Raw genomic sequence first — 66,228 nt, forward strand, 5'->3', positions numbered from 1 at the left:
CGACTACGAGGGCTAAGAACATCATTTCCATATGCGGGTAGCGTGTTTCTGCTCCCATTAAAGTTTTAATAATGTAACAAATAGGTGATTGTGTACCTTCGTCCTCACGAACTAAAACAGCACTTACCACTACCTCCGAGAAAGTAACAACGCGATCGTTGAGCTCTAGCATGTCGACCGGCGGTTTGAGGCCTTGAGTAGCTTCACTTCAGATATTATAACTTGTACGTGTGGTCGGAATCGAGTTTTGGGAAGTTTAGAGTTGATTCGGATGGAAAATTCTAATTTTGGAAGCTTTAAGTTGGAAGAATTGACTAAGGTTTGACTTTTGAGTAAATGACCTTGGAATTGGCACTTTGAAGGTTTAAGAATTTCTTAAGTTTGGTTTGTAGTGGACTTTGGTATTATCGATGTCTGTTTGAGGTTCTCAGCTTAAAATAGGTTTGTATCATGATTTGTGACTTGTACGTAATGTTTGGCGCCATTCCGAGTTGTTTTGATATGATTCGGACGCTTTCGTCGAAGTTTGGAAGTTTGAAAGTTGAAAGAAAGATTTTGATCGTCGATTCATGATTTTGATGTTATTTTGTGGCATTTTGAGCCATTGGATAAGTTTGTATGAGGTATTGGGACTTGTTGGTGTGATTGGACGGGGTCTCGGGGGCCTCTGGTGTGATTCGGGGTGGTTTCAGACCAAGTTTGGATATTTTGATGCTACTGGTTACTGGTGCTGGTGCTGGTGTCGTGCTTCGCGATCACGAGTGGGCTTTTTTGGATAGTTGGGAAATGTTTATCGCGATTGCGACAAGGAGGTCGCGAATGCAGAGGAGGCGCTGTGTTACCCTTCACTAACGTGACAGGATGTCGCGAACGTGTAGAAGGACGGGGAGCTGGGGGATTTGGAGCCGTTAAGCCTTCGCGAACGCGGAGCTTTTACCGCGAACATCTCTTTTGGCAGCTCAATCCTCACGGTAATAATTATGCCAATGAAAGCAAAAGGATCTGAAGGCATTGCGAACGTGTCGTAAGTGACGGTAACGTGGAGAGGAATTTTGGAGGAGTGATTTTAAGCCTTCACGATCGCGAAGATGCTCCCATGATCGCGATGAAGGATGGTCCTGGACAAAATGGTTTTAAGTCGGGGCTTTTGCCCTTTTCACCCATTTTTCACTTGGTTGGGCGACTTTTCTTGAAGAGGAGATTTTTGTCATCCATTGTGAGTTAAGCTATTCCCACCTATTGTGAGTTAAATACCTGAGTTATATACGGATTTATACATGAAAAATTATGAAAATTATGGGATTTTGAAGAAACCTAGAAATTTGGTATTTCTTGATTTTGACCACAAAATTGGATATGGAATTGGGAATAAATCATATATTTGAGTTCGTAATGTTATGGGTAAAGTTTATCTTCAAAAATTTTTTTGTATCCGGACACGTGGGCCTGAGTGTTGACTTTATTGACTTTTCGAGCGAGGTTGGAAATTATAATAAATTCATTAATTATAAGCATTGGAGTATATTTTGATTTATTTTCACATTGTTTGACTAGTTTCAGATCATTTGGCTTTGAATTGAAGACTTAGAGAGGCATTGGATCCGTTTATGGAACTTCTGAGTGAGGTAAGTCTCCTGTCTAACCCTATGAGGGGAAATTTATCCCGTAGGTGTTATATTCTTATGTGCTACATGTTGTGGTAGCTACGCACATATGAGGTGATGGGTGTCCGAGCGTATGCTGGAATTCCTAATTATGTCCGGGTAGACTTAGGTTCACGCCATGCTGTAAGTGTACTATCTGAGTTATCTTTGCTCGTTTAATTCCTTATTTCGCGTTACGACTTGAGACTAGACTTGCATACGGAGATAGACTCACTATTTTAGAGATGTGATGAGCTACTTGATAATCCGCGAAATAATTTGTGCTTCCCTTATGAATTTCTCCTGCATTGTGCATACTCATTGCAATTTTTTTCCTAAAAACTCATAACTCACATGTTTATTCGTGAGTGGGGTCAAGGATCCGTTAAAGCTTCTTATTCTAATGGGATCAGGTCGTTCGCCTCGACACGATTATGTACCACACTCTTATGGGAGCGGGCTGTTCGCCTCGGAGTATAATATATGCATCTATGATTCGTGTCGTTCGACCCTCGGCAGTGCACACATTGTGATGGGATCGGGCCGTCCGCCGCGTCATTTCTATAAAACACTCTCGTGGATCAGGTCGTTCTCCTCGGCAGCGTCATGCGTAATATTTGGCAAGAAACCAGAACACCTATGTGGTTTTTTTTTTGAGTTGAGTAGTGATAACCTATCTGGTGTGGTCCATTCTATATATACTCTGGTTAATGAGGTAACTGCTTAGTGAGAGCTTGAGTTTACCGTTCAGAGGAGGATTGTACCTCGTATTTATATTTGTTCATACCGTTTATCTGCTCTGCCCATATTTGTTTACTTCTTACTGTATCTGTCTTATTGGATCACTAGTAAGTATCGATGTCGACCCCTCGTCACTACCTCTTTCGGGTTAGGCTAGATACTTACTAGGTATGCATTGATTTACGTACTCATGCTACACTTACTGCACTTATTGTGCAGGTATATATATCTTTCTGGTGGTCCTTTGGGTGCAGAGGCGCAGCTATCGCGGCGACTTTATGGTGAGCTGCATTCTATTTTATGATTCGCAACATACAGAGTCTCCATCAGAGTTATTTATATTCTCCTGTCTAACTTGTATTCCAGAAGGATGTTGTATTATTATTGTACTCCTTAGTAGATGCTCGTGGATTTGTGACACCGGGTTTTGGGGGTTCCTACGGTTGTTCGTCATTGTAGTTCACGTAATTATTATCATTTCACCTTGAAATTTATATTTTATACAGGAATTGGAAAATAAGATCACGGGTTTTCCACGAGTACCAGTTTTTATACTATTTAATTAATGGGAATTATGATTTTAGAGTAATAAAAATGAGTAATTAATTTGATCAATCATTGTTGGTTTGCCTGATGGCGGCGTTAGGCGCCATCACGACCAATAGTGGATTTTGTGTCGTGACAGCTTGGTATCAAAGCTCTAGGTTCACTTTGGTCTCACGAGTCATGAGCAAGTCTAGTAGAATCTTGCGGATTGGTACGGAGACGTCTATATTTATCTTCGAGAGGCTACAGGGCTGTTAGGAGCACTTCTCTTCTTGATTCCTCATCGTGCGATTTGATTCCTTTGAGTTATGCCTTTATTTCCTTCCTACTTAATCTTATGCGACGTGAAGCGCTTGTTATAGATTGGGTATCGAGGAGTTGTAGTGGTACTGGAGATGTGGTGCAGGATGTTTTTCCTTGCATATTCGGGAAGGCCTTGCGGAAGGATATTCTGTCGTTTCGGCTCAGTATCTGTATTTCCTATGGTTTTGAGGCTATGCACAGATTGCTATAATGTTCATGTGTTGTTATTGCACAATGTTGGTGTTATAGTAGGGTGCTTGTTTACGTGTCAAGGCAGTGAGTGACTCAAAAGGAGGATTTCTTAGTGCATGGTTTAGAGGTTCGGCATTGAATTCCAACGGAGGAAAAACAATCGGACTATAGATGTTTATGTTTTGGCTGATGGAGTAACTAGACTTGATATTTTCGAGCGTGGTGGAATTTTCATTTTTGATGTGGTGTCATAGTCCGTATTTGAACTCATTAAGGTGTGCCGGTGTTATGGTGTTCTTTAATTTTCCTTCAGGGTAGGGTGTTGTTAAATGGTGCTTGAGAAGCGGTTGTCAGAGATGGCGGTGTGTAGCGATTTCAGAATCGGATCGGTGTTTCTAATGTTGATGGCTCAAGAAAGATGATCTTTGAGGAGGCTTAGGGTTGGTAGCAGTTTATCAGTTCAGGTGCTACAGAGATGGATTTCAATTTGAGGCGGCCATTGGGCAGCGAAGGTTGAGGAAGGACATGGTGGGAGGTGTCTTGCGGTGATTGAATTGCTAGCAGGTCAAGAATGAAAAGTAGAGGTTGAGAAGTTGCTTAAAGGAGATGGTATAACCGAAGTGGGAGTGGCGGAGTAGCATATGGATTTTATGGTAGGATAACCACATGCCTTGGGAAAAGTTTAGAGCGATTTGGGGGTCATGGTGGACAGTGCTAGGTCTATGGATTTTATTTGGAATGGTGGTTACTGTGTCGAGTAAGGTTGAATGTGACAAAAAGAAGTTTGCTTGGAGTGTTTAGGGGTGTAAGAGCATGATTATCATTATGGGATACGACGTGACTTCGAGTTTGGAATGTATTGTCAGACTTTCAGTTGATGTCAATGGGGAATGAACAAACTTGTACAGCCGGTAGATGAGCATGGGCTCAAGAGGGTTTACTGATTTTGTGGTAGTTGTTCCCAGTGCAGCATCATTAAAAGATGTCGGTATAGAATTCCACAGGTGGGTTATCTCCTGTGAGAAGGTTAGCGGTTACGTGATTTTGATGAAGTTTCTACGAAGAGTTCTATTTACTATCCGGCAGAACGTCGAATATGCAATTGTGGATAATAATTCAAAATGTTCATGAAAAATTAAGTGGGTTGACGGTGTGAGATCATGGTAATTGAGAAGGAGGAATCTTTATTGGTTCTACATTTATGTGATGGTAGCGTAAAGCTAAGTGAGGGAGTCCACCGTCTATGCTTGGATCGTGTGGTTGTCTGCTTGTGCAATTTCTTGTTATCGATGCATTGGTGGATCATTTACGACTAAGAAAAGAAAACATCAGAGGTAATTCAAGCAAAGAATTTGATGAATGTGTGCTATATTTCACCTTATCGATTCATGTGCAGGTTTTGGGAAGACTCAGAGTTCATGTTTCTTGTTGATGTGATGTACAAGGAAAATAATTCATCTGGTCGCTCTTCGGGAGCATTCATGTATGAACAGAGCTTGGAGCTTGACTATACTCGGGACCAGGTCATAGTGGGTGACTCTCAATAGTGGTTCTAATGGGTTCAAGGATGTAAGCGTGGTGATTAAGGATTTTGGGTCCATTGTGTGGTTAAGGATCGAGTTTTTGCAGTGGGTATTGATACAATGTGATCTCGTGATTTGGGTCACTCGGGATGAGTGTTGATCGAGTCTCGTTATGTTTTTGACTTGAGCTATTATTATTTGTAAGGCAAGTCAAGAGCAAATTAGATGAAGTTGGGTCAGTTGGTAATGGTTTGAATCGGCATGATTGTGGCAATGATCAGTTCCTTTGGGCGTTAAGTTATACAGGTGGTTTGTGGTGGTACATGCGGGCTTGACATCCACCATAATTTGATTGATTTGGGAGGTATTTGATTCTAATGGCCTTGTTATGTGTACATGGACACCGAAAGAGTTATGACAATTTAGACCACGACTTGAGGTTTGTATTTTCTGCGGTTATGGGGATTCAGTTGCGTGTTGCAATGGTTCTTCTGAAATGAGTTTAGTGAACAGTTCCTATCCGATGAAGTATTTATTCTACTAGTAGTTCAGGGGTTATGATGAATTCTTGTACTCTCGTGTAGCGGCATGATAAGTGCGCTGAGCGGCATGGGAATTGGGAATTGAGGATCAAGGTTGCGGTTTGGTGTTGACAAGAATGTCACGAGCTCGGATGAGTAGGGAAGAATTCAGATGTTCATAGTAAGCTGGCATTCTCTTTAGTATCGCCTAAGAACGGTGTCCTGTGTAAAGGGCTTCGTGTTTAGATTTACGGATTCTTGATTTGCCTTACAGGATTAGTACGGTTGGTGGTATGGAGGAGCAGACTTTGCTACTTGGTGTGGAAGGTCGTAGGAGCGTATCCTACGGGGAAATTGGTATAAGTGTGACATGTTAGTCACTTGATTGTTAAGGATTGAAACCAAGTATGGGGATTTTGGTATTGTTTCTAATATGAGAGCATATGCTTGAAGGGCGCTCTGTTCATTTGGTTGTGGACTGTGGAAGTTGTTCTGGATTAAACGGTTGCTCGTGTGTGTCATAAATAGGGCCATTGTGGATCCTTGAAAGGTTATTGGCCAGTATGGTATGATCATAATCGGTTTGAGGTCCGTTGGTGGCTCTAATATGAATGTGTGCTCTACGTCAAGTCAGATGTGTTCAATCAACATAGCATTGATTACAGAGGAGTCGTCGGGCATTGGATGTTATTGCCATCGTCAGCTATTCCATGTAATACTCTATTGTGCCATGTGGGTTGTGAGACGGCTTGATTATTCTCACATGTGTTAAGGTCCCGTGTATCTTGTGGTGTTATATGATCAGGATGGCTCTCGAGATGCGGGTGATTTATCGCACCTTAGTTGTGCTTGGGTTTTGTAGCGTATGGAGCTATCCGTCTCCTTAGGGTTGTATTTTTGCACTTGGCGTGCTTGTGTTCGATATTCGGTATTTTGAAGGTATAATCATTATGGTTGGGTATTTCCTTATTTATTGTTATGTGTGGATCGGGTGGAACGCCGCCACGGGTATGTTGTTTGGATCAGTTTGCACGCCACAACAGTATCGTGTGTGTATCGGGTTGCACACCGCAACAGTAAGATTTTGAGTACGATTCCCTATATCCATGCTTCTGTATTTTGTTTCTCATTTCTCGAGAAGGGTTTATAGCATCTGTTCGATCGTTTTATTCGTTACGCGGGCTGGGTAGTTCTTTTCCAGAGTTCGTTCTTCCTTATGTGTCTTATTCAAGTCGTACCTTGTTGGAGCATTGATGGCATCATATGAGATTTTGGTCAGTGTTTGAGGTGGCTCATTGCCGAAGTAGCTTGTACTGGGTGAGACGAGGTTATTGGTCCTGAGATTAGTGCGATTGGATTCATGTAGGGAATATTCAAGAGAAATATCGTTATTCAGTTCAAAATGAGGTAACGGTTCTTGCCAGGTGGGAAGACTGCATGATTTATTGATTTGGCAGGTGATTAGGAATTTATACATATCTCTTTCATTGTGGCAGCATTGCAAGATTGGGGACACGGTTTATATGTGCGATGGTGTGTATTGCGGGCATCGAATTCGTTAAATTGCAGCTATTGTGGTCGAAGGATGTTATTACGGGAAAACGACCTAAGTGGCGCGGTGTGTGATCCCAGTATGGGTGCCTGATCATGTTTTGGTATTGTGTATAGTGATTGATGCGGTGTTCGTATAGAATCAGGTCTTGTAGAGAACTTCCAAAGTTGGAATTTGGCTCTGAGGCTTATTGACTAAATAAAAGGGAGGATCTTCAGCCTGGCTCGAGCTAATGTGCTCAACTGGATTGTGGTGGCACGGGTAGATGCACGAGGTGTTAAACAGTGATTTTGGACACCTCCGGAGCAGTTCTTGGCACGTTCGTGGACGAACGTATGTTTATGTAGGGAGAATGTGATGACCCAACCTGTCATTTTGAGCTCTAGTGCGTCGTCCGGCAGTTTGAGGCATTGAGTAGCTTCACTTCAGGTATTATGACTTGTACGTGTGGTCGGAATCGAATTTTGGGAAGTTCAGAGTTGATTCAGATGGAAAATTCTAATTTTAGAAGTTTTAAGTTGGAAGAATTGACTAAGATTTGACTTTTGAGTAAACGGCCTCGGAATATGGATTTATAGGTTCCAATAGGTTCGTATGATGATTTGTACTTGGGCGTATGTTCGGGTCGAGTATGGGGTGGTCCGGGAGAATTCCGGCGCTTATTATGGAAAGTTGGCATTTTGAAGGTTTAAGAATTTCTTAAGTTTGGTTTGAAGTGGACTTTGGTGTTATCGATGTCTGTTTGAGGTTCCGAGCCTTGGAATAGGTTTGTACCGTGATTTTTGACTTGTACATAAAGTTTGGCATCATTCCGGAATGTTTTGATATGATTCGGACGCGTTCGTCGAAGTTTGCAAGTTTGAAAGTTGAAAGAAAGATTTAGATCCTCGATTCATGATTTTGATGTTATTTGTGGCATTTTGAGCCTTGGGATAAGTTTGTATAAGGTATTGGGACTTGTTGGTGTGAATGGACGAGGTCCCGGGGGCCTCGGATGTTATTCGGGGTGGTTTCGAACCAAGTTTAGATGTTTTGATACTGTTGGTTTCTAGTGTCAGTGTCGTGCTTCGCGATTCCGAGTGGAGTTAAGCGATCGTGAAGAAAGATTTTTGGACGGTTGGGAAATGTTCATCGCGAACCCGACAAAGAGTTCGCGAATGCGGAAAAGGCGCTGGGTTACCCTTCGCGAATGCGACAGGGAGTCGCGAACGCGTTGAAGGATAGGGAGCTGGGCACCTAGAGCCATCAAACCTTCGCAAACATGGATCTTTTACCGCGAACGCGGAGTAGTAGGATATGAAGGCATCACGAACACGGCGTAGGTGATGCGAACGAGAAGAGGAATTTTGGAGGCGGTGATTTTAATCCTTCGCGATCGCGAAGATGCTCCCGCGATCGCGACGAAGGACGGGCCTGGGCAGAATGGTTTTAAGTCGGGGTTTTTGCCCATTTCACCAATTTTTCACTTGGTTGGGCGACTTTTGGGGTTTTAGAAGAGGAGATTTTTGTCATCTATTGTGAGGTAAGATATTCGCACCTTTTGTGAGTTAAATACATGAGTTATATACGGATTTAAACATGAAAATTTATGGAAATTGTGGGATTTTGAAAGAAACTTAGAAATTTGGTATTTTTGGATTTTGACCACGAAATTGGACATGGAATTTGGAATAAATCATATATTTGAGCCCGAGGGTTGACTTTATTGACTTTTCTAGCGAGGTTGGGAATTGTTATAAATTGATTAAATATAAGCATTGGAGTATATTTTGATTGATTTGCACATTGTTTGACTAGTTTCGGATCGTTTGGCTTTGAATTGAAGAGTTGGAGAGGCATTGGAGCCGGTTATTGAACTTCGAAGCGAGGTAAGTCTCCTGTCTAATCCTTTGAGGGGGAATTTACCCTGTAGGTGTTATATTCTTATGTGCTACATGTTGTGGGAGCTACGCACGTATGAGGTGACGAGTGTCCGTGCGTATGCTGGAATTACCTATTATGTCCGGGTAGACTTAGGTTCACGCCATGTTGTAATTGTACTATTTGAGTTATCTTTGTTTGTTTAATTCCTTATTTCGCGTTATGACTTGAGACAAGACTTGCATAGGGAGATAGACTCGCTATTTTAGAGATGTGACGAGCTACTTGATAATCCGCAGAATTTGTGCTTCCCTTATGAATTTTTCTTGCATTATGCGTACTCATTGCAAGGTTTTTCCTTAAAATTCATAACTCACACGTTTATTCGTGAGGGCGTCAAGGACCCGTTAAAGCTTCTTATTCTAATAGGATCGGGTCGTTCGCCTTGGCAGGATTATGTATCACACTCTTATAGGAGTGGGCCGTTCGCCTCGGCAGTATAATAGATACATCAATGGTTCGAGCCATTCGACCCTCGACAGTGCACACGTTACCATGGGATCCGACCGTCCGCTGCGGCATTTCTATAGAACACTCTTGGGGATCGGGCCGTTCGCCTCGGCAGCGTCGTGCGTAATATTTTGCAATAAACGAGCACATCCATGTGTTTTTTTCCTGAGTTGAGTTGTGATGACCCATCGGGTGAGGTCCGTTCTATATATACTCCGGTTGAGGAGTGTCACACCTCCCTTTTTACGCTACACCGGTGAGGGTGCAAAGGAGTTTTTCCAATTAAAGGACAGTCGGAACGGGATTTATTACTAATATTCAGAGTCGCCACTTGGGAGATTAATGGTGTCCCAAGTCACCGTTTGAATCCCGATCCGAGGAAATTATGACTCTGTTAATAGTCCGCGAACCAGAACTCCGAGTAAGGAATTCTGTTAACCCGGGAGAAGGTGTTAGGCATTCCCAGATTCCGTGGTTCTAGCACGGTCGCTCAACTGTTGTATTTGCTTTTATCTGATTTTAAAACATGTTTTAACCTATGTGCCTTTTATTTTTAACCGCTTTTATTTTATGTCTTCTTAATGAGAATTGCAACGTCGTGAAAATGTATCTCGAACCACGTCACACCAGTGCACCCGTGGCTTTTGACACATTTCGACTTCGTTGAGATTTAGATTTGGGTCACATAAATGTGCACCCGCATTTTAGGAAGGTAATTTTATTAAAGTGCGCGCCTAAAGAGACTAACGCGTTTATTATCTTTGGGGAAAACCGTGAAATTCGCTAAACGGTTCACCCGAATTCTAAGTATTTTAATATAAGCATTTAATGAGGGCCCCGCAATTCATGTGTTTTGTTTAGCGAGACTCATCTCATTTATTATTTAAAAGGGTAAACCTAAAGCAACTACGATTTTCTATTCGATTTGTCTCTAATAATAAAAGAAAGGGACCAATTAATTTGTTATTGGATCAGAGCAAACCAAGTGATAATTCTGCGCCAAAGCCAACCATTGGGCTCCGAGATAGCCCAACAAAGGAAAATTGCACCCAGGTCTACACCAAAAATTGGCCAATCACACACCTTGGCCCAGGTCCAAACGAACACTGAAATCTGATCTGAGCCTGGGCCACTCGTTAAGTCACTGAGGCCCAAATCAACGAAAACAAGGCTGTTGAGCCTTGAGTTTACCANTTGCCCTTCTCTGCCTAAATCGTTCCACCACAGACGTAACTCCAAAGGGATTTTATGCATAATTGAAAATAATTCATTTTGAGTCGTGCTCATCCTGCACATTTATTAAGGTGATTTTAATCACTCATTTTGACCTAAAAGAGAAAAATGGCACAATCTCTGTTCAAATTTCCAATTTAAACAAACAGCCGATATTGCGGATACGGCCTTTCAGCACTTCATAAGGAAGATTTTAAGGCTGTGCCTGCTAACCGTTTAGAAGATGACTCAGGGTGGCTGTTCTTGCAAAAACAGCCTTTCGGCGCCCTTTTGGGGACATTTGGCTTATTTTTGACAAGAATGGCATCACCCGACTTATTCATGACGAAATTAAAAATTTTGGTATTTTTGGCTATTTTTTGCAAAAGGGGAGGTTGGACCCGATGAGGGTTGCCTACGTATCTCACGTCCGGTGAGAATCAAACCAGCGTAGTTCGGGCAGATAAACCTAACCATTTTTGAAAACAAGATCCTTTTGTGTTTGTTGGCAAATACACTATTTCTGAAAGCAAGATTCTTTCTTATACTTTCTTTTTCAGTGGCAAATAAACAAACTAATTTAAAATAAAACTCTTTTTTGTTTTTCTTTCCATTGGCAAACAAAACAAACTAAAAAAAAATACTATTCTTCTTTATGTTTTTTCATTTTCTCAAAAATTCGGCAGCATTTGTGTTGAGTCCCCTAAGTCATATGCACGTGATGCAAATAAGCGTTCCTACTAGGGATCCGACATGAGGTCAAGTTATTCTAGGTTCAAAGCCTGGGTATAGGTTCTAGACTGTGTACCCGAGCGGACAACTCGAGTCGAGGAGGGGGCTACGTACCGGGAACCAAAAGGCCATCTGGCTTAGTAATTTGTCCGGCCTCTTTCTTATTTCAGGGTATTGACACTAACAGAATAGGGAGTCTCAACCAGTAAGCACATCCCCGGAGGTGAGAAGAGAAGGGTTTCAGCACAGTTTATATACAGTTCAGATAATATCAAAGCGGTAAAAAGCAACATTCTGCACATTTAGCATGAAACATGTAGGAAAATCAGATAAAGCCAAATACAACAATATATCTAAGCTCGAATTCTGAACCTGAACCAAAGTTCTGGGTTCTTGTTCCCCAGCAGAGTCGCCAGAGCTATCACACCTCCCTTTTTACGCTACACCGGTGAGGGTGCAAAGGAGTTTTTCCAATTAAAGGACAGTCGGAACGGGATTTATTATTAATATTCAGAGTCGCCACTTGGGAGATTAATGGTGTCCCAAGTCACCGTTTGAATCCCGATCCGAGGAAATTATGACTCTGTTAATAGTCCGCGAACCAGAACTCCGAGTAAGGAATTCTGTTAACCAGGGAGAAGGTGTTAGGCATTCCCAGATTCCGTGGTTCTAGCACGGTCGCTCAACTGTTGTATTTGCTTTTATCTGATTTTAAAACATGTTTTAACCTATGTGCCTTTTATTTTAACCGCTTTTATTTTATGTCTTCTTAATGAGAATTGCAACGTCGTGAAAATGTATCTCGAACCACATCACACCAGTGCACCCGTGGCTTTTGACGCATTTCGACTTCGTTGAGATTTAGATTTGGGTCACATAAATGTGCACCCGCATTTTAGGAAGGTAATATTATTAAAGTGCGCGCCTAAAGCAACTATGCTTCTATTATCTTTGGGGGAAAACCGTGAAATTCGCTAAACGGTTCACCCGAATTCTAAGTATTTTTTTTATAGCATTTATGGAGGGCCCCGCAATTTATATTTTTATTTGGGCGAAGCTCGTCTCATCATTTATTTAAAGGTCAATCTTAAAACGGCTATGATTCTCTATTGGGCTTCGTCTCTATCAATAAAAGAAAAGTCCTATTTTAACATTGTTTAAGAATTATTGTACTTGGGTTCAAGTGCCCTCATGAAAATAGATCCTTATCATGTTGGGCCTTGCAAGCAACCCTCATAAAAAAAAACCTATTAATCAAATATGCCCAAAGGGCAAGCCGATTATGGGCCTGGACTGAAAGGGGGTAATTGCAGACAGCTGTTTGGGCCTGGCAGTCGAGCCCAGTAAGGCACATTCCCTTGACCACTTATAGTTTAACTCAGTCAACAGGCGTTCTGAAATTCAAGCCCATTCAATTGTGAGAATTCAGCCTAAACAATCACTGATGACAATGCAATTTAACAAGGGAATTTGTTGATTCAGTTATTTGTAATTTCCTGATTTTATATGGAAGCTATAGATGATTACTAAAAAAAAATTTGAAACCTGAATCACAGAATCAAATACATTTACAATACACACACTGACTAATAATCTGACTGTATCGTTTTTGCATCAACATGCTGAAACTTAGAAACGACTTGACTACAATGAGATTTAAACAATCAACTCCAACTTTGTTAAATCTATTTGTACTATATTTATTATACTAAAGTGTGAAATAGTCCAAACCAGTCCAAAATAACAGTCCAGTCTTAATTACAAACCATGATCTACTGAAATTCATGAGATTAAATGAGATATAACACAAAATTATCAGGAACTATGCTGCATTTCACTCATCTCCACAAACTCGTAAGCTACATTGAAGCAGTTTCAAAATGTGTACCTGAGAATTGAATCACNATGACTAGTTCAATAATTCTTTTCATTCTGTTATAAGTTCAAGAAATTAATTTAGGTTTTGTCTGCACTTTTGAATCAACGAGTTGTTCTGTTCTGTTGAGGCGTTCAGTAGCATGAATCTTTTTTGTTATGTGTGATTTCTCTTAAGCATATTTTCTTTTGTTAATCCGTAGTTAGGGTTCAATGTCTACAATTCTGATTTGATTAGTTTCTATTTGTTTGGATTTTTCTAGTTTCGTACTGATTTTATTATTGTTAATTGATTAAGTTGGTTGATTGTTAATGATAATTGGTAATTTGAGATTCAGTAATTAGTTTGGATTTAAGAGTTGTTTAAGTTTGGTTCTAGCTGTTTAATTTGCAAGATAACTGATCAGTTAGCTAACAAGGTTGGGACAAGTTAGTAATTTCAGGAGGTTTTAAGGGTAGTTTGGGCATGGAAAAAGGGTAGTTTTATTAGATTTGGTAATTGTTGAAGTAAAGTAAGGGTAGAATAGGAATTGTAAGGGGCATAGAACCTTCTAGGATGGACTATAGTATAGATTTCAATAGAATAGGTGTAGTTACTTGTGTAACAAGGCAGAAAATAAAGGGTAAACACTGAAAATAAAAGAGGGACTAGAAGTGTAAAGGAAAAATCGGATAGAGCCTTAGTTTTGCCTATAAAAGGCATGCCCATTGCCTTGTTAAAAAAAGTTTACGGGCAGCCATCTAAACCCCCTCCCAAAAGGCATCGTACAAAGTTTCTGGAAGCCTAAAATTCCTTCAGAATAATACTAATATATTGGCATTAGGATCAGAAACAAGCTGTTTTTATGGGTGTACTGTTTTACATTTGAGAGTTGCTGCAAAGATAGTCATCGAGGTTTATTTTGAGTTGCTGTAAATCGATTTTGAGTAGTCAATTTAATCTTGGGTTGCATTGGTGCTCAAAGTTGTTGCTGTGTTGGTCTATCACTGGAGTCTCGAACCCTTTCTGAACTTGCTGTGTTGATTGAGCTGTTACTGGATTTTAACTTATTCCTGGGCTGCTGTTGAAACTGTCACTGCTGCTGATCTTTTCCTTTTCTTATTTGCATTTACCAGGTACACGTTTGAATCTGCCCTGCTGTAACTTTAAGCTTGAAATGGGATACAAATATTCATCTGTTTGATCCTGAAGTATGCTGCCTGGACTGTGGTGTGTTAGTAGTAAAAAATAGGCGTTAGATCTAATCGCGCAATATAGTGTAAAATCGATTTGTATATATGCAAACCTTGGAATGTATAATCTGGACTTTGGACTGTTTGGACTAATAATTTGTGGCTATCAGCTGTAGATTTTGAATAGTTTAGTACCTGTTCAGTATAGCCCTTGATTAAAAGTAAAAAATCTGGACTGATTTTGATCTATATTTGATTTAGAAAGCAACCTGTTTCGATTTTAATCTCAGAGCTAAATGTGCTTGTCGTCACGCTAGTCATGAATGGCACCAATCGCATGATGGTTGTTAAAACCAGTAGTTTAATTGAAAATTACGTGCTTCATTAACTAGATTGATTGAATAAACTGATTTACTCGTGAATGTCTGTGAAATCAAGTAGTCTGGACTTATGATTAGTAAGAACTGGAGGTTTGGGCCCATACTAGCCAATTGGAAGTACCCAGGCCATGGCCTTTTTAATTCAAATTGGGCCCAAAGGTAATAACAATAGGCAAAACCGGGCAGATTCAAAATTAAACCAACTGGGCTCGCTGGTTGCTTCAATCTACATCGCAGCCCAGAATTGCTAGAATTATGAGTAAATGCAAGATTCAAGATTAATGTTAATAAATTTATAGCTTGATTAATTAATTAGGTTTTGTTTTCTGTTACTTTATTTTAGAGACAAAGTGAGTAGAAAATTGTAGCCACTTTAAGAGTAGCCTTAAAATAAAAATGATGAGATGAGCCTCGCCAAATAAAAATGGAAATTGCGGGGCCCTCAATAAATGCTACATACAAACATTTAGAATTCGGGAGGACCGTTTAGCAAATTTCACGGCCTTCCCTAAAGTTGAAAAATGCGTAGTTGCTTTAGGCGCGTATTTTAATAAATTTACCTTCCTAAATACGGGTGCGCATTTATGTGACCCAAATCCAAATCTCGACGAAGTCGAAATGTGTTAACAATAACGGGTGCACTGGTGCGACGTGGTTCAAGACGCATTTTCACGACGTTGCAGTTCTCATAAAAAATAAAAGTGGTTTACTAATAAAAGGCACATAAGTTATAACATGTTTCGAAATCAGATAAAATCAAATACGATAGTTGAGCGACCGTGCTAGAACCACGGAACCCGGGAATGCCTAACACCTTCTCCCGGGTTAACAGAATTCCTTACCCGGATTTCTGGTTCGCTGACTGCTAACAGAGTCATAATTTCCTCGGATCGGGATTCAATCGGTGACTTGGGACACCATTAATTCCCCAAGTGGCGACTCTGAAATCTTAATAATAAATCCCGTTCCGATTGTCACTTCAAGTTGGAAATAACTCCCTTTATCATACCCTCTTTACGTGGGTGTCGTGAAAAANTGGGACTTGGCCGTTATATACCTGACTCTTTAAACTCAATAGAACCACAATTTACTTACACAAAGGTTTGCTGGATTTATTCAAACTACTATAAATGTTGTTCCAACAATTGGTGATTAAGGAGTAGCAATATTCACATTTGAATTAAGGAAACAATGCTCCCTCAAATTCCGTCTGGACTGAATGAAATCAGTCCAATTGATGACGCCTAATTCAATTCAAATAAACTAATGTTTTGAACCATTAGCCTAGAGTTATTAGCACTTACATATAAACGCAGGTATGAATTACCGCAACACAACACAGGTTCAGTTTGAAATTATACTAGATTTCTAAATTGAATTTCATGCTTCAATTGTCACATAAATTCATTCTTCAGTTCGTAATCCTCAAGGACAAAGCTGTGTACCTGGTATTCGAAATTAAGAAGAAGCAGAGTCAGTCAGCAACAACAACCACGAGCAGATATCAATCAGCCAGGAACTTAATTCAATGACCATGAAGAGTTTAAAAACCAAGTAAACCCCCAGGCAATCAACCACAAGCCACTCAAATGCAATTAAAACTTGATCAGAAGCCACAGAACTTCTTCAGCAATCAACAAACAACCAGCAATCAAAAACTAACCCACATTTACTCGAAATAACCCCAGAACAACTTCAGCAAACGCAAAACTTATCCAAAAACTTTTTGATTTTTGAAGGTTTTCTATTGTTTTTGTTTTGAATTTTGAATTGTAGTTTTCAGATCTGGAATAAAACTGGAGCACACTATTTTTTGGGGAAACTCTAAGGCTCCCCAAAACTTGTGAATCAAGGCAAATGAATGCCTATTTATAGGTGAACTTAGGGTCCAATTTCAGATTTTCCCTTTACCCATTAGTCCCTATTTTAATTCTATTTTTACCCTTTATTTTCTGACTTGTCACACAAGTAACTACACCTATTTTATTGAAATCTATACTAAAGCCCATCCTAGAAGGTTCTATACCCATTACAATTCCTATTCTATCCTTACCTTGGTCCTAAAATTACCAATTTGGCAAAACATGCCATTTTCAATCCCTAAAACACCCTCAAACCTCTCCTAGAATTACCAACATGTTTTAATTACACTTAACCAATTTATCCTGAAACCTAAATTTATTAAGGCTTAAACAGTAATTTAAACAAAAGCCCTAATTAACCAATTTCCAATTGAACTAATTAACCCTAGCTAATATCAATTATGGAAATTCAAATCATCTAACAACAAAATTAAAACTATTAATTCATTACAGCTAATCATGAAACTAATCTGTCAGAATTTTGAACAACAGGTAACAATTAACATAATCGACAGCTAACCAGAATCAAAATATATCTATTCAAACAACAGTTAAATTGAAACCCTATAGCCCTAATTTAAGTATCATGCAGGAAGAAACAAACCCTAATTAAAGCTAAACAAACAAGTCAACAAAATCAGCAAAGAAAGGAACAAGAAGGCTTACTGACTATGGAACGAACTCTGGCCAGCCATTGTTGTTTGAATCCTCCGGGATTCTTGACACGTAACATCCCTAATCGTGTGTTTTCAAAAGAAAACACGTGATTAGGGAAATTACGGTCCAAAATCCCCAAGATTTCTGAGTTAAAGTTCTGCCGGAATTTGGGATTTGGAATTTGTGTTGTTCCGGGTAGATTCGAGACAAGTGGCTATGGGGGTTGGGTAGAGGAGAACAGGGCGGTCCTAGGGTGTTCATTTGGTTGGATTTGGGTGACTTTGCGTTTTGGCCGGAGGTTTTCGATCCAATATTCAAGCAACTCGACTGTGATTTGAGTGAATCTAAGGCCAGATATGGAAAGAGGAGGAGAAAAGGATTTAAGGGTGTTAATTTGGGCGGGAACGGAGGCCGGCCGCCGCCGTGAGCGATTTCCGGCCGGCGGCGGACGGCGGACGGCGGAGGGACGGTGGTAGACGGTGGTGTTACGGTGGGCGACGGTGGGTTCTTTGGAGTGTGAGAGATGAGAGGCAGGGGGGTCTGAAAGGGGGGGGGGGTATCGTTAGGACAGTTATATAATTATGGACGTAGGCTTCTCGATCGTTAGATCTGGTAACCTCGACGGTCCAGATTTAACAGGCCGAAACGACGTCGTTTTGGGACGGGGGCAGGCCGGGTTAGGGAATGGGTATGGGCCAGGCGGGTTTCAGGGGTTTATTTGGGCTAAGCCAATTTTGGCCCAATTTTGGTCTTTTTATCAAGCCCCACTTTTTTTTATTTTAATTGTCTCCCTTTTTCATTTTTGTTTTGCTTTCATTTTTGTATTTTATATTTTTTCTGATTTTATAAAATGCTAAAACAAAACAAAGACCTAATCAAACTATTTAACTCTTAAAATTATTTAAAACTTTATTTAAAGATTAGTGCAACAATTAACAATTAAAAGTGCAAAGAAACTATTTTGCAATTTTCTTTAAATTTTGTTCTAAAACTAATTAATACCTAACTAATACTAAAATCGTGAAATTAAATCCTAAATGCAAAAAATGCATATTTTTGTATTTTCATGTGAATTAAAATGCATGCATAAAAATGCAACAATTACCAAAAAAAAAATGCCACCAAATTCACGAAAAATTACAAAATACTAAAGAAATTGTTTTTTTTTTTATTTGAAATTTTGGGAATTATTGCTTAGGGCAAAAATCACGTGCTCACAGCTGCCCCTCTTTGCCCGGAAACACGAAGAGTTTTCGTGCAAAGACAAGTGAGCGGAAATGAGCGATTTTTGCCCGTTTGCATATTCCGTGTGAAGCATTTTTGAAAGAGTTGACCGCACCCTGCTTCAAAGGTTGCCTACATATCCTTGGCTAAAAAGGAATTAGGTCAGTGTAGTTCGGGAAGGTCTGGTAGCTGGGACTACCAGGAGCTGTGATTTCACTGCTGTTGCTGTTGCTACTGCTCGCTGACCTCCTTATTACACCGTGTTAAAATGAAAAGAAGCTAGCCTAAGCTCTGATCTACGAATTACAAGAGGGTCCTATCTATGTCTTCTAACTTGTACTTGTGTTGCCTTGAACTTGTATCTTGTAATCTTCCGATGGTATTCCTGTTGTTGTTTTGCATGGTGATCGGCGATATTGCTGCCATTCCTCCGAATGATGCTTGATTACTTGAAACATGTGTCCATTTTCCAGGTGGGCTCCTGACTGCTAATAATCTAAAAATGAATGCCTCTGTTCTCCAGGCGGGCTCCTGATTGCTAAAGCTTGGAATAAATGCCTCTGTTCTGCAGGCAGGGCTCCTGATTGCCAAAACTTGAAAATAAATGNTTAATACCTAACTAATATTAAAATTGTGAAATTAAATCCTAAATGCAAAAAATGCATATTTTTGTATTTTCATGTGAATTAAAATGCATGCATAAAAATGCAACAATTACCAAAAAAATGCCACCAAATTCACGAAAAATTACAAAATACTAAAGAAATTTTTTTTTTTTTTTTTTTTTTGAAATTTTGGGAATTATTGCTTAGGGCAAAAATCACGTGCTCACAAGGAGGTAACTGCTTAGTGAGAGCTTGAGTTTACCGTTCAGAGGAGGATTGATCTCGTATTTATATTTGTTCATACCATTTATCTGCTCTGTCCCATAATTGTTTACTTCTTACTGTATTTGTCTTATTGGACCAATAGTAAGTGTCGATGTCGACCCCTCGTCACAACTTATCTGGGGTTAGGCTAGATACTTACTAGGTATGCATTTATTTACGTACTCATGCTGCACTTACGCACTTATAGTGAAGGTATATATATATATATGTTTCTAGTGGTCCACTGGGCGTAGAGGCGCGGCTATCGCGGGGACTTTACGGTGAGTTGCATTCCCTTTTACTATCCGCAGCATACAGAGTGTCCATTAGAGTTATTTATATTCTCCTGTCTAACTTGCATTCCAAACGGATGTTGTATTATTATTATACTCCTTAGTAAATGCTCATGCACTTGTGATACCGGGTTTTGGGGGTTCCCATTAGTTGTTCATTATTGTAGTTCACGTAATTATTATCATTTACCCTTGAAATTTATATTTTATATACGAATTGGAAAATAATATCACGGGTTTTCTACGAGTACCAGTTTTTATACTATTTAATTAATGGGAATTATGATTTCAAGGTAATAAAAATGAGTAATTAAGTTGATCAATCACTGTTGGCTTGCTTAACGACGGCGTTAGGCGCCATCACGACCTATAGTGGATTTTTGGTCGTGACAGAGACTGCTAAGTAGATCTATAATTTTTTGCCTTTCTCCGATTTTAATGGTAACGGAGGACTTGACAAATTCCTTTTCCAATCCCTAAAAGCATGCTGACATTTCGGGATCCATTCGAAGTTGTTCTTCTTTTTGAGCAGCGAGAAGAAATGATGGCATTTCTCTGAAGACCGGGAAATGAATCTGCTCAAAGCGGCCAATTTCCCTGTTAGCCTTTGAACCTCTTTTACGCTTGATAGCTGGTCCAGGATGTCTTTGATGGATTTGATGTTATGGGGGTTAACCTTGATCTACCTTTGTGACACCAGGAATCCCTGGAACATACCGGAGCTTACCTCGAATGTGCACTTCTCGGGGTTAAGCTTCATGTTATGCTTCCTTAAGATATCAAAAGTTTCTTCCAAGTGTTTAAGATGATCACCTGCATTCAAAGACTTAACAAGCAAATCATCTATGTAAACTTCCATGGTTTTACCTATTTGCTTTTCAAACATTTTGTACACGAGCCTTTGATAAGTGGCTCCGACACTCTTTAGCCCGAAAGGCATCACATTGTAACAATATGTGCCAAAGTTTGTTATAAATGAAGTTTTTTCCTGATCTTCCAGGTTCATCTTGATTTGGTTGTACTTGGAGTAAGCATCGAGGAAACTCATTAGCACATGCCCGGTCGTTGCATCAATCATTTAATTAATGTTCGGTAATGGGAACGAGTATTTCGGGCACGCCGTATTTAAGTCCTTATAGTCTACGCGCATGAGAAAATTATTGTTCTTCTTCGGAACTACTACTACGTTAGCTATCCAGTCAGGATACCTAACCTCGGATTGAACCAATATCAAGCAAGCGAGTTACCTCTTCCTTGACGAATTTATTCCTGACCTCGGCAATAGGACGTTTTTTCTATCTTACCAGAGGGATGTTGGGATCCAGGCTTAGCTTATGCACAGCCACTTCCAGCGGGATACCTGTCATATCCGCATGCGACCATGCAAAACAATCGACATTAATTTTAATGAATTCAATAAATCCAGACATGAGCTCGGGGTGCAGTCCTGCCCCCAAGAATTTTTCGAACAAAGAGACTTGTTCAAGTTCTTCCACTGTGGACTTTGTTGGGTCCATCTCTTCTGGTACTTGGAGATACATTGGCACCTAATAGGAATTCGACGACTCTTCCCCCTGGTTGTCTTCGCTCGACTCGGGAGCATGCGTCGGTTCCTATAATTGCGATGCCGCAAGCTCCTTCCCTTTGCTACTAGAGAATTGTCACACCTCCTTTTTCGCTTACTACACCCCGTGAAGGGTATAATAAAAGGAGTTTTTCCAATTAAAGGACAATCGAAACGGGATTCATTTTATTAAAGATTCAGAGTCGCCACTTGGGAGATTTATGCTGTCCCAAGTCACCGGTTTGAATCCCGAATCGAGGAAAAGGTTTGACTCTGTTTAACAGTCGCGAACCAGAAATCCGGGTAAGGAATTCTGTTAACCCGGGAGAAGGTGTTAGGCATTCCCGAGTTCCGTGGTTCTAGCACAGTCGCTCAACTGTCATATTCGGCTTAATTATCTGATTTTAGTACATGTTCAAACCTATGTGCATTTTTAGAATTATTTAACCGCTTTTAATTAAAAATTTTAAGAAAGTGAACGTCGTTTAAAAACGTGTCTTTGGATCACGTCACATGAAATGCACCCGGATCCTCGACACATTTTTATTCAACGTTTTGGGATTTGGATTTGGGTCACATGAAATGCACACCCGAGTTTAGGAAGGTAAGATTATTAAAGAGCGTGCCTAAAGTGACTAATGTGTTATTAACTTTGCGGGAGGCCATGAAAATTTGCTAAATGGCACGTCCCGAATCCTAAATATTTTGGTATAAGCATTTAATGAGGGCCCCACAGTTTGTGCATTTGTTTGGCGAGGCTCGTCTCATTTATTATTTAAAAGGCAAACCTAAAGCAACTATAATTTTCTACTTAATATTGTCTCTAAAAGGGCCCTGGTTGATTAGTATTGTGACATTCGATCTTAAGTTCAAGTCCGGATTCAAACAAAAGGGAGGAACCTCTTAGTTTGAACCCGCTACCTAACTCAAAAGCCCAAAATTACATTATGTTAAACCATGGATTGAAACCCCCAAGCCAAATTCGAATTAATGGACCAAACGGGCATGACTACGACCAGTCGCCGCAAACAGGACCAGATGTCAGCCCCTAGAAAGGGAATTATTTGGGCCTGGTGTAAACAGAAAACAGGCCCAGGCGGGCTGTAATGCTTCAAACCACCATCAAACCAGCACCATGATAACAATGAAATGCAACTAGAGGAATTAATAATGTGAGCAGAATGTAATATCAATTAGACAGGGATTATCGTTAATGGGTTAACTAAAGTAATTAAAACAAAAATGGTGATGCCTATCGATTTGAACCCACAACGTGCCATATATCAGCCATAGTCCAACTCTAAACAAATATTGAAATTTAACAGAACTGAGCCTTTGAACAATTTACCAATTAACAAGACTTATGAGCCATTTTCAAAGTAATTGTAGCATTTTTTGAGACAACATGGACGGGGCCTACGTGTTGCTTTTCTATCCAGTTTCCAGTTATTAAAACAAACGAGGATCATAAATCCCAAAATCCTTTTCCTGTTTCAACTATCTTCTGATTTCAAAACTACATTTACTCAAAGCGAAACTAATTTACCATATGGCTAATGAATATTCGCTAGTTTGACAGTCTCTCAGTCAGTCCAGTTATACAAATTATAACAAATTTAGAGAACTAAAAAAATACAAATTAAGAGTGTACTCAAACAAATACAGGCCAACTATTGTTTATTCAACTATGACGATTCAAACACACATCTCCCAGGAAACAAATGGATGAGTATTTCATTTCATCATTTCTTTTCACAGCTTCATCAAAACATGATTCGAATTTGTACCTGGATATGGAATCAAAATGAGGAGAAGGAAAGGTCAGCTACAGCAGTACAAACAGACGCAAGGTTTTAGCAAGTGTTATCCAACAACAACACAGTAATAGGATCGATTGGAAACCAGAAATAATATTGCTGTAACCCAGGAAGAAGGATAAACGAAAGGCAACTAGTAGACAAACAAATACCCTCAATTTAGGCTCAATCCCTCTCAAAATTAAATCATGAACCTCCAGAAAGTTTCAACAATCAAATCCTTAGGCCTAATGATGCCAAATCAGTTGATGAACTTTGAAATTGACCTAGACTTACAATAGAACAATATTTTTTTTGTTTTTCTATAGCTTTTTTGTGTATTTCTTGGAGATTTTCTAAGAGGAAGAAGAGATTTCCAGAATTTCAGCCCTAGCTTTTGAATCCGGAATTCAAATTTAAGCTTCTAGAACTACAGACTATTTTTCGGGGGAATTTTGGGGTTCAAAACTTGTGACTTAAGGCACTAAAGGCTGCCTTATATAGGCAAGAATAGGGGCAGAAAGTTCTGGAACTCATTACCCATTTTCCCCCCTTTTTTATTTCTGAAATTGGTCATTAATCCCTTACTTCCTGTCTTGCTACCCAAGTTACACCCCTAAGTTATAAAAATTTTAATTTGAAACTCATCTAGAATATTCTAGAGCTTCCAATTCAGTTATTTGAAAGATTCAATGCCCTTGAACTACCCCAATTACCCTTAGCTTATTCTGAAATTACAAAATGACCACCAACTGACCTAGCCCCTTTAGTTCAGTTAAAATCTAACTATAGTTAAACACTAAGTTGTTCAGCTACACCCAATCAACTAACTAATCCTAACAATTATTCAAAGATCAGCACTGAACTTCAAAGAACAATCAAAATCATACATCAAGGGAACTTAAACAGAACAAATATTAGAGAGAACAAAACAGTGAAACGTAAACATGATTAACCCTTAAACCAAATCAGAAAAAATGAAAATTAAACTAATCATGGGAACAATCAAAACAGGATCAGCCATGAACAAGTACTAATCTACCACCAAGTTATGAATTAAAAACTAACCTATTACGAATTAAAACTACCATTAAATCAGAGTTAGCCTATCGAGGGAAAATCTGAGAACACGATTTATTTAATAATCCTAGAGAACATATAATAATGACAAAGTAAAGAACAGAAACACTGAAAACATACCCTAATTAAGAAACAAAATCTCAGAGAATAAAAAGAAAACAAATAAAGAGGAGAGGAAAAATAGAGAAAGAAAGAAAAATTTGAGAGAAGATAATAATAGAAAAGAAAAGACAATACCTATTGAACACCGGATAGAAATCAACGAGGACCTTTGATTTTAACACGTTCTGATTCAATCTGAGGCTATCCACGTGCTTTCAACACGTAAATAACCTCAAAACGAACCCAAAACCTGAATGACCACTTCAAACTGGAAATTTCAGATTTCTAGGGTTAAACTAAATTCATGATTCGAGGAGTTTCCAAGTTGTTCGAAGGAAAATAAGGGTAGATTTGTGATGGGGAGGTCGAGGTGAGCTTGTGGTGTGATTTTGGAGTTGAAAGGTGCCGGCGCCGCCGTGTGCGGCGGAGATGGGGGTTAGGGTTTTGGAGATTTGGCGCGTTTGGTTGGGTTTTGAAGGAAGACAAAGATGGATATAGGACGGGGAGATGACAGAGATGACATGGTAAAAATTTGGGACGATTTGGACGTTGGCCGCCGCTGTGGGCGATTTCCGGCGGCAGCGTTAGGGCGGAGCCGGCGGAGGCGGATGAGTACAAGGAAGAAAGAAATGTTTTTAGGGTTTCTGGATTTTCGGACAATTTTATATGTCAAATGAATTTGGACCGTTAGATTGTGGGCAATTGACGGCTTGGATTGATTTTGTATTAACTAGCTCAAACGACGTAGTATCGTTCTCATACTACGTCGTTTTATTGGTCATCAGGGTAGGGTCATGGATCTGGACCGGATTTGGGCTTAATTGAATGGGTTTTGCATGGGTTTGGGGGAATTATTTGGGCTGGGAATTAAATTGGCCCAAATTTCCTTTTCTCTTCATTTTTAAAATTGTTTTCTCTTTTCTTTTATTTATTTTTCTGATTTTTTGAAATGCTAAATCAAAACTCAAAAACCAAATTGACACTAAAAAATTATATTTTCTACTTTCCAAGTACCCTAATTTCTAATTAAACACAAATTAAGACAAATTAAAACTAAAAAAATGCAAAAAGACCATTTTTGTTATTTTCTTTATTTTTCCCTTAACTACTAATTAATCCTAAAATATGAAATTAAATCCTAAACAAATATAAAGTGTATTTTTATATTTTTCATATGAATTAAAATGCACAAATAAAATACAAACAATTAACATAAAATGTCACAAAATTGCAAAATAATGAAAGAAATCATTTTGTTTGAATTTTTGGGAATTCATATAGGGCAAAAATCACGTGCTCAAAGCTGCCCCTCTTTGCTCGGAAACACGAAGAGTTTTCGTGCAAAGATAAGTGAGCGGATACGAGCGATTTTTTCCCGTTTGAATACTCCATGGGAAGCATTTTTGAAAGATTTGACCGCACCCTGCTTCTGAGATTGCCTACATATCCTTGGCTAAAAAGGAATCAGGTCAGTGTAGTTCGGGAAGGTCTGGTAGCTGGGACTACCATGAAGCTGTGATTTCACTGTTGCTGCTGCTGCTGCTACTGCTTACTGAACCCCCTTATTACACCATGTCAAAAATAAAAGAAACTAGACTAAGCTATGATCTATGAATTACAAAAGATCCTATCTGTATCTTCAAACTTGCTCTTGTGGTTCTTATTGCATTATTGACTTGTATTCTTCCGGTGGAATTCTTTTGTTGCTGCCTTGAATTGCATTCTAAAGTGTTCTCCCTTTCCCCAAGTGATGTTTTGACCGCTAAAACTTGAAATGTAGTCCTCTGTTCTCCAGGCGGGCTCCTGACTGATGAAACTTGAAATGTAGTCCTCTGTTCTCCAGGCGGGCTCCTGACTGCTGAAACTTGAAACGTATGCCTCTGTTCTCCCGGCGGGCTCCTCACTGCTGAAACTTGAAATGTAGTCCTCTGTTCTCCAGGCGGGCTCCTGACTGCTGAAACTTGAAATGTGTGCCTCTGTTCTCCAGGCGGGCTCCTGACTTCAACAAAATTGAAATGTATGCCTCTGTTCTTCAGGCGGGCTCCTGACTGCTGAAACTTGAAATGTGTGCCTCTGTTCTCCAGGGGGGCTCCTGACTGCTGAAACTTGAAATGTATGCCTCTGTTCTCCAGGCGGGCTCCTGATTTTTGAAACCTTGAATTGTAATACCTCTGTTCTCCAGGCGGGCTACTGACTGCTGAAACTTGAAATGTATGCCTCTGTTCTCCAGGCGGGCTCCTGACTGCTGAAACTTGAAACGTATGCCTCTGTTCTCCAGGTGGGCTCCTGATTGCTGAACTTGAAAAGTATTCCCTTGTTCTCCAGGTGGGCTCCTGACTGCAACAAAATAAACAACAAAATTTTCTGCCCCAGTTTGGTGACTGGGTACAGCATGTTATCAAATATTAAAAGCTAAAATTGGAATTGTACTTCCCTTGATCTCCAGGTGGGTTCCTGACTGCTGAAACTTGAAAAGCATTCCCTTATTCTCCAGGTGGGCTCCTGATTGCTGAAGCTTGAAAAGTATCCCCTTGTTCTCCAGGTGGGCTCCTGACTGCAACAAAATAAACAAAAATAAAGAAAACTTTCTGGCCCAGTGTAGCTGGGTACATGGGTAAGTGTTACACTGAATTATTCTACCAACTATTATAAGAATTTGAAAGCTAGGCCCTATTATCCAGGGAGGTCCTGACAACTTTTAATAATTATGAACTTAAGTTATATCCTCTAGAGGTATTACTCCCACTATATCTTGTTATCTGAAACGAACTTTAAAGCTACATCCCATTATCCAGGAGGGTCCTGAAAACTCCTAATTGAATCCTATCTTAAACGTGCAAACTTTGAAACCAACTTATATTCCTATTTATGCTAAATTATGCTACTCATGATTGTTTTGAAATTTAAACTAAGTCCCATTTTCCAGGAGGGTCCTGAGAATTTCCCGTCATACCTGTTTTGGGTGCTTGCTTTTTCCTTAAGGAGGGTTTCTCCGAAAACAATGAAAACTTTCTGCCCCTGTTTCAATCAAAGAAAAATCTTGTCAGTTTTAAAAATGTGGTTAGTTGCTGGCATTCTTGCTAGGTACATCCCTGCTGCTGGGCTTTACTCCGTCTCGCTTTCCTGGACTTGCCTTGAATCCCCTCGACTTCCTGACCGAATTTCAACCCCTTGACTCTGATGACCCAAGTGTTCTATCCCATATTGTTGTTTTTGTGTTTCTGACCCCTCTTTTGAAACTTCGCTTCTTCCCCACAATTATCCGACTAATCCACCGATGAAACTTCCAGTGGTCCTTTATGACTTACTTTGCTTTTCGACATCTTTGATATATTCTGGCCCTGTCTGTATAACTAGGAAGCCGGTAGTTAGCCCTGGCATTCCTTCCTTTTTCGAACAGAACTGACACTGAAATATCTTAAAGATGGACCTCGAAAGAATGAAATGCAACGACCTCGAGGATTAAGGATAAAGAGAATCCGAGAACGGATGATTTGTAATGAAGAAAGAAGAGAATAAGACTTATCTGAGTGGAAATGCTGGTACCATTGAGCATGCCATGCATTTTGGATTAATCAACCCAGTCTGTCTAACCAATCAACTTTCGATTGCCACATTTGTTGTTCCGGACTTTCACAACCTGATTTTTACCCAAACCCAAACTTTGCTCATCTTGCAATGTCTTGAGCAGCTTTTGGCCACAGACTTGTCTCATTTGCCTGTCTGGAAAACTCACCTTCGCCTTACGGTGCCCGTGAGGGTTTTCACCAATAAGACTCTCTTATTTTCGATTTCTCTCAACTCACTTCGCCTTACAGTGCCCGTGAGGGTTTTCACATATAGGACTCTCTCATTTTTATTTCTCTCAACTCACTTCGCCTTACGGTGCCCGTGAGGGTTTTCACCAATAAGACTCTCTCATTTTTATCATTTTTCCCCTGCACCGGAGTGTTGCCCCTGACGTGAATCACTTTTACTTGCTCATATTGGCACTTCCTGAAGATTGATCAAAAGGTCTTTCTTTGGACCGTAATGCAGACTTTTGGATAGGGTTAGAAAGAAAGGGTATAAAAGGCTCTAAAACAATTTAATATGGGTTCACAACTACAACTTTCGGAATCAACTTTCTTGCACAACCATAACTGTTGCCCCAGTTTTTTCGTGGGGAATTTTGGACTTTTATTTTGGTGTGACTGAACCTCAGGGAGAGGCTGTCTACGTACCCTTTCGGGATCAAGTCAAACGTAGTTCAGGGAGGTCTACTTTGTTGCTGTGATTTTTCCTTTCTTTTTCTTCCACTTTCTCTTCTTTTCTTTTCTTTCTTCCCTTTTTTTTTCTTTTTTTTTCCTTTTTTCCTTTTATTTTTCTTTTTCTTCTCTTTTCTCTTCTCTTTTTTTTTCTTTTCTTCTTCCTTTTTCCCTCTCTCTCTTTTCATTCTTTTCTTTTCACTTTTTCCTTGACTTATCTTTCACGCTTGTGTTTCAGATCTTTGCTACTGATTCCGAAAGAGGGGTATGAAAGAAAATGAATGGGGCTCAAAGGGGGTAACAAAGGATACAGTGTTTGGATAGCAGAACAAAATGCCTTCATCATTTCAATCTCAAAAATATGCCAAATACAATAAAGTACAATTAAACCAAGAAATCATACATAGTATCGCTTGACTGCATCAGAGTTGATAGTCATTTCTACACATTTTCCTTCCACATCTGTCAAATATAATGCGCCATTGGACAACACTCTGGTTACAACAAATGGCCCCTGCCAGTTCGGGGCGAACTTTCCTTTTACCTCAGCCTAATGAGGTAAGATACGCCTCAACACCAATTGCCCTACTTCGAATCTCCGCGGACCCACTTTCTTGTTATATGCTCTTGCCATTCTCTGTTGGTACAACTGACCGTGACATACTGCTGCCAATCTCTTTTCATCAATCAAACTTAGTTGTTCCAAGCGGTCTTTGACCCATTCAACATCATCAATTTCCGCCTCGGGGATGATCCGAAGGGATGGGATTTCAACCTCTGCGGGTATTACTGCTTCAGTGCCATACACCAGTGAGTAAGGAGTTGCCCCCACTGGAGTGCGGACAGTAGTGCGGTAACCTAAAAGGGCGAAAGGTAACTTCTCATGCCATTGCCTAGGAAAGGTAACTTCTCATGCCATTGCCTGGACCCCTCTACCATTTTCCGAAGTATTTTCTTGATGTTCTTGTTAGCTGCATCGACCGCTCCATTTGCTTTAGGACGATATGGGGTGGAATTGCGGTGCGTGATCTTAAATTGCTGACATGCCTCTGCCATCAAATGACTGTTGAGATTGGCACCATTGTCTGGCATGATTACCTTCGGGATCCCAAACCGACAGATGATATTCGAATGCACAAAATCGACCACTGCCTTCTTGGTCACAGATTTGAAGGTTTTAGCTTCAACCCAGTTAGTGAAATAATCAATAGCTACCAGAATGAACCTGTGCCCATTTGACGTCGCTGGCTCGATCGGCCCAATGACATCCATTCCCCAAGCAACGAACGGCCATGGTGCCGACATTGTATGCAATTCAGATGGTGGAGAATGGATCAAATCTCCATGTACCTGACATTGATGGCACTTGTGTACGAAACTGATGCAATCCCGTTCCATAGTAAGCCAATAATAACCCGCTCGGAGAATCTTCTTTACCAACACATATCCACTCATATGAGGTCCACAGACTCCCGCATGTACCTCGGCCATGATAACTGTAGCCTGTTTAGCATCCATGCATCTCAATAATCCAAGATCTGGAGTTCTCTTGTATAACACTCCTCCACTGAAGAAAAAGCCGCTTGCCAGGCGTCGAATTGCTCTCTTTTGATCCCCTGTAGCCTGTGCTGGGTACACTCCCATCCGGAGGTATTCTTTGATATCATGGAACCACGGCTCGCCATCAAGCTTTTCTTCCACCATATTACAATAGGCATGCTGATCTCGGACCTGAATCTGTAACGGGTCCACATAAGCCTTGTCTGGATGATGCAACATTGACGCCAAAGTGGCCAAAGCGTCGGCAACCTCATTGTGAATCCTTGTAATATGCCTGAAATCTATTGATTGAAACGGTTGACAAAGTTCATGCAAACACTGCCGATATGGTATGAGCTTCAAATCTCGTATCTCCCATTCACCCTGAATCTGGTGTACCAGAAGATCCGAGTCACCCATGACCAAGATTTCCTAGACACCCATGTCTATACCCAATCTCAAACCCAAGATACATGCCTCGTATTCAGCCACGTTATTGGTGAAATAGAAACAAACTTGAGCAGTGACAGGGTAGTGTTGCCCTGTCTCAGAAATTAGTACTGCTCCTATCCCGACACCTTTGGCGTTGGCAACCCCATCAAAGAACAGTTTCCATCCTGGCTTCTCGACTTGTTCTAATTCTTCAACATGCATTATCTCCTCGTCGGGGAAGTATGTTTTCAAAGGTTCATATTCATCATCAACTGGATTCTCGGCCAAATGATCAACCAGCGCTTGTGCTTTCATTGCAGTCCGGGTCACGTAGACAATATCAAACTCCGTAAGCAAGATTTGCCATTTCGCCAGCCTCCCTGTGGGCATGGGTTTTTGAAAAATGTACTTCAACGAGTCCAACCGAGAGATGAGATAGGTAATATATGCTGACAAGTAATGTTTCAACTTCTGCGCTACCCAGGTTAAGGCACAACACGTCCTCTCAAGTTGAGTGTACTTCACCTCATATGATGTGAACTTCTTGCTAATGTAGTAAATCGCCTACTCTTTCTTTCCTGTGATGTCATGCTGCCCCAGTACACAACCAAAAGAATTATCCAAAACTGTCAGATAAAGGATCAAGGGTCTTCCCGGCTCCGGCGAGACCAACACGGGTGGACTAGCCAAATACTCCTTAATCTTGTCAAATGCTGCTTGACATTCATCCGTCCATCTGACCGCAGCATCTTTCTTTAGCAGCTTGAAGATGGGCTCACAAGTCGTTGTGAGCTGGGCAATGAACCTGCTGATGTAATTCAACCTGCCAAGCAAACTCATCACCTCTTTCTTGTTCCTTGGTGGTGGTAGCTCCTGAATGGCTTTGATCTTGGACGGATCGAACTCAATACTGCGCCGACTTACCACGAATCCCAACAACTTCCCAGATGGGACTCCAAACGCACACTTTGCTGGATTAAGTTTGAGGTTGTACCTGCGGAGCCTCTGGAAGAATTTTCTTAGGTCCTTGACATGGTCACATTGTTTTCTCGACTTTATGATCACGTCGTCTACATAGACCTCAATTTCCCGATGTATCATGTCATGGAACATGGTAGTCATGGCCCTCATATATGTTGCCCCTGCGTTCTTTAACCCAAATGGCATGACCCTATAACAATACGTTCCCCAAGGCGTGATGAATGCCGTCTTTTCCGCATCCTCCTCATCCATCAAAATCTGGTGATAGCCCGCATAACAATCCACGAAGGAACCAATCTCATGTTTGGCACAATTGTCGATCAATGTTTGGATGTTTGGTAGTGGGAAGTTGTCTTTCGGACTTGCCTTTATTGAGGTCACGGTAATCTACGCACACTCTGGTCTTTCCATCCTTCTTTGGCACAGGCACAACATTGGCTAATCAGGTGGGATACCGCGTGACCCGGATGACCTTTGCCTCAAACTGCTTGGTGACCTCTTCTTTGATTTTCACACTAATGTCTGTTTTAAATTTCCTTAACTTCTGCTTGACAGGAGGGCATGTTGGGTCCGTGGGCAATTTGTGGACCACCAAATCAGTGCTTAAACCTGGCATGTCGTCATATGACCATGCAAAACCATCTTTGTACTCAAACAGTGCTTTAATTATCTCTTCCCTGAGCTGAGGTTCCAAATGAACACTTATTTTCGTTTCCCGCACAGTCTCCTGATCCCCTAAATTGATTGCCTCTATGTCATTCAGATTAGGTTTGGGTTTTTCTTCAAAGTGGCTTAATTCTTTACTGATTTCCTCAAAAGCTTCCTCATCATCATAATCTATTTCGTCATCACACTCAATTTCTTGTATTATTATGTCTGAGTTAGATTGGCATTTAGGGCTGGGCTGAACACTCCTCATGCATGACACATCACTGAAACCAGCGTAAAAGGGACTGTACAAGAAAGAAAAGAAAGGCAAAAATAAAAACTATCAAGAATGAAACGGAGGGAAATTGCATTTCATTAATATTTAAGATAACAAGGTTTAACTCATCCAAACGGACGGATCATAGCATCCGAATTATAACCTTGGAAATAGTCCAGATTAAACTGAAAGGAAATCAAAACTAACTACCAAGACTCCCTCCAGGTAGGAAGGGGAGTTGCTTCCCAATTGTTAAGCTTTGCCTGGGGCCCCACGAACTGATCATCTGCCTTGCTTGGACCTTCTCCGGCCTCCAATACATTCACCTCATAAAACAGCTTTTCAAACCTCTCAATCAGCTCCTTGTGGGGATCAACCACACCACTGGGCATTGCTGTTGCTAGGCGCTTCTTAGTACCAGGCCTGACAAAGGAACAGGAAAGGCGGGGGATAGGTTTTGGAAGGGTCCATGCTTTCTTTTTCATCTTTCTAGCTCGCCTTATGTCTGCAGCAGTGGGCTTGAAACTGAAACCAAAAGTATCTAGGTTTGCAGGAAGGGATACGGGCTGTACGATGCCTTGTAAAGAAGCACCCAAGCCTTTTCCAGGTACAAATCCGTTCTTCAGCATTTCCGACGCAACCATGACGGATGCAGCAGCTACCTTTGGCACAGGAATACACTTCCCTTCCGGGATCTTCTCAACCGATACCGTATCAAAGACTTGATAAACCCATGGGCCTTTGTCATCCTCAGCTTCTATGAAAGGCACAATGGCATCACCCAGAGTACACGAACTATCTTCCCCATGCACCACAATCTCTTGCCTGTCCCACTCGAATTTAACCATCTGGTTCAAGGTAGATGGCACTGCCTTTGCTGCATGGATCCAGGGTCGGCCTAACAAGAGATTGTAAGAAACAGCCACGTCGAGCACCTGGAACTCCATAGTGAATTCAACCGGACCTATTGTCAATTCCAACACTATATCCCCAACTGTGTCCTTGCCTCATCCATCAAATCCTCGCACGCAAATACTATTCTTGTGGATTCTCTCACTGTCCACCTTTAACTTTTTCAGGGTGGAGAGAGGGCAAATGTTTGCACTGGACCCGTTATCAACTAGCACCCGGGTGACCACAGAGTCTTCACATTTCACCGTGAGGTAGAGTGCTCTATTATGCTCAGTGCCTTCCAAAGGCAGCTCATCATCAGAAAACGTAACCCTGTTGACCTCGAAAATCTTGTTTGCTATTTTCTCTAAGTGGTTCACAGAAATCTTATCAGGAACATGGGCCTCATTCAAAATTTTCATCAATGCCTGGCGGTGCTCATCTGAGTGGATCAGTAATGATAGCAAAGAGATTTGTGCCGGGGTCTTTCTCAACTGTTCTACAATGGAATAATCTTGTGCCTTCATCTTCTTCAAGAATTCTTCTGCCTCTTCTTCAGTTACAGCTTTCTTTACTGATACTGGATTATCTTTGGTGAGTTTAGCCTTTCTCAGCTCGTCAGGAGCAAAGCATCTTCCTGAGCGAGTCAGTCCATGGGTTTCACAAACTTCTTCCTTAACTTCCTTTCCCTGATACATCACTGTCACTCGGCCGTAATTCCATGGGACGGCCTTTTCACTGATTACTGGTAGCTGAGTCACTGGCTTGATGACAACCGGCTCTGTGCGAGCCCCTTTCACAATCACAACGGGCTTGACAGCTGCCCCCGACACTACCACTTTAGCTGGTTCTTGTTTTTCTGCAACACTGCTCAAGAGCTCTTTCTTCATCACTACAACTGGTTTGCTAACTGTTTCTCCTACCTTGATCAATGCTCTCCCCTTTGTTAGTTTCTCATTTGATCTATCCTCACTAGCCCTGATCATCATTACGGTTTGTGACGGCTTCTTATGTTCTCCCTTTTGGACTAGCTCAATCATATGGGTCTCGTGATGAGTTGGTAATGGATTTTGGGTGATGTTAGGCGTTTCTGGGGCTTGCACTTCAATTCGGCGGGTGTCAATGAGCTCCTGGATGGCCGTTTTCAAGTGCCAACATTTTTCTGTGTCATGTCCCGGCGCACCTGAGCAATACTCACAACTTACAGAGTGGTCTAGGTTCCTTGGGGGACGATTTGGCAATTTGGGTTCAATCGGACTCAGCATGCCTAACTGTCTCAATCTGTCGTACAAGCTAGTGTAAGATTCACCCAAGGGAGTGAAAGTCTTCTTCTTTTGCAGCCTATCATTCTTAAATGCAGGGTTAGGTCGAAAACCGGTTCCAGCGGGATTTCTGTTGGTTCTTGGGGGTGGGTAGGTGTTTTGAGCTGAGTAAGTATTTTGTGGGGTGGGTGCGCGCCATTGTGCATGGGTAGGAGGTTGGGGGTATGTCTGGGCATGGTGGACGGAGAAATTAGGGACAGGAGGTGGGTAATAGTGTTGCGGTGGCCATAGTGGGGTGTGGTGGGTAGGTTTGGGGGTGAGGGCGAGGTTGGTGATAATATGGTGATGGACCTCTGGACCAAGCTCTCGATTCCACTACTGCAACCTCTTCTTTCTTCTTCTTTCCCAATACTCCTCCAGTGCCGCTCTGAATGGCCTGAGTAGTTGCTTTGATTGCTAAATAGCTCATAATCTTGTTAGACTTGAGACCCTCTTCCACCATACTTCCCATTTTCACGACCTCGTTGAAAGTTTTTCCCACTACTGACACCAGATGACCATAATAGGTTGGCTCCAAAGCCTGTAGGAAATAATCAACCATCTCGTTCTCTTTCATTGGAGGATCGACTCTTGCCGCCTGCTCTCTCCACCGAAAACCATACTCTCTGAAGCTTTCTCCGAGCTTCTTCTCAATTTTAGTTAGTGACAGACGGTCCGGGACAATTTCGAGATTGTACTGAAAATGACATGCAAATGCTTGGGCCAGGTCGTCCCGAGTGTACCATCGAGCATAATCCTGTCGTATGTACCACTCCAAAGCTGCTCCACTTAGACTTTGACTAAAGTAAGCCATCAATAACTCGTCCCTTCCTCCAGCTCCTCTCATCTTGCTGCAGAACCCCCTTAAGTGGGCCACCGGATCACCATGGCCATCATATAGGTCAAACTTGGGTAGCTTGAATCCTCCTGGCAACTGGACATCAGGAAACAGGCACAGATCCTTGTAGGCTACACTCACTTATCCTCCGAGCCCCTGCATATTTCTGAATGACTGCTCTAAGCTCTTGACCTTTCGTATCATTTGCTCTTGCTTAGGGTTTTTGGGAGGCTTTTCTTCTTCAGCTGAGAGATCAAGGCGAGGAGTGTAAGGGCATGGCTCTGGTGGTTTGAAAGTGGCTTCGGGTGGGTAATACTGGTTATCATGGGTTTGGAACAAAGGTTCGCTAGAAGACCTGTGTAGTGCGACAGGTGGGGGAGCCACGAACACAGGAGTAGTTGGTGGTGGAGGGCATGGAATTTTCTTGGGTAGTGGAGGTGGTGGTGTTTGAGAGGTGGTTCTGTAGTACTGTTGGTAAGTAGGGAAAGCAGGAGATGAGTTCACTGTGGGAGGATCTTGAGGCTGAGCTAGTGGTGGGAGGTAGGTGGGGTTAGCAGGATAGGCTGGTGGTGGATGTCCCTTCGACCAGGCCTGGTACATCTCGGCCATTTGTTGCTTCAGTTTATACATCTCCTCCTTCATTGCATTAACGTCCACTACTTCCTCCTCCCTAGATGGGTCGACAATGCTTGCTTCCAATTCCTGGTTGACCATGTTTGACTTATCCTTAGAGCGGGTGTTGTAGGGATGGGTTGCCAGAATGCCAGTCAACTTAACCACTTGCCTGGACTCATCAACAACAACTTTGTTAGCGGTTAGGGCATTAACAGATAGATAATCGCACATTGAGGAGTAAATGCACCTAAGCAGTTAACCATTTCTATTATGCCTTTGCTTGGTTGCATGCGTCATCCCGGCTTTCCGTTTTCTTTATTTGCCAATTGCAAACATTTCTCTTCTCTTTTCTCTCTTTTTTTTCTTCTTTTCTTCTTTTCACTTTTACCTTTGTCTTCTCTTGTTCCTATTCGCTCTTTTCCTCAAAATTGTTTTTCCGCTCTTTTCTTTCCTTTGCTCCCTTTTTATTTTCTCTTGTTTGCTTTTGTTTGTTTCCTATTTTCTTTTGTTTTTCTTTCCCTCTTTTGTTTTTCTCTCCTTTCTTGTTTTTCACCTCTTTCCATTCATTCTTTTCTTGTTTTTCCCTTTTCATTTAGTTACGGTCGAATCCTATGGAGATTGCCTACGTATAACGACCCCGCGTGAATCAGACCGAGCGTAGTTCTTGAAAATTAAATGTGAAAATAGAGAGATAATTTTTGGGATTTTCATTAATAAACGCCGATTACAAGAGATACTATACTATTTGTTTTTCTCAGAGGGGGAAAATTACAAAACAGACTTAAAAACAAAATACAGACTCGATGACTAGGAATACATCAAAGCTTCAAATCCTGGGGACCACGGGGCATCACTCGGCATCGCCGCGGGCCTGCGCAAGACTGAGAAGGTTTCAATGTCAACTGTAGGCTATTTAAAGAAAGCTAGCCATGTAATGACTTATTTTGACTTTAAAAAAAGAAGAGTGGCTATTTTTCAATAATATTTATTTTGAGAAAACAAAGACTCGGTTTTGCAAATACGGCCTTTCAGCACTTCCGAAAGGAAGATTTTAAGGCTGTGCCCGCAAACCATTTAAAAATGACTCAGGGTGGCTGCTCTTGCAAAAACAGCCTTCCGGCGCCCTTTTGGGGACATTTGGCTTATTTTAAACAAGAATGGCGGCACCCGACTTATTTTGACAAAAAGTTAAAGTCTTGGTATTTTTGGCTATTTTTTGAAAAAGGGTGGTTGGACCCGATGGGGGTTGCCTACGTATCTCACATCCGGTGAGAATCAAACCATCGTAGTTCGGTCGATTTTCCAAAATCAAAACTATTTTGAACAACAATTTCCTTTCTATTTTTTTTTCCATTTTTCAAAAATCCGGCAGCATTTCTGTACTATTTGGGCACTTGGTTTTTCACAACAAATGGTTACCCTCACTTAGTCCTAACACTGCTTATTTTCATAATTCACTCATTTAGACAAGCCGGTCAACATGCAAGGCCGAGCAAATAAATGCGCAAGTAGCACGTATGATGCATCAGGATGGTCAACTTATTTCAGGTCACCTGTCCTAGACGGACCCAACCCCTGTGTTGAGTCCCCAAAGTCAAATGCACATGATGCAAACAAGCGTCCTACTAGGGATCCGGCATGCGTTTTTGTTCTTCTAGGTTTAACCCTAGGTTTATTGGTCTAGACCTGGCTTACCCGAGCGGACAACTCGAGCCGAGGGGGAGGCAGCGTATCGGGGATATAGAAGCTCCGCCGGCTTTGCAACTTATCCAAACCTCGTTCTAAATGGGAAAAGACTCTAAACAGAAGAGAAGCTACACGAAGTGCACCCTTCTCCATGATGTAGAAGACTCAGAAAGAGGAAGGGGTTCGCGACAGTTTATATACAATTCAACAAATATCAAAGCGGTAAAAAATTTAGCACATAGCATGGAACATGTAGAAAAATCAGATAAAGCCAAATATAACAATTTAACTGAGCTCGAATTCTTGAACCCTGAACCGAAATTCTGGGTTCTTGTCCCCAGCAGAGTCGCCAGAGCTGTCACACCTCCTTTTTCGCTTACTACACCCCGTGAAGGGTATAATAAAAGGAGTTTTTTCAATTAAAGGATAATCGAAACGGGATTCATTTTATTAAAGATTCAGAGTCGCCACTTGAGAGATTTATGGTGTCCCAAGTCACCGGTTTGAATCCCGAATCGAGGAAAAGGTTTGACTCTGTTTAACAGTCGCGAACCAGAAATCCGGGTAAGGAATTCTGTTAACCCGGGAGAAAGTGTTAGGCATTCCCGAGTTCCGTGGTTCTAGCACGGTCGCTCAACTATCATATTCGGCATAATTATCTGATTTTAGTACATGTTCAAACCTATGTGCATTTTTAGAATTATTTAACCGCTTTTAATTAAAATTTTTAAGAAAGTGAACGTCGTTTAAAAACGTGTCTTTGGATCACGTCACATGAAATGCACCCGGATCCTCGAAACATTTTTATTCAACGTTTTGGGATTTGGATTTGGGTCACATGAAATGCACACCCGAGTTTAGGAAGGTAAGATTATTAAAGAGCGTGCCTAAAGCGACTAACGTGTTATTAACTTTGCGGGAGGCCATGAAAATTTGCTAAATGGCACGTCCCGAATCCTAAATATTTTGGTATATGCATTTAATGAGGGCCCCGCAGTTTGTGCATTTGTTTGGCGAGGCTCGTCTCATTTATTATTTAAAAGGCAAACCTAAAGCAACTACAATTTTCTACTTAATATTGTCTCTAAAAGGGCCCTGGTTGATTAGTATTGTGACATTCGACCTCAAGTTCAAGTCCGGATTCAAAAAGGGAGGAACCTCTTAGTTTGAACCCGCTACCTAACTCGAAAGTCCAAAATTACATTATGTTAAACCATGGATTGAAACCCCCAAGCCAAACTCGAATTAATGGACCAAACGGGCATGACTACGACCAGTCGCCGCAAACAGGCCCGGATGTCAGCTCCTAGAAAGGGAATTATTTGGGCTTGGTGTAAACAGAAAACAGGCCCAGGCGGGCTGTAATGCTTCAAACCACCATCAAACCAGCACCATGATAACAATGAAATGCAATTAGAGGAATTAATAATCTGAGCAGAATGTAATGTCAATTAGACAGGGATTATCGTTAATGGGTTAACTAAAGTAATTAACACAAAAATGGTGATGCCTATCGATTTGAACCCACAGCGTGCCATATATCAGCCATAGTCCAACTCTAAACCAATTATGAAATTTAACAGAACTGAGCCTTTGAACAATTTACCAATTAACAAGACTTATGAGCCATTTTCAAAGTGATTGTAGCATTTTTTGAGACAACTACACCTTAACTGCTTTTGATTCATGATTTGAATTAGCATGACAATATGAACATCAGTCCCAAACTTAACCCAAAACTAACATTACTAAACGCATGATTTATTACTAAACGTTTATCCTGCTTAGATTAAACATGGACGGGGCCTACGTGTTGCTTTTCTATCCAGTTTCCAGTTATTAAAACAAACGAGGATCATAAATCCCAAAATCCTTTTCCTGTTTCAACTATCTTCTGATTTCAAAACTACATTTACTCAAAGCGAAACTAATTTACCATATGGCTAATAAATACTCGCTAGTTTGACAGTCTCTCAGTCAGTCCAGTTATACAAATTACAACAAATTTTAGAGAACTAAAAAAATACAAATTAAGAGTGTACTCAAACAAATACAGGCCAACTATTGTTTATTCAACTATGACGATTCAAACACATCTCCCAGGAAACAAATGGATGAGTATTTCATTTCATCATTTCTTTTCACAGCTTCATCAAAACATGATTCGAGTTTGTACTTGGATATGGAATCAAAATGAGGAGAAGGAAAGGTCAGCTACAGCAGTACAAACAGACGCAAGGTTTTAGCAAGTGTTATCCAGCAACAACACAGTAATAGGATCGATTGGAAAGCAGAAATAATATTGCTGTAACCCAGGAAGAAGGATAAACGAAAGGCAACCAGTAGACAAACAAATACACTCAATTTAGGCTCAATCCCTCTCAAAATTAAATCATGAACCTCCAGAAAGTTTCAACAATCAAATCCTTAGGCCTAATGATGCCAAATCAGTTGATGAACTTTGAAATTGACCTAGACTTACAATAGAACAGTATTTTTTTGGTTTTTCTATAGCTTTTTTGTGTATTTTTTGGAGATTTTCTAAGAGGAAGAAGAGATTTCCAGAATTTCAGCCCTAGCTTTTGAATCTGGAATTCAAATTTAAGCTTCTAGAACTACAGACTATTTTTGGGGGGAATTTTGGGGTTCAAAACTTGTGACTTAAGGCACTAAAGGCTATCTTATATAGGCAAGAATAGGGGCAGAAAGTTCTGGAACTCATTCCTCATTTTCCCCCCTTTTTTATTTCAGAAATTAGTCATTAATCCCTTACTTCCTGTCTTGCTACCCAAGTTATACCCCTAAGTTATAAAAATTCTAATTTGAAACTCATCTAGAATGTTCTAGAGCTTCCAATTCAGTTGTTTGAAAGATTTCATGCTCTTGAACTACCCCAATTACCCTTAGCTTATTCTGAAATTACCAAATGACCACCAACTGACCCAGCCCCTTTAGTTCAGTTAAAATCTAACTATAGTTAAACACTAAGTTGTTCAGCTACACCCAATCAACTAACTAATCCTAACAATTATTCAAAGATCAGCACTGAACTTCAAAGAATAATCAAAATCATATATGAAGGGAACTTAAACAGAACAAACATTAGAGAGAACAAAACAGTGAAACGTAAACATGATTAACCCTTAAACCAAATCAGAAAAAATGAAAATTAAACTAATTATGGGAACAATCAAAACAGGATCAGCCATGTACAAGTACTAATCTACCACCAAGTTATGAATTAAAAACTAATCTATTAAGAATTAAAACTACCATTAAAACAGAGTTAGCCTATCGAGGGAAAATCTGAGAACACGATTTATTTAATAATCTAGAGAACATATAATAATGACAAAGTAAAGAAAAGAAACACTGAAAACATACCCTAATTAAGAAACAAAATCTCAAAGAACAAAAAGAAAACAAATAATTCGAGAAGAGGAGAGCAAAAATAGAGAAAGAAAGAAAAATTTGAGAGAAGATAATAATAGAAAAGAAAAGACAATACCTATTGAACACCGGACAGAAATCAACGAGGACCTTTGATTTTACCACGTTCTGATTCAATATGAGGCTATCCACGTGCTTTTAACACGTAAATAACCTCAAAACGAACCCAAAACCTCAACGACCACTTCAAACTGGAAATTGCGGATTTCTAGGGTTAAACTAAATTCAAGATTCGAGGAGTTTCCAAGTTGTTCGAAGGAAAATAAGGGTAGATTTGTGATGGGGAGGTCGAGGTGAGCTTGTGGTGTGATTTTGGAGTTGAAAGGTGCCGGCGCCGCCGTGTGCGGCGGAGATGGGGGTTAGGGTTTTGCAGATTTGGGGCGTTTGGTTGGGTTTTGAAGGAAGACAAAGATGGATATGGGACGAGGAGATGGCGGAGATGACATGGTGAAAATTTGGGACGATTTGGACGTTGGCCGCCGCCGTGGGCGATTTCCGGCAGCAGCGCTAGGGCGGAGCCGGCGGAGGCGGATGAGTACGAGGAAGAAAGAAATGTTTTTAGGGTTTCTGGATTTTCGGACAATTTTATCAATTATGTCAAATGAATTTGGACCATTAGATTGTGGGCAATTGACGGCTTGGATTGATTTTGTATTAACTAGCTCAACGACGTAGTATCGTTCTCATACTACGTCGTTTTATTGGTCATCAGGGCAGGGTCATGGATCTGGACCGGATTTAGGCTTAATTGAATGGGTTTTGCATGGGTTTGGGGGAATTATTTGGGCTGGGAATTAAATTGGCCCAAATTTCCTTTTCTCTTCATTTTTAAAATTGTTTTCTCTTTTCTTTTATTTATTTTTCTGATTTTTTGAAATGCTAAATCAAAACTCAAAAATCAAATTGACACTAAAAAATTATATTTTCTACTTTCCAAGTACCCTAATTTCTAATTAAACACAAATTAAAACTAAAAAATGCAAAAAGACCATTTTTGTTATTTTCTTTATTTTTTCCCTTAACTACTAATTAATCCTAAAATATGAAATTAAATCCTAAACAAATGTCAAGTGTATTTTTATATTTTTTATATGAATTAAAATGCACAAATAAAATGCAAACAATTAACATAAAATGTCAGAAAATTGCAAAATAATGAAAGAAATCATTTTGTTTGAATTTTTGGGAATAATTCATATAGGGCAAAAATCATGTGCTCACAAGAATGAGATTGTGTTCATATGTCGATGGCACTACCTTCATCTTGGGAAACCACGGTCTACCCAGGATAATATTGTAGCCCATATCACCATGCACCACCTTGAAAAGGGTCGTCTTCAACACCCCTTCGGAATTCGTGGGCAACAGAATCTCTTCTCGGGTTGTCACACTTGCTTGGTTGAACCCGGCAAGAAGTTTTGTGGCCAGAATAATGCTTCCGGTGAGCTTGTCTTGCTCTAATACCCTCCATTGTATGGTGTTGTCTGAACTTCCTCGATCCACCATAACACGTTTAATTTTAAAATCTAAGACATTTAAAGAAATTACCAACACATTGTTGTGCGGTAGCAGAAATCCATCTAAGTCTTCCTCAGTGAAAGTAATATCGTCTTCAGCGACTTCCCAGAGTCTCTTGTTGTATGTTACTAACACCTTCGTCTTTTCTTCTACCGAGAATGTAACCCTATTAATCTTGTTCCCTCGAAAATCATGTTGACCGTCAGGCACGGGAGATCTTCTTCTGCTTTTGAAGGCTCTGCATTATCACGGTTTTGACTGTACTTATTTTTAGCCCGGTCACTTAAAAATTCCCTGAGATGGACGTCTTTCCGCAATGTCACCACCTCTTCATGTAGATGCCGACAGTCCCCAGTCCGATGAACGTTTGTCCCGTGGTATTCGCACCACGAGTTAGGATCCCTTTGGCTGGGACCGCATCTCATTTGCTTCGGTAACTGTGCTTCTTTAATGTTCCTCATGGCCAACACCAGCTCTATCACAATGACATTGAAGTTGTATTCGGAAAGCCTAGGGTAGGAAGAATATCAAAAACCTAACGTTTTCTTGTCCTATAACGACCTGTTATTTCGGCCACAATCAATTCTCCTATCGGTAGCGAATCTATACGCCGATCGGAAACCTATGCTGCGTCCTTCGCCCCGTTCACAGGGAAAAAACCAACTCCTTAAAGACTGTCGATCCGTGTCGAAATCATCTTTCTATTTCTCCTTATTCTTCTCCCGGTCCCAACCCTTGACCGACGCTGGGAAATCGAGTTGGTCATTTTCAATTCTTATCTTCGATTCGTACTAGTTGTGAACATCCACCCAAGTTGTTTCCTGGAACTCAAGCAAACTTTCTTTAAACTTTCGGGAAGCATCAGAGCTTCTCAGATTCAGACCTTCTGGTGAATGATTAAGCCGCCATTCATCCGGTAGCAACATCCTTTCCTTCTGGAATCTGGTGACAAACTCCCGCAGCAACTCGGACTCTCCTTGTGAAATCCTGAATGTATCGTCTTTTCGGGCATGTGCCTTTCTGGCCCCAGCATGGGCCTTAATGTAAGAGTCCACGAGCATCTCAAAGGAGTCTATGGAATGCTCGGGCAAAAGCTAATACCAGCTCAGGGTTCCTTTCGTAAGAGTCTCCCCGAATTTCTTCAGCAAAACTGAATCAATCTCGTGGGGAGATAAATCGTTCCCCTCCACCGCTGTTGTATAGGTTGTGATATGCTCTTGAAGATTTGAAGTCCCATCATACTTCGGCACATATGGAATTTCAAACCGCTTTTGGATCAATTCTGGTGCCGCGCCTGGATTGTACAACATTTCTGTGTACTTCTTTGAGTCCGGCTATTTCAGCACCGGTGGTGCACCCGGAATTTGATCCATTTGGGCGTTTACTTCCCTCACAAACCACATGAGTTCGACTTTAAAGGGACCACTCTCATTTTTGTGACTAGATCCGCTCCCCCCGGCCCCATCAAAGCCAACCTCGCCCCTCGGGGTATTGTTATCGACCCTCTGTGTTGTTTGACTTGCCGGAGCTCCGAGAAGAACTAGACCTCGTCCATTCGCGTTGTTGGAATCACCCGACAATGCCTGTTTCAGCTCCGTCAAGACCTTATCATGTCATGTGAGATGGCCTATAATGGCTGATAAGTGGGGATTTTGACTATTTATTAGCGCCTTTTAGCTTTCGTTTTAGTCCAAAAGCGTTTAATTGTATTCTTAAAAACTGATGAAATATGCTTAATTGCAAGAGTATGGGAAAATGAGCCACTAAGACGAAATCCAACTCAAGAAGGAGTGATCCAAACTCAAGGACAAAATTAGGCATAGAAGCTCAAGTGTGGACCGCAGATTTCCATCTGCGGCCACAGAATGTGAAGGAAAGTTTATCAGAGACCAAGTGCAAAGTGCGGTCCGCACATGAAATGTGCGGCCTCAAAAGCTAAACAAGAGCTGAAGTTCAGAGAGTTCTCATTTCAAGCTTACAGGAAGTACGGACCGCACAATTATTGTGCGGCCGCACCCGAAAATGTGCGGTCCGCAGAAGAGCCCTGTGCTGCCACACCCAGAAATATGCGGACCGCGGAATATGAGATATGCGGCTGCGTCTCAAAATATTGCAGCCGTAGATTCAAATCCTATCAAGACTGAAGCAAAGTGCGGACCGCACATGGAATTGTGTGGCCGCAGAACCTCCGAAAAGGTATTTTTGTCCGAAAATTCCAGTTTGCATAAATAGAATAGTTTCACAAAATTAGGTCAAATTTTGAATATTCAAAGTGTTGTAGCTGTTTTTCTTTGCTTCTTTAGGCAAATTTAGCTTATTTTCGTGATTTAACATTGGATTTTTATCTTTTAATCTTTCGATATGAGTTTTATTATCTTTTCTTCTTTGTTTCCTTCTATACCCATTATGAGTAGCTAGATTCTCATTAGGGTTGTGACCTAACCCTAGAATGTAAACCTAATGGGTGTTTGATTTATGACTTGTTTATGGTTGGGTGTTTATTATTTAGCCTTGTTCTTGCTTTTAATTGTAGAATTAATGGTTGCAAGCATTAGTTCATGCCTATTTGACTTGGTCTCTACTTGAGAAAGAGAGACTTAGTCTAGGAAAACTTGGTAACAAGAAACTAGACAAAATCAAGAGATTAATAGTCCCAATTAAAGCGTTGAACCTAGAGATAGTAAAACCCGGCTTGAGAGTTTTATCAATTGTTTTGTTCAATACCCATTTGGACTTGAGAAAGCCAAATTTGACAAAATCACTCTCTTACCGAGAGGTATTGAGTGGGTACTTGAGTGTTGATAGCTATAATACACCCCGACAACCAAAACAAGCTTTAATGTTTACAACCTGTTAGGCAAACACCTAGGTGAAGGTCATAGCCCTAGGCCGTTTACATTATTTGAAAACACCAACAAAAATAGTTTCTTAGTTTCAATTATTTATCTTGCAATCTTAGTTTAAACTAGACCTAGAATCAACCAATTTTGCGGAATTCGACCCCGACTCTCTGTTGGGTATTACTTTTGCATTGACCGTTTCATAACATCAAATAGAGGTGTGACTTGGACGAGATCAATTTTTGGCGCCGTTGTCGGGGAGCAAAAAACGGATTTAGCTATATATTTGGTTTTGTGTGTGAATTGTCTTATTTTCCTCCTGTGTTACTAATCTTTTTTGTGAAATAATTGTAGATTAAACAATGGCTCTCAACATTGATCCACTCGCAAACAAGCCTATGGGGGATGTGGACCTTGAGGACGACCAAGTTGAAGAGGTTCCTCTTGAACCTCAAGCAAATAGAAGAGGCTGGCAGCCTCAAGACAACGTCTCTGTTCCACCCCCACCTCCACCAGGAATGGCTCCACACCGGGTATTGTCGAATGAAGGGTATGCATGTGTCATAGTCCCGCCCCGCAACAGGGCGGGCAATTTTCAAATCACGAATGTAATGCTCACATTGCTAGAGCAACGGGGATTCTTCATCGAGGCTCCGAGTCAAAATGCATACAAACACTTGAAGGGGTTTGTGGACACTTGTTGGGGAAGTAAACAGACAAACATCTCCGAGGATGCTTTAAGGTTGAGGCTATTTCCTTTCTCTCTACGGGGGAAAGCCTTGGATTTGTTAGAGAGATTGCCAAACCATTCCATCCATACATGGGATGAATTGGCAGAGAAATTTATTTCTAAGTTCTTTTCTCCCGGGCATATGGCTACTCTTAGAGATGAGATTCTAGCATTCAAACAAGAACCCAATGAGTTGTTACATGAAATATGGGAGAGGTACCGAACCATGGTGAAAGAGTGCCCAAACAATGACATGACGGAGGCTATGATTCAACAAACTTTCTATAGGGGGGTCAATACTACTAATCAATGCGTGGTCAACCAACATGTCGGTGGAAATTTCATGACAACGTCGTATGCGGAAGCTTGTGAGATTTTAGATGAAATGGTGGATACTTCATCGGCAAGGAAAGTAGAGAAAATGTTCCTCAAGGTGATCCAAATGTGATTCACCTACATAAAGAACTGCATGATCATGGGAAAGCCATTGTCGAGTTGACCACCACAATGAATCAATTAGCCAAGGCTCAACTTCAACAAGTGCAAGGTCCTAAGCAAGTCAATGCAATAGAGGGAGTTAGTATGATGGTAAACAAGAGAAGGGAAAAAGGTCCACAAGTGCAAAACCATGTGGAGATTTATATGCAAGAAGATAGTGGGTTTGATCAAGATGAATCTTACAATGAACAAGAGGAGGAAGTGCAATACGTGAACAACTTTCAAGGGCAAACAAACAACTCTCGAAGCTCGAATCAACAACAATGGCAACCTCAAGGTAATCAATATAATTGGAACTCGAACAACCAAGGCAATTGGAATGGTAACAACAATCAAGGAAATTGTACTGGTCAAAATAACCAAGGCTATTGGAGTGGCAACAACCAAGGATATTGGGGAGGCAACAACCAAGGGGGATGAAAAAATAACCAAGGCAATCGGGGGTCGGGCTTTCAAAGGCCCCTGATGTATCAACAACCGAACAACCCCCTCCTTATCCTTCCCATGGTCCAAGTTCTTCCAACAATGAGATGGGACGAATTGAGAATATGTTCAAACAAATGATAGAGAAGAATGCCGACACCGATGCCCAACTAGACTCACACAACACATCAATTCGCAACTTAGAATTTCAACTAGGGCAAATCTCTCAAGCTTTAAACACTCGTCCTAAGGGGAAACGACCAAGAGACACGGTGGTGAACCCAAAGGGTGGGAACATCACGGGACACGCCATGGCCAGTACTACAAGGAGTGGAAAAGGTGGGAATACACCCACCTCAAGTCAAAGGAAACTTGTGGATGATGAGCAAATGGTACAAGAAGATGAGATCCCGAATAATGAGGTGCAAGCAAATGAAGAAGTACGGATTGATATTGATGACACTGTGGAGGAGACTGAAGAGGAAGCGAACCTGTCTAGGGAGCACATTGTTGACATACCGGTATCGGTAGTGCAAAAGGATAAGGCACCAATGCCTAGGCCTCCTTCTCCATATCCTCAAAGGCTTGCCAAACAAAATGGCGAGAATCAATTTAAAAAGTTCATAGACATAATGAAGAGTCTATCTATCAATGTGCCATTGGTTGAAGCTTTGGACAAAATGCCCAGTGATGCAAAGTTTATGAAGGACTTGGTAACAAAGAAGCGGTCGATGAATGTGAAACTATTAAGATGACTCACCAAGTGAGTGCAATTGTGCATTCAATGGCTCCTAAATTGGAAGATCCTGACGCTTTCACTATTCCTTATACCATTAGAAGTGCTGAATTTGCTAAAGCCATTTGTGATCTTGGGGCAAGTATTAATTTGATGCCCTATTCGGTTTTTAAGACTTTGGGAATTGGGCAACCAAGACCCATATCTATAAGATTACAAATGGCCGATCGTACTATGAAGAAACCGTTGGGAGTGATTGATGACGCTTTGGTCCGTGTTGATAAATTCGTTATTCCGGCAGATTTTGTTATTCTTGATTGTGAGGTTGACAATGTGGTACCGGTTATTCTTGGGAGACCTTTCCTTGCTACAGGGAAGGCTCTAGTTGATGTTGAAATCGGAGAACTTACCTTCTGGGTTGGTGATGAAAAAGTGGTTTTCCATGTGTGTAAGTCTATGAGGCAACCTAATAGCAATGAGGTGTGATCTTTCGTGGACTTGGTGGCCGATGTGATTGTGGATGAAACAAGTGATGTGATGAATGTTGATGATACATTGGAGGTCGTCTTGCTCAATTGTGATGATGAAGAAATGGAGGGTTACGTGGAATGTGTGAACTCTTTGCAAGGAATAGGGTCGTACACTTATGAGCCCCGCAAATTGTCCTTGGATCTTGAAAATAGAACCACTCCTCCAACAAAGCCATCAATTGAGGAGCCTCCCATCTTGGAGTTGAAGCCATTGCCTCCACATCTTCGGTATGGAATTCTTGGCCCTTCTTCTACTTTACCGGTTATTCTTTCCTCTCGTTTGAGTAACGTGCAGGTAGATTCTACATTGGCGGTCCTACAAAAGAGGAAGAAGGCTATTGCATGGACATTGGTGGATATTCGGTGAATAAGCGCCACATCTTGCATGCACAAGATTAACTTGGCAGAAGGTTCCAAACTATCTATTGAGCATCAAAGGAGACTCAATGAAGCCATGCAAGAGGTTGTCAAAAAGGAGATCATCAAGTGGTTGGATGTCGGCGTTGTTTACCCCATTTCCAATAGTTCGTGGACTTCTCTGGTTCAATGTGTCCCAAAGAAAGGGGGCATGACGGTGGTCACCAATGATTAGAATGAGTTGATTCCTACAAGAACGGCGACCGGGTGGAGAGTGTGTATGGACTACCGTAAGCTCAACAATGTCACAAGGAAGGATCATTTCCCACTTCCCTTCATAGATCAAATGCTTGATAGATTGGCCGTTCGTGCTTTCTAATGTCATTTCATTGTTGAGAAAGGCATTGTCCTTGGACAAAACATCTCAAAGAATGGCATTGAAGCGACAAGGCAAAGATTGAGGTGATTTCTAAACTTCCACCTCCAACTTCAGTGAAAGGCGTGTGGAGTTTCTTAGGCCACGCGAGATTTTACCGGCGTTTCATCAAGGATTTCTCTAAAGTTGTGAACCCATTGTGCAAGCTTTTGGAGAAAGATGCCAAGTTTCATTTCAATGATGAGTGCATGAAAGCCTTTGAATTGCTAAAGCTAAAGTTGACTACTACTCCCATTATCACCGCTCCAATTTGGAGTATTCCTTTTGAGCTCATGTGTGATGCAAGTGATGTAGTGGCTATTTTGGAGCAACGCATAAACAAGATCTTTCATCCGGTCTATTATGCAACTAAGACCATGAATAGTGCCCAAGTCAACTACACCACTACGGAGAAAGAGCTTCTTGCCATTGTGTTCTCTATTGAGAAGTTCCACTTGTACTTGATGGGTGCAAAAGTAATTGTGCATACGGATCATGCGGCACTTCGTTATCTTATGAGCAAGAAAGATTCCAAAGCTCGGCTGATGAGATGGGTACTTTTGTTGCAAGAGTTTGATATAGACATCCAAGATCGAAAAGGGAGTGAAAACCAAGTGGCGGATCACTTGTCTCGTTTGGAGGAGGAGGGGAGGCCACATGATGGCATTGAAATCAATGACTCCTTCCGTGATAAGGAATCTTGGCTATTTCAATGAAAGAGGTGACTTGGTTCGCAGATCTAGCAAATTATCTTGTGAGTGGTACCATTCTGGTTGAGTTCTCTTCAAACCAAAGGAAGAAGCTCAAACGGGATTGTCAAGACTATTATTAGGATGAACCGTACCTTTTTTGGATTTGTACGAATGGAGTGGTTAGAAGATATGTACCGGAGGACGAACAAGTTGAAATTCTTGGGGCTTGTCATTCTTCGTTGTATGGTGGTCACCATGGTGGAGAATGAACGGCAGCCAAAGTGTTAAGTTGCGGTTTCTATTGGCCCACTCTTTACAAGGATTCAAGTGATCTAATTGATATGGGGCTATATTTCCATAGTTTCGTAAATTATGTTCCTTGCATTTTATATTCTTTAATATAAATTACACTTTAATTGCATGTAATGGAGTCTATTTTATGGGTAGGTGAATTGGAGATGAAAGTAGATCAAAAAGGATACTTAAATGTTGAAAGTGTGCTCGAGAACAGTGAAAAGGAGAGACCAGGCTTTAGCCTAGCGAGGCCAGCCAAAGGCCAGGCAAAAGTTGGCATTAGTTTGTCGTTGCAAGGCAAAGGCCAGGCTGAGGCTGGCGTTAGGCTGGCGACGCCAGGCCTAGGGCCAGGTCCAGTCCGAGTTTTCAAGATTTAATTCGTTTCCCGGTTTGACTAGGACTCGACCTACACATTTAGGTCTTTTCCTACACATATAAATAGACGTTAAAATGCCACTTTGAAGGGAGTTGGGCAACCAGAGGCAAGAACATCATGTGGACAACTTTTGGAGGAGAAAATCATAGAGTTCTTCATCCCTTTTTCTTTTCTTTGTAATTTGTTTATGCAAACTACTTGGAAAGTTATTATTATGAACATGAGTGGCTAAGCACTCTACGTTCTAGGGTTGTGGTTGACATGATTATTAACGTTTATTGATTACATCTTCGTTAATACGGATTATCATCTTGTGGTTATTTCTCTAATTCTGTGCATAATTGCTTAATTGTCAGGCTAGCAGTTGAGTTCCATTTACTATCTATGCTATGCTTTGGAAAGCCGTGTTTAGATTAGAGTAGAATTAGAGAGAGCTTGTTTCTGAACCCGTGGCTCGAAGAAGACTTCGCGGTTAGGATAGGAATATACCTAACAGTCTTGCTTAATTGAATATTGTATCATGTTCGTTCATGATAGATCCAATCCCGTAGGAATATAGGGTTGATATATTGTGGGCAGGCGAGTAGTATTGTGGGAACATGCTATTCATATAAAAGATCCGGCTAATTAGAAACCATAAATAATCTGGATTATCGAGTGTGAATTTTTGAACTTAATAGGATTGATAAACCAACCACAACCCTAGAATTTCCATCTCCTCTTAAGTAAAATCTCGGCATACAATATCGCATTCTTGATAGTTTAGTTGTTATTTATTTAGTTTCCGCAATAGTAGAATGATATAAAAATACCACTCTCAAATATCTTGGACAATTAATTAATTTTAGTTGGCTTAATTAACGATCAATCCAAGTCTCTGTGGGTTCGACATCCGACTTTCCAGTCACTTTATTACTTGACGACCATGTATACTTGTGTGTGTGTTTGGTCCCAACAAGTTTTTGGCTCCGTTGCCGGGGACTTAGTTATTGATTTTTTAGCTGAGTTAAGTTGTTATTCGTTATTTGTTCAAGTTTTAATTTTTAGTTTGCTTTATTTGTGATAACGCAAGCTCTTCTCTTGAATACGGAGGAGTAGAAGTGCAAACAATCTCCTTCCTCTTGATCCTGAAATTGAATGAACACTTCATAGAGTGAGGAGGAAATTTGAAGCTAGAACTAGAGTTGAAAGAGAGTTGGACATCGTAGTTCAACCACAGCCAATAGAGATGGCAGGTAATGAAGAGCGTCCGGTGATAGAAGCCGCAAGGCCCAATCTGGCTCTGATGACTCAGGCGGTTGTGAAGCCTGATATCATGGGTTACTTTAAACTCAAACAGTACATGGTACAGCTGATTCAATCCACAGGGCAGTATGTGTGTCTATCTCAAGAAGACTCGTAGAGGCACATTCAGAACTTCCTAGAAATTACAAACACTTACCATTATTCGAACGTTTCCAAGGACTATGTCAGGCTGACACTGTTTCCCTTTTCACTGATGGGGGAAGCTATGGAATGGTTAAAAAAGGAGCCCGCGAACTCAATCCACAATTGGGATGATCTAGCAAGGAAATTCTTAATGAAGTTTTTTCCCACAAAGAAGACAAAGTCGCTGAGGAGCCAGATTCTTGGGTTTCAACAACGAGATGGTGAGACCCTTCGACAAGCTTGGGAAAGATTCAAGAAGTTACTCAGAGACTGCCCACACCATTGTCAAACTGATGAGGTATTGGGTCACACCTTTGTTGATGGGTTGGACGAGGCATCAAAGATGAATCTTGACTTACCATGTGGGGGTAGTTGCATGGCATGACCGCATAGTGAGATCCAGATCTTTCTTAACAATTTCACTACTAATGATAATAATTGGCAAGGAGATGGGGAACTACGAAGAGCACTTAAACAAAAGGCAGCAGGTGTGATCGAGCTTGATGACTTCTCAGCAATGAGGGCAGAAATAGCGAGATTAGCAAATCAGATGAATAAAGTGGCAATGCACCATGCACAACAAATGCAACATGTGCAACAGATGTCTGCTTGTTACGAGTTATGTGGTGAAGGTCACACTAGGGACATATGTACCGTGAATCCTGAATCAATCTACTATGTGGGGCAACAAGCTAGAGGGTCGATGAATCAACATGCTCAATATGGTAACACATACAATCTGAATTGGAGGAATCATCCTAACTTCTCTTGGGCTGGAAATCAGAATATCAGGCCTCAAGCGAAATACAATCATCCACCTCAACCCTCACAGCAAGCGGAAGAGAGTTTGACTGACTTGATGAAAAAGCTCTTGATAGACAATCAGCAATTGTGCATAGAATTCAGAAATCTAGAGAGGCAGTTTGGGCAGATGGCTAACAATCAGAATACTAGACCTGCTGGAGCTCTCCCGAGTGATACTAAACATAATCCTAAGGCTCAAGTCAATGCAGTTACCTTGAGAAATGGAAGAGAATTAGAAGAAGTTCCAGAGAAAAATAAGTATACAGCTAGATCTGAAGGAGAATTAGTTCCTAAGCCATTTGAGGAGAATAAGAAAGAAAAGCCAGAAATTGTGACAAGGCCACCACCTCTGTTTCTACAAAGATTGCAAAAGCAAAATGATGATGCTATGTACAAGAAATTCTTAGATATATTGAGTCAAGTGCGTGTGAATTTGCCTTTGGTGGAAACTTCGCAGGAAGTGCCTGAGTATGCAAGGTATCTCAGACATATTGTGGCAAACAAGCAAAGACACACAGAATGTGAAACAGTTGCACTTACTGAAGAGTGTAGTGCTAGAGTTCAGAGTAAACTCCCTCCTAAGTTCAAGGATCCTGGGTGTTTAACAATTCCTGTCTCTTGGAAAACAAGAAGTTGGTAAAGCCCTGTGTGATTTAGGGGCTAGTATAAATTTGATGCCATCCTCTTTGTTCAAGCAACTCGGATTGGGGGTGCTTAGACCTACTACAATCGCTTTACAGTTGGCAGATAGGTCACTAGTTATGCCAGAAGGAATTATTGAGGATGTGTAGTTTGAGTGGGAAAGTTTATTCTTCCTGCTGATTTTATGTTCTTGATTACGAAGCAGATGAGGAAGTACCCATTATTTTGGGGCGACCATTGTTAGCTACTGGTGGAGCGCTTATTGATGTTAGGGAAGGGAAGTTGAAGATGAGAGTTGGCAATGAGGAAATTACTTTTAATGTGTACAAGGCACTTAAGCTCCCTAAGCATTATGAGAATTTGTGAATGATTACTGCGGTAGAACTGAAGGGGATAGAGCAGAGTCCTTATGTGAATTGTAGTGATTCGGATAGGACGACTGAGTTGGAGGAGGTGGTGTTGCAAGCTGAGTGTGTAAGGATGATTGAAAAAAGAGCCAGAGATGAAAGAGGAGATCTGCTGAGAGCGTGTAAAAAGGCTAGGCTTAATGGGAGAAAGAAGAAGAGAAAGCGCACAGCCTGAGCACAGTAGCAGTGTCGTGCCGCGACGTTAAACCAGGCGCTTGTTGGGAGGCAATCCAGCTTCACTATTTTCTTTTATTTTTATTTTTTCTTATTATTGTTGTATTATTTATTCTTGTTTTGTAAGATATTAAGCATAGGGAGTAAAGCCATGGGAAGTGTGCAAAAGTGAGTTAGATGGTGAGAACTAAGTGTGGGGTGCCACAAAAAGGACCATGCTTGGGGGAAGTCTGAGTACCCGTGAGTCGCTATTGCTTCGGCCTTTGGCCTTTCAGGGAGTTTCTTGTCAACCCTTGTTATTGTTTTGCTTTATTTGTACATTGGGGACACTACACTCTTTTAAGTGTGGGGTGGGAGAATTCTCTAGATGATTAGTAGGATGTAGAAAAAATGTTAACTTCTTATTTGTGATCTCGTAGTTGTGTAGTAGTTATGTAGTATTTTAGTAGCTATGAAAAAAATCGGAAAAAAAATAGAAAAACTGGCCTCTTCCCGACGATGGATCTCCTAGACAGTTTTCTTGAGGGATTTAAGTCTATAAAAAAAGGACAAAATTGTAGGTAGTGTATTATTCCCCCTTGGTTTTTCTTTGTGTCGCGGTTCTTTTCCAAAGGTTTTGTTTGAACCGGGTGTAGGTAGTTTTATTTTTTTAAGAGAGGAGCCATGGTGATGTGAATTGAATTGAAGCAATATCTCTTGACATTGTTATGCCTTGAGAATAGTGAGTACTTTGGTTGTGACGCTTAGGCTCAGTTTTTGTCTCTTGTATAAGTACCTTAAATTGTATAATCTTAAATTTGCTTAACTGCTTTGACTAGAGTGTCTTGATGAGTCCAATCCTGAGTGAGTTATGTGCCATATGTGTGTGAGGTTTGTGTGTTATTCTGTGCATTACATTTGATGTCCAGAACTTGCCCCGTGTGTTTGCAAAGCGAAATGGTAGTTTTGTTCAGTCTTGGAAGTGATATAGGCGTTTCTTTGTTGAGCCAAATATATATATTTTTCCTGCCTAATTGTTATGCATCGTCGTTAACCCCGTTGAGCCGGTAAACCTGTTTCTTTGGCAACCACATTACAAGCCTTACCCACTTGTTTGAATTAACCATCTATTTGAACATTTTCACCTCTCATGAGCACTTGAATTTTCATGAACTTTGTAAAAGTTAAAGTGTGGGGTGATTGGTTTTGCTTTTGAGTGGAACTAATGAAATAAGGAGAAAGGTGCACTGTTTTGAAAAAGTAAGAGCCACTTGAATTGAAAAAGAAGAAAAAAATATAGTTGTATTGCTGTGAAAGTATTCCGTGATAGTGGTGACTCTTGATGTAGTTGTGCTTAAAGACGTATGGAGTTAATATACATTGATGTGAAAGTGGAGTTATGGTTTGATATAAGTATGGGGGTTTGAATGTTAAAGTATATGTATTAAAGTGCTTAGGGAGGTGTAGTCACTCATATCCAAATGTATCCTACCCGACCCGCAGCCTACATTACAACCAATGAAAGTCCTACTTGATCTTAGACTGAATGAGCTCGATTAGTCGAGTATTACACTACGGGCAAGCCTTTGGTGCATCTTTTGTAGCATAAGAATGTATTTCTGAGAGTGAGTGAATTCTTTCTATCTTGAGTTCCTAATTGTTCTTAAATTTTATTGTGTGTGGAATACTATCTTTTGTTGTGTGAGGGCACTTGATTCATGAAGGAAAGGTAATGTTATTTACCTCTATGTTAGAGTAAGTGAGTGAATTGTGAAATAATGCATCGTACTTGTGAGTAAAATCTTGAGGTAAAGATGTTACACCCTTGTGCTTAGTCTATTTTAAAGATTCTTGGTGTGATGAGTTGGGAGGATTGTTTAAAAAGGTTGTCTCTATACGGGTAGTTTGATTCCTCGAGGACGAGCAATGTTTAAGTGTGGGTATTGATGTGGGGCTATAATTCCATAGTTTCGTATATTATGTTCCTTGAATTTTACATGCTTTAATGATAAATTACACTTTATTTGCGCGTAATGGAGTCTATTTTATGTGTAGTTGAATTGGAGATGAAATTAGAGCAAAAATGATACTTAAACGTTGAAAGTGTGCTCGAGAACAGTGAAAAGGAGAGACCAGGCTTTAGCCTGGCGAGGCCAGCCAAAGGCTAGGCTGAAGCTGGCATTAGGCTCGCGCTGCAAGGCAAAGGCCAGGCTGAGGCTGGCATTAGGCTAGCGCTGCAAGGGAAAGGCCAAGCTGAGGCTGGCGTTAGGCTGGCGACGCCAGGCTGGGGCTAGGTCCAGTCTGAGTTTTGAAAACTTAATTCGTTCCCGGCTTGACTAGGACTCGACCAACATGTTTAGGTCCTTTCGTACACATATAAATAGACCTAAAAATGCCACTTTGAAGGGAGTTTGGCAACGGAGGCAAGAACATCACGTGGTCAACTTTTGGAGGAGAAAGTCATGGAGTTCTTCATCCCTTTTTCTTTTCTTTGTAATTTGTTTATGCAAACCACTAGGAAAGTTGTTATTATGAACATGAGTGGCTAAGCACTCTACGTTCTAGGGTTGTGGTTGACATGATTATTAACGTTTATTAATTACATCTTCGTTAATTCAGATTATCATCTTGTGGTTGTTTCTCTAATTTTGTGCATAATTGCTTAACTGTCTGGCCAGCAGTTGAGTTCTATTTACTATCTATGCTATGCTTGGGAAAGCCGTGTTTAGATTAGAGTAGAATTAGAGAGAGCTTGTTCCTGAACCCGTGGCTCGGGGAAGATTTCGCAGTTAGGATAGGAATATACCTAGCAGTCTTGCTTAATTGAACACTGTATTATGTCCGTTCATGATAGACTCAATACCATGGGAATATAGGGTTGATATATTGTGGGCGGGCGAGTAGTATTGTGGGAACATGCTATTCATATAAAAGATTCAGTTAGTTAGCAACCATAGATAATCTGGATTAACGAGTGTGAATTTTTGAACTTAATAGGATTGATAAACCAACCACAACCCTGGAATTTCTATCTCCTCTAAAGTAAAATCTCCTCATACAATATCGCATTCTTGATAATTTAGTTGTAGTTTGTTTAGTTTCCGCAATAGTAGATTAATAGAAAAATATCACTCATCTTGGACAATTAATTGATTTTAGTTTGCTTAATTAACGATCAATCTAAGTCTCTGTGGGTTCGACATCCGACTTTCTAGTCACTTTATTACTTGACGACCATGTATACTTGCGTGTGTGTTTGGTCCCAACAAGTTTTTGATGCGTTGTGATGAATGTCAAAGGGCCGGTGGAATCTCAAAGAAAAATGAAATGCCCCTCATCACCATTTTGAGATTGATATTTTCAATGTGTGGGGTATTGATTTCATGGGTCCTTTTGTGAGTTCTTGTGGAAACACCTACAACTTTGTCGCGGTTGATTATGTGTCCAAATGGGTTGAGGCCATTGTTTTCCCAACAATGAAGCGAGAAGTGTGGTGGTGTTTTTGGAAAAAGAACATTTTTACAAGATTTGGTACTCCAAGGGCTATCATAAGTGATGGGGGATCGCATTTTTGCAACAAAGCTTTCGATACCTTACTCACCAAGTATGGTGTCACTCATAAAGTCACGGATCCCTATCATCCACAAGCAAGCGGTCAAGTGGAAGTCTCCAACCGGGAGATAAAGAGTATTTTGTCCATAACAGTGAATGCTAACTGGACAGATTAGTCCAAGAACCTTGATGATGCTTTATGGGCTTATGGGACGGCTTACAAAACACCGATCGGAATGTCTTTATACCGGTTGGTGTTCGAAAAAACTTGTCATCTTCCGGTGGAACTTTAGCACAAAACCATGTGGGCTTTAAAGAAGTTTAATCTTGATTGGGATGTCGCCGCCAACTTAAGGGTGGCACAATCGAATGAGTTCGATAAGTTCCGGTACCATGCATACACAAGTTCGTCCTCATACAAGGACAAGATGAAGTACCTCCATGACAAGTACATTCGGAACAAGGAGTTTAAAGAAGGTGATCTTGTGTTGTTGTTCCATTCTCGGTTACGGATGTTTTCGGGAAAGTTAAAGTCTAAGTGGAGTGGCCCGTTTGAGGTTGTGGGTGTGACATCCTTTGGTGCATTGGACTTGAATAAAAAGGATGAGGTGTTTAGAGTCAATGGTCACCGGGTGAAGCACTATCTGGGAAAAGTTGGTGATGGCCACGTCGTGGCGGTAATTCATTTCAAGTGATGATGGTAATATGCGTCATGCCGCAATATTAAATCTGGCGCTTCTTAGGAGGCAACTCATGTTTCTTTTTCTTTTTCTTTTTCTTTTTATTTTTCTTTTTCTTCTTATTTAGATAGGTCTTATTTTGTGCTAACTAGTTTTGAAGTGTGTTGCAGGAATGAGTGTGCTTTTCAGGGACTGTGCTTAGAAAAATTGGCTAAGTATGGAAAAAGTGTGGATTGCACATTATTGTGCGGACCGCACAATTTGGAATGCCACAGCAGAAGGGATCTGCGCAGCATAATTCTTATGTGGACCGCAACACTGGAAATATAAAAATTGCACACTCTCTGAAGTTTACCTGTCAGAGAAATGGCCAAAGTGCGGCCGCACAAGGAAATGTGCGGCCCGCACTTAAATCTGCGGTCGCACAAGGAATTCTATGGACCACAGATCATCAAAGGGTAAATGTGTAACAGGTAAAAGTGTGCGGACCGCAGATGAAATTCTGCGGCCGCACTCATTTCTTCAACACTTGCCCAACCCGTTAAGTATAAATAGTGGCCTTCACTATACTGTTACAACTTTACACTCTCTGAGAATTGAAACACAAGCTAAAACATTGCACTCAACTGATTCACTCATCTGACACTTCATTCATCATCTTTGATCCTTCCTTAGCACCACTTCATCACTGGTTATTCAAATCATCTTTAGAATTATTCAATTTTCTTAAATTAGTTTATAATTTGTTTAGTTATTTTTAGACCAATTGTCAAATTCATGACCATGTAGGCTGTAATTTGTGTTGGGTAAACTCCTATTTGCTATAAGAGGGATGGGTATTTGGTTGGTATTGTTTAATTGCTACTACCATGTCGAATTTGTGTGCAAAAATTGAAACCCTATGTTTTTCTGCCCGATGGAATTTTAAATTGTGCGGCCGCACAAGGAATTATGGAGTCCGTAGATCAGTAGGTTAGGGCAATTAGTGTAGCTAGATTGTGTGGACCGCACTTGAAATTGTGTGGACCGCACTTGAAATTGTGCGGTCCGCAGAAATTCAACCGCGGCCGCAGAAAAGTGTGTGCGGCCGCAGATCAAGCAATTCTCTATCTTCAGAGCGTTGTCATTTTTGAGGTTCCAATGTGCGGCCGCACCCAAAATTGTGCGGACCCCAAAATCATGTGGTCGTACTTTCAAATTGTGTGGTCCGCACAACCCCATCTGCGACCGCACTCAAAATTGTGCGGACCGCACTTCCCTACCCTACATAATGTTTTTGTCTGCAACTTTTTTTGCTTATCTACACTTAAACTACAACTGACTCGTGTAGTTGTTTATTGCAGAAAATGGTTAGGTCTTGGGGACGTGGTGATACATCAAAAGGGAGAGGTGAACCCTCCTGAGGCCAAGGCAAGAGTACCTTACCACTCGCCTTACAAGGAGTTATATCCAAGAAGGCGACAGCCGGGAGAGCTCTAAAGACTGCTGAGTCTAGTTCATATGTCCCGTCTAGGGAAGAAATGGTGGGCGACTCTGTGCAAGAGAAACCGGATGCTCAATCACAACCACAGTAGCTTCGGGGTAGATTTCATCTCCGAGATGAGCCTTCCACCTCAGCAAGCACTTCTGAGGGTTCAGAAGATGAAAGTCATTGTTCAGAGCCCTCATATACACATGCCCCCAACACACCAGCTACTACAGTTGATGAGGAGGATATTCGAGATGATGGTCGAGGGGGTGGTACCAGAGTTGTCGGCCTTGAGAGGTCGAAGAAGAAAGAAGTTTGGGAAGATAGGTTCGTGAGCCTGACTGCATGCAACAGATTCCGAGAGTGGTGGCCTCAGAGATCGCTCACTCTTGAGCGTCAGTTTCTATTGAAAGATGATAGGCCCATTCTTGAGCGTCAGTTTCTATTAAAAGATTTTGACAGGTACAACCCAAATGTGTCAAGACAATTCCGGGAGAGAAAAGGGTGGACATGGTTCACTCAAAGTGTGGTGGATGCCAAGGCGCACTTGGTCTGGGAATTCTACGACAATGTGGCGCATATCAAGAAGGGGACCAAGGTGACGAAGGTGAGAAATTTGAAAGTGAGGTTCAATCAGAGCACCCTAAACACATATTTGGGGCTTGAGGATGTGGAGCCACTGCAGTATCTGGAGAAGTTCGCACTGGGTGATGCAGCTCGCCCTTGGCTAGCTGAGATTTTGGCAGCTCTGGGACCACCACCACTGTGAGAACGTGATTTTTGCCTCGATCAAATATTCCTATAGAATTCATTAAAATTAAAATTTTTCTTTTATTATTTGAATTTTAGGGAATTAATTGCATGATTTGGTGATTGTGTGCATTTTTGTGCATTTTTAATTGATATAACTCATGAAAAAATACAAAAAATAGCATACTTGCATTTAGAACCTCATTTTAACATCGTCATTAGTTGATTAACATTACAAAAATAAGAGAAAATAACAAAATAGCCCTTTTGCATTGTTTTACTTTTAGTTTTTGATTTTTCCTTAAGTTTTCTTTTTAAACTAGGATTTGTTTAATTTTTGAGAATTAATTAGTTTAATTTTAGAGTTAAATCAGGTCTTGTGTATTCTTAATTTTGTACTTAATAAAATCTAAAAAATTGAATAAGAAAAAGGAAGAAAAGAAGAAAAACAAATAAAGAAATTGAGAATTTAAAAGATTAAAAAGGCTGTATTGTGTAACTTGGGCCAATTCTAATGTCAGCCCAAACAAATCCATCCCCAAACCCATGCCAAGTCCAAGCCCAAAACCCATCCGATCCGGTCCAGCACCATTGTAATCGAAACGGCGTCGTTTTAATAAATATCAATCCTGGTCGTCGAGGATCTTTGATCCTACGGTCAGGAACTAGTGTAATTTTAGTATAAAACGGTCGGATAAGCTCCCCCTACCCCTCAATCGTCTCCCAGTTGCTCCCTGTAACGCCGGCGTAATGCCTCCCCCGCTCCACCGTCCTCCGCCGTCCGCCGCCGGCCGGAAATCCGCCTCCGCCCGGCGAGCCTCCAAACTCGCCCAAATTTAACCCCCTACACCATCTCAACCTCCTCATTACAGATCCACAATTGGTTTCTTTCAAAATCCCAACCAAAACCTTCAAATAATTCAAACCTAGCGCCGCCTCCGCCGTACACGCAGCGCCACCACCCAATCCCTACCCAATTTACACTGTAGACTCACCCCCACCCACACATCATGAATCTACATCCTCTTCTTCAAATATCCCCCAAACTTCTCGATATAGGATTTAAAATCTGGAACTTGAGTGGGTTTATTTTCTTCTCCGTTTTGGGCACAATTTCACCATAAGCTGATATTATTTGACTGCTCTTGACAAGAATGGTTGATTGATATCATCTCGTGGTCGAAATTGGAAAGGCAGTTGTGTCCGAGTTCAAAATTGGTAAGTTTCCTAGTTTTGTTTTTCGTTTCATTTGATATTTGAATTGTCTTCTATTTTTAAACTAGTTTTAATTCCAGTTTTTTGTTTCTTGCAAGTTCATTCATGCCTGTTTTTGATATGCCTTGATCTTGTTTGCTCAGTTTTAGATTTTCTTTGTAGTTTGGTGTTTTTCCCTTCTTTTGATCATATGGATTGTTATAGTGTAGATGATTCTGTTTTGTTGATTGATTGATGATTATCAGTAGCAGTCTTTAATTCTGAGTTTGGTTATTAATTTTAGCTTGAAATATGTTTAGTTGGATTGTTAGTTCAACTTTGGGGGCCTGATTGACAATTAGGCTGTTGTTTGATTTTAGCTGAATTGATTTTGTTAATTGACCATGACTTAGTCAAAGGGTTAGGTTAGTTTTGACCTAGGTAGGTAATTTCAGGGGTATTCAGGGTTAGTTTGGGTATTCAGGATTGGGTAGGAATGTTGTAGTTGAAGCTAGAACCTTCTAGGATCTTCTAAAATAGGGCCTTAATTGAAATTTCAGGACTTAGGGCAGTAACTTGAGAAACAAGTTAGAAAATGAAGGACTAATGAATAAAAAACTAAAAATAAAAGAGGGGGAAAAGGGGTAAGTGAAATCTGGAAGCTTCCCCCTCATTTCTGCCTATAAAAGGCAGTCCCCCTTGCCTTCTTGAACAAGTGCTGGAAATCTGAAAAAATCCCCATAGGGTCTAGAAGTTTTAGAGATCCCAAAATTTGAAAATCCAAACTCTGAAAAATTCAAAAAAAAAGAGTTTCAGATCCAAAACTACTGAAAAATCTACTAAAAAATCCCAAAAACTCTGATAGAAAGCAGATAGTTTAGATACAAATCAAATCCTAGAAGCCAAATCGTGAAATCAATACAAAAATGATATAAAACTTCTCCAGATCTGCTGATTTTCAACTGTAGTAGTTCATCCAGGCCTGCTTTTCAACTTCGGTTGGTTTATTTGGTTATTTGAAGTCATTTCGAAGCCTGTTACATCTGTCCTTACTCCCTGGGTTTTGAGCTGGAACTGCTGTGTTTTTCTGGTGAGTTTACACCTATTTGTGTTGCTGTGTGTTGTTGTTGCCTAGCTGACACTCATTTTCTATTTTATTCAAATTCCAGGTACATTCTAAACCACATGGATATCACGTAACTTGTAATCTGGAGTATGATTTGGGAAGGAAACGAATGTGATGATTATTAGAGAGATCCCATTTGTCTTCCTACTAGTTTTTGCTTCTTCAAATATTCTGTAGTTTGAGATTTGAATCTATATATTCATCAAAGAGGATCTAAAATTAATTTGGCCATGTTGTGTATGTTAATTCCTTCCTGGTGATTGACTATTAGGACATTATTACTCATGGTAGATTTCGTTTGTGGTTTCAGTTGTTAGCTTAGTTTGCATTAATGTAAATAGAGATGGTTTGTTAAGAATAGCTGCAAATGACATAGTGTATGGTTGTTGACTGTTTGAAATAATGAACAGGGGCATTGAATGGAATAGCGCATTAGGTCAGTTTACATTAACTGAATCTAGCATAGTAGCAAACACGGCAATTTAAAAACCTTCTTATAAATTAATCTTCTCATATACGGTATTGGAACTTGGTTAATCTGTGGATAGGTTGATTTGGGTAATAGTCCCCTTTTGTTATAGGCATGTTAATCAATAAGAGCACCCTGTTAAAAGTAGTTTAAAACATTGCTAAGATTGTTTGACATATGGACACGTTGATTGGGCCAGCCTTCTCACTGCATTTCGTCTTACCAAGATTAGGCCCAAATGAAACTGATGCCTTCATTCATGTGGGCATTCTGCACGATACACCGGCCTGCCCCAGGCACAAGGAATTTGAATTGGGCCTATCTGCTGGCCCATAACTTCAGAAGACCTGAATCCATGTTTTCTTACTTTAATGTCTCAGTTTAAAATGCAGTTTTGGGCCTTCCAAGATAAGTAGCAAATTTGAATTAAGAGGTTTCCCTCTTGTTTAAATTTGGACTTGATCTTGAGGCCCGAATCCTTGAATGCTTTTAATAGTTTATTAATAATGTTAAATTAATTAGGCCTTTAGAGGCAATCTTCAATAGAGAATAATAGCCCCTTTTAGGAAGGCCTTAAAAATAAATTGAGGTGCGTCGCGCCAAATAATATTAAATTAATTAGGCCTTTAGAGACAATCTTCAATAGAGAATAATAGCCCCTTTTAGGAAGGCCTTAAAAATAAATCGAGGTGCGTCGCGCCAAATAAAATCATGAATCGTGTGGCCCTCTTCAATTACTTCCATTGAAATACTTAGAAATTGGGACGTGCCATTTAGCGAATTTTCATGGCCTCCCGCAAAATTAATAACGCATTTGTCACTTTAGGCGCGTTCTTTAATAAATCTACCTTCTTAAACTCGGGTGTGCATTTCATGTGACCCAAATCCAAATCTCAAAACCTTGAATAAAATGTGTCGTGGATCCGGGTGCATTTCATGTGACGTGATCCAAAAACATGTTTTAAACGACGTTCAATTTCCTAAAAATTAATTAAAAGCAGTAAATAATTTTAAAATTGCACTATAGGATGACATGTACTAAAATCAGATTTTTAGCCAATTATAATGGTTTAAGCGACCGTGCTAGAACCACGGGATCCGAGGGTGCCTAACACCTTCCCTCAGGTCAACAGAATTCCTTATTCAGAATTTCTGGTTCGCAGACTCCATTCGGGAAGTCGAAATTTTCCTCGATTTGGGATTCAAGATAAACCGGTGACTTGGGACACCAAAAGCCAAACCTATCCCAAGTGGCGACTCTGAGATAAATAAATAATCCCATTTCGAATAATGTCACTTTAAATGGAAAAACTCCCCTATACATTATCCTTCGGGGTAGGTGTGTAAAAAAGGAGGTGTGACAGCTCTGGCGACTCTGCTGGGAAAACAAACCCAGAATTTTGATTCAGGGTTCAAGAATTCGAGCTTAGTATAATTGTTATATTTGGCTTATTTGATTTTCCTACATGTTCCATGCTATATGTGCTAAATATTTTACCGCTTTGATATTTGTTGAATTGTATTTATAAACTGTTACGAATCCCTTCCTCTCTCTGAGTCTTCTACCTCATGGAGAAGGGTGCACTTCGTGTAGCTTCTCTTCTGTTTAGAGTCTTTTCCTATTTAGAACAAGGTTTGGATAAGTTGCTAAGCCGGCGGAGCTTCTGTATCCCCGGTACGCTGCCTCCCCTCGGCTCGAGTTGTCCGCTCGGGTAAGCCAGGTCTAGACCAATAAACCCAGGGTTTAAACCTAGAAGAACAAAACCTCATGCCGGATCCCTAGTAGGAACGTTTGTTTGCATCATGTTCATTTGACCTAGGGGACTCAACACAGGGGTTGGGTCCGTCTAGGACAGGTGACCTGAAATGAAAAAGACCATCCTGATGCATCTTACGTGCTACTTGTGCATTTATTTGCTCGGCTTTGCATGTTGACCGGCTTGTATAAGAGAAAATTGAGCAAAATAGAAGTGTTAGGACTAAGCGAGGGTAACCACTTGTTTTGAAAAACCAATGCCCAAATAGTACCGAAATGCTGCCGGATTTTTGAAAAATGAATGAAAAAGGGAAATAAAGGAAAAAAGAAAAGATTGTTGTTCAAAATATACATTTGATTTTGACAAATTTTACCGAACTACGTGGGTCTGATTCTCACCGGATGTGAGATACGTAGGCAAACCTTATCGGTTCCGACCCCAATTTTCAAAAAATCCAAAAGTATTTTCTTTCAGTTCTTTCTTTAGAAATCTTTCTTTAGAAAATTCAAAAAAAAAGAAGTTTTATAAACTCAAAAATGGTTTCCTTCTTTCTAATGTCTTTCATATGAAAAAAAAAAAAAGAAAAAACCAATAAAATTCTAAATCCAAAAATACAGATGTCCTTCATTTTGAAGTATTTTTCCAAAAAACAAAAATCCAAAAAAAAAACTCGAAAACAAAAAATTCAAAAATACTCTCTAGATGTCTTTCTTTTGTAAATGTCCATAAAATTTTGAAAAATTGAAGTCCAAAAATATTTTTGCTTTTCTTTAGAAGTGCTTTTGTAAATAAATAAAAACTCAGAAATCCAAAATATTTTCTTAAAAGTCCCTCTTTCGAAAATTAAGAGGTTACATCCAAAATCCAAAAATATTTTTTTTTTCCTTAGAAAAAGAGAAACCACATGAAAATTCAAACAAAAATATTTTATTTTTTACTTTTGAAATTTCCAAAGTCCAAATCAAAAGAAAAGGAATTTTTAGAAATCTTTCTTTCAAAAATAAAATCAAAAATCCCAAAAAAAAAATTCCTTTCTTCTTTTAACGCATTTTTTTTAGAAAACTCCAAAAGAAAAACAAATCAAAAAAAATCAAAAATATTTTTCTTTCGCCTTAAAACTTCATGGTCTGAGTTTTATAAAAAGAAAAAGAAAGTTAGTTTATTTACTCCATTTCCAATCTGACCGAACTACGCTGGTTTGATTCTCACCGGATGTGAGATACGTAGGCAACCCTCATCGGGTCCAACCACCCTTTTGCAAAAATAGCCAAAAA

General features: G+C 40.5%; 1 protein-coding gene across 1 annotated transcript; it reads left to right on the forward strand.

Moving 5' to 3' along the window:
* Nucleotides 1-51,752: 51,752 nt before the first annotated feature.
* On the forward strand, nucleotides 51,753-53,980 carry LOC109215817. The gene is made up of 5 exons (XM_019379929.1): nucleotides 51,753-51,895; nucleotides 51,998-52,320; nucleotides 52,399-53,388; nucleotides 53,604-53,696; nucleotides 53,781-53,980. Exons 1-5 carry the CDS (start codon nucleotides 51,753-51,755, stop codon nucleotides 53,978-53,980), a joined length of 1,749 nt encoding a protein of 582 aa, XP_019235474.1.
* Nucleotides 53,981-66,228: the final 12,248 nt, after the last annotated feature.

This window comes from Nicotiana attenuata, unplaced genomic scaffold (genome assembly GCF_001879085.1).
Source record: "Nicotiana attenuata strain UT unplaced genomic scaffold, NIATTr2, whole genome shotgun sequence".
Lineage (NCBI taxonomy): Eukaryota > Viridiplantae > Streptophyta > Magnoliopsida > Solanales > Solanaceae > Nicotiana > Nicotiana attenuata.

Excerpts from the sequence above, each read along its gene's own strand:
- LOC109215817 (XM_019379929.1), top strand. The coding sequence starts at position 51,753 with ATGGCAGGTAATGAAGAGCGTCCGGTGATAGAAGCCGCAAGGCCCAAT. Across the intron at positions 51,896-51,997 it reads CTGATTCAATCCACAGGGCA|GCTGACACTGTTTCCCTTTT; the intron begins GTATGTGTGTCT and ends GGACTATGTCAG. Across the intron at positions 52,321-52,398 it reads TCTTGACTTACCATGTGGGG|GAGATGGGGAACTACGAAGA; the intron begins GTAGTTGCATGG and ends ATAATTGGCAAG.